Source organism: Macrosteles quadrilineatus, unplaced genomic scaffold (genome assembly GCF_028750875.1).
Source record: "Macrosteles quadrilineatus isolate MER2022 unplaced genomic scaffold, UCM_ALF_1.0 Scaffold_8__2_contigs__length_117827958, whole genome shotgun sequence".
NCBI classification, from domain to species: Eukaryota; Metazoa; Arthropoda; class Insecta; order Hemiptera; family Cicadellidae; genus Macrosteles; species Macrosteles quadrilineatus.
Genome location: NW_026542601.1, coordinates 62,759,302 through 62,831,390, shown reverse-complemented (window position 1 = coordinate 62,831,390; position 72,089 = coordinate 62,759,302). Strand labels below are relative to the sequence as shown.

Here is a 72,089-nt window from a genome sequence, read left to right as displayed (position 1 = left end):
AAGTAAATCAGTCCCTTTGTTTGAAATCAGTCCCGTTTCTAGGTCTCAACATGAAACCTACGGTTATTGCTTATTTCCTATACATGGGAAGTTCGCTAAAACACGTAAAAATGACGTATAAACCTAGAGAAAACATCTTTTGCTACAAATATTTATCTTTTAGATCATTATGCGGCACGTCAAATGCCAGGCGTATCCCCAGTGCGGCGCAGCCCGCAGCGTCGAACAAACCCGATTGCCGCTTGTGATTAGCTTTCCAATTTCTGTCTGACGAATAGCAAATAACGTGCGGGGATGTTCTGCTTCACGACAATAGTCGACGTAGTTCGCTAACACCAACAGATAGCAGCACTGCTTGGAACGTAGCCGGTCCCATTGGAATTGTATTGCCAAACGAAAGGAAAAGGACCGGACAAAAAGTTGATGTTTAAGCCTGCCAGACGGGGATTTTACGGGTAAATTTACTACCAACCTACACCACAACAAAATGCAAGTCACACACTTCACGCTAGCGTGGTATACGTCCGCTTTCGACCGACGATAGAGCAAAAACGAGGATATACAAAAGGCATTGCCGAGCGTTCCCTATCGGGTACGGACGCACCGTACGGGGGCCGAGCACCGTACCCGATCGGGAATGGCCGCACTCACTCAACGTGTTTGCTATGGCAAAGTCAACGTGTGTTCGAAAAGTTTCTCAAAGATAAAAAATCGTGGCAATTTCAATATAAAGTGCTTCACTGAAAGACGAGATGTAAACTCAATTTACATCCAAATAGGGTCTTGACATGGTTACGAGCCGCATTTGTTACACTGGAGGAAACAACTCGATATTTGTGCTGGAAATTCAGCATTCCTGCAGAAATCAAACTAAGTACACGTAAATTAGAGGTTTTCTAGACCCGTAATTTGATGTTGTGATGACCAATCACTTTGGTTGTTGTTCAACCTAATTAAAATACCACAAAGACTATAATTCTTTCACACAACCATGGTGAATAGATAGTAATAATTGCATTACTGCTAAGGCGAGTTCGCCAATGAATGACTGCTACCGTATGGAAAAATATCATATGAGGCCTAAGCTTTTTGTTTTGTCAGTCTATTACAAATATTCTTCAAAGTAATTTTGGAGTCTGATAGGAATCTACCGTTCCGTCCAGCTTATCTTCAAGCTTCTCACTATAGCGTCTCGTCTCGTACAATCAAGGTTGGTTGTATTCATTACGGTTCCTTAATTGATAGAAACTACAATATACAGTATGTCCAGTCATTAGTGTTAAATAAAATTATCTATCAAATTACATGATAATGGTGACTGAGTGATGACTATTTGAGGTTCCCAACTCAAACAGAGCAAGAGAATAAAAGATTAATTAAGATTTTTTTGAAAATCGTAGTTTGTATAAGAAAACCTTATACTAAAATGGTAGAATGACATGTATTGTTAAAATAAAGGTCATTTTTAAAATCCTTACAAGACTTACAATAAGAATAACACATAAACATTGGGGTATTGCATGCGATTATACTTAAGTTTCATCGTAAAAGTTAACAATTTTAGTTCAATAGGAATCCTCAAATTATTTTTAGGGATTCATTAAAACTTGTCAACCTGATTCCGTCGTTACTTTCCATCTTTCTGGTTTATATTAACCACAATTCAACGCTATGTCATACCCTGTTATATAGCGGCGCCGGAATGTTTAACCTAACTCGTTATTAAGCGAACAAATTAATTTCCAGTCTAATGCATTGTACGATACTCTAATAAAGATACTCTAATCATAGCCGAACGGTACAAAGTCCACCATCCGACCATCTTCCGCATTGCAGCCATTCTTTTTCTTTTTTTATGCCCTCACATTTGATATGTCAAAAGGGGTACCTTGCAATTAAAAAGATTTAAGTTGAGGGTAGGGAGAGAAAGGGGGTGAATGGGAACTTCACATTAAATTCACAACAATTGTGGCCCCTATGTCAATAGCCGATTCCTGCAAACTGCATATTTCTGTATATTGCAGTTTTTACATAAATACAGAAGCAAGATAAAAAAAAAACACCCTGATAAGATAAAATACCCCCGCCGCAGCAAACCTGCCAACTAAGCGAATTTCCATTTGTCTGAATTCATTTTCAATTAAATCTATTTAAATAACATACGGTTTCATGAGTGCCTAGGTTTGCTGCTAGAAGGAAACTAATAAAGTGTATTTTTAGTAAAATATTGATAGCTTAGTATAAATAAATAAATTTGCCAAGTTTGATCAAAATATATCCATGACCAAGCAAACTACAACATTTTACAATAATCTCCATAAGAATAACATGGGAATTTGAAATTTAAAATTTTTTGAATTTTCTCCATGACCATTAGCCGTACCAAAACACTTTGATATACTACATTATTTGTTTTTTAAGCTCTTTAAAACGGTCTAGAGAAAAATTGGGAAATTTTGTGTTTTGAGGGTCAAAAATGAGAAAAACCATATTTTACCCCATAAAAGCCCCCGTAAAACCCTGTTCCCATGGTCCGATCTTGACAGTTCGCGAACTCATTCAAGTTTATCCCGCCTTACACCTTTAAACCAAATTTCATCAAAATCGGACAAAAATTACTCAAGTTATCGCGTTCACGGACGTATATATATATATATATATATATATAAATCTATATATATATATACTAGCTGTTACCCACGGGCACCACCCCGTTTTACTACATTAGTATTAATAAAACTATTGATTTGTTAAGTTAAGATGAAATAAATAAAACAGAATACAAACAAATAATAAAAGCTGAGGTATTTTTAACATTAGGTAAATGGAAAGTTCCCTTTGGAAAGCAATTACGACCTTAGAGGGCAATTTATGAAATAATGGATAATTTTGCGCAAGGTTTCTCGTAATGACGAACATTTTAAGTATATGGTTAATGGGGGTGTGACTTGTAGTTTTCTCAAAAGTTCATGGGTACTTTTGGCTTTATATATAGATATATACATATATAAAAATTTGAACGAATGGTGTTTTTGGCCTCTGGGGACATCAAAATGAAAAAGTAAATCGGTCCCGGGCCTAGGTCTTACTGTGCCACCTACGGCAATAGCTACTTCCCTATAGGGAAATTCGCTAAAAAGATTTTTATTAGACATATACATATCAGACTGTTTTAAGTTTAAACATCTGAGTAAGGGGTAATAATTTTAATCATATTCCACTTATTTTTTAACACTACTATTCATGTCTGTATTTTGCACGCGGCTTACAAACTCACTATTTTTACGATTTCGTACTCGGTACCTTTAATTATTATTAGTACTCATAACAGAGGATGAAAATAAATGGAGCGAGTGATGTATGTAAAATATGGGTGAATTATTCCACCGTTTATTATTCATAGCCAAGAGTGTTAGGATAAAGATGGAAGAGTGTAAACAGCTCAAATATCTTATGGGTTAAGGTATATAGGGGCAAGAGAGTTTATCCTGTACTTTACATTGCACCTCTAGGCTTGAGTTTCAATTTCAAGGATTGAAAATTGTTTTTATTTGCTACTGAAGAGATTTGATTGAACATTTATTTTAAAATAGAGTAGATATAAACATCGTGCACACACATGCAAACTATATTTATTGTTAATGCAAACTACGAATGCTGGTTTGTTTATTTGGGGAAATTATAGGGAAAGAAAATAATTAGGCTACAATAATAAAAAAAAAATAATAATACTGTAAATATTGATTTGAGACAATTTTATATTGAATAGAAAACGATAAGGTATGATATGAAACATAAATATATAAATTATAAAATAGAAAAGCTTTAGATTTTAAGGTAGGAACTTGGGTAATTTGTTTATAAAATTGAATTTCATAAGGTGTCCATGGTACTGATTTCAGACAAACCATTGACCCTATATTAATGAAATAAAATAATTCCAATTAAATTGACCCCAAGGGACAACGTAATATATTTTAAATGTTTTTTAATCATACTGCAGCAAAAACAGCCGTTTTTAATGCATGCGTTGCGGGTTTAAAGTAGCATTTTTACTCCCTAGGGAGTAAAAATCATTAGTCTCTAGGGTGTAAAAATCTGCTGTTGTAAACAGTTGTAAAATTCGTTTGTGGCAATCGTATCGATCGAAATTAACGGTGATATCGGAGAATAATATGGTGCAGATGATTCTGTCTCAACATTCAGGATTTTACAAACGTAAGGGATTTTTGAGGAAGATTCTTGTAAATGTTACGGTACTAACAATAATTTTTGTAAATATTGTACATATATAATCCAGTTTTTATAGAAGAAGTATTAAAGACCAGTAAGGTTTGCTTATCAACTGCTAGAAGTCTTAAAAATATGCCATAATACAAGTTAAAAAGTCATTGCAGCGTATTTTTCAACTGTGTACTTGATTGATATTCTCTTCATGGTGGGTCCACATTTACTTAAAGTAGACCTACTTTATAAAGTAGATTTAATTTAATATTATAATTTAGTTTCTAATAATATTTTATTATATTTTAATTTTACTATTTTGATTAATATCAACGAATAATAATAATTATTATTGTTTAACTAACGACGAAAATTGGTTATTAAATTTAAATAAACCTACATAAACAGGATGACATTTAATGTATTGTCGTTTTAGCAGTGTTGTGATCTTTTTCAAACTTTAACTCTGACAAGTGTGTAATGTATATTTAATATATTTAGTATATTTCATGTATATTTGCGTAATAGGGTAGTGAGTTGGTAGTGTCACAGACTTCAGGCCCAAGGCAGCGATGTTCGGATCCTGGTCACTGCTGTAAACATTTTTTCAGTACAGTTCACCTTCGTCCTGTACCGGCTCACCCCTTGCTTTGCTGGATACGTTCCACGCACAGGTCTGTTGTCCATGTGGACGAAAAAATGTAACTTGATGATTATACATGAAAGTATATACAGTGTACATGGAAAAAACATGAATTGTACGAATAAAATGCATAATAATAACTGTGATTTAAGAATGGATGATATTCCAACTACCACTCTTTTGAGAAGACGGCTTTACACGTAAATCCATGAAGCCCACATGATCGTCGGAGCTTTACGTCAAAACATCTAAATTTACACATACAGTACATATACACGACACGGGACACGGGACATTTAAACACGAAATAACACGACAGCTCTATCATGACACGGCGCGGCAGCGGTTGCAGGTACACGATGTTGCATTGACGAAACATGTCAGCTTTGAACAATAATTGAACTGGAGGTAAGCCTTGTAAGTCATAATTATGTATTCAGGGGTGAGGTTGGGTCAGTAGTTGCGCTAGCTGACCTTCCTTCTTTGTATTCAGCAATTGGAAGACTTATTGTCATTTTCAGCCTCTTCACGTAATGTCAGAGGAACCCTTTCTCTAATCCTCATGTGTACTTCCATAGTACCCTCAACTATACATTTTACTTTACAGGTAGTTTCTTTCATGACTTATATTCCATCTACTTTCTTGTCTTGTCTAAAGGATGTTTATTTTAAATACTGTAATGGAGGGTTCCTATTCTGCCATGCCTATTCTCTGGACTCTTTCCCTAGTCCAGAGGGGACCCACTACCTCAACTCCTCGGTAAAAGTGGAGCAGACAAGGGGGCTTGGTAATGGGGGAGGATTCCATGAGTTCCATCACCAGACAGACACGGCTACAAAACATCATGTGCACATTATACTAGCTATAAAAAAATTGGCAGGGTAGCCAGGTGGTTACAGTGCCCACCTTACAATCAAAAGACCACCGGTTCGATCCTAAGTCACTTTCTTCTTGATGGTTTGAGTACCCAGCTGTTCCTGATCATTTGGGCACTAAAAATGATCATGGCTAATTAAACGGCTGATCTAAGTCAGCAACAAAGCTACACAGATCATCTAACACCATTGTACACTCGTCTTTTACTCATACTTGGGTTAAAATACGCACCTGGGAGGGGGGGGGGTTTCCCCATCTCAATGATTAATTGATTGAAAATTGTTAAATAACACTTTTAATGTGAGTATAATATAAAAAATTTGGATAATATAAATCAACCTTTTGCATAGCACTGAGGTGTTTGGGCATATTATAAATTCCATATCGTAAACGTAACTGGATGATTTAAGAACAATTGTATTTATAAAAGGATTTTTTTAATTTTCCACCAAGTACAAATAAACTATAATCTTTTCCGCCCTGGCAGTAAAATGCATTGTCTTTCCGTATTCACTAAGAACACTTGAGTGTTTACAAGATATTCATTTCCATCTCTATGATAATACTGCTGAATACCATGAATAATAATTCCAAGTGCGAGTATAATCCATGCATTATGCACCCCTATCATACATTGTTTTCCAAAGATATTTATAGGTACAGTAAATCATTTACATAAAAAAATAAGAAAACTTATGATTTTTTTACTATATCTGTGTTATTTTTCAGGCAATTTAAGAAATGTTGATTATAAAATAGACTGAAATGTTTGTTCATTTAAAACTAAAGTAGTAATAGCCTACAAAAGTTCCCATTATTCGAACTTACTTTTTATAATGAAAATTCTTATTGCGTATTCAAAGAGCATAACTGAACTTGAAGAGTAATTTAATCCAGCAACAGGAATTCTTCCAATAACTTTAGGAATTCGCTAAAACTTTTTAACTTAACCTTGACGCTTCTTTCCACCTTCAGAGCCTTTAATTAACCTCAATTCAATTCCACATCAAACATTTACTAGATGCACTACCTTAATGTCAGATTCTTTAATTAAAGTATTTTTCTCAGGAATATCTTTAAAATGTTATATCTGTCTCTATATCTATCTCTCTATATAGCTTTTATTCATCATGGGGTTTTAAGACAACTTCTATGTCAAGTGCCAAATCTGTTAAGAGTAAACACACTCTTGCGTTTCAAATATCAAATGTACTCCGTGAATCTTGAAGAAATTATATGTTTTATAAATACAGATATTAAGCTGCTTTAATGATTTCGCAATATCCTCCAATTGCAAAATAGCAGTTTACGCAACGACCGTGTAAATACTATTCACGCGAGTTGCATACACTACTTAACCTACTGATAAACTGTGATTGTAGAATATATAAACTGCCTTATTACATCCTACAGTGTTACACAGTCCTTAGGTCATTGCGTGTCATCCGATCTAGCAGGTACCTCCTCGTCATTGCAAAGTTTGTTGTTCAGCATAGGCTTATTTGTTGAGATCCACCCAAATCTTATACTATCGGGCTAGTATTCAAGAAGCACAATGCGCCTTTTTTATCTGAAATAGTTATACACGTGTTCCTAAAGTAACGCTTGTAATAACATACTGCTATGAGAATCTCCAGGGATTTTATAACTACAGTACTTGATTATAACCAATAAATAAATTATGTAAAGTAAAAAACTTTGCTTACGAATGCTATGACCTATGACATCTAGTTTGAAGTAAACACATATAATGATGTCTTTTACCTAACGTAATTACATACTGCTACCTCAAACGAGCGTCAGAATCTCCTACAGTAATGATGGTTGTGGGAGAGTTCAGAACACTCTAACGTGAATATGCAGTACTTTAACTCTTGCGATCTCAGAAATAATGATAACAACGCTTATTATAACTAAACCAAATTATTCAATTTAACAATACAAAATAAAGTATACTTCTAACGCCCATAGTATTTACATCTCAGCTATTTATACTGTATAGCAAGCAACTTTATCATACAAGACTTGTGATGCAACCGTTAACCTAAATGCTAAATGTAAAACTGGTTTATTTAATTTTATAAAATGTTTAGCAGCAAGCGAGGCTTTCTATATTTTACTTCATGACCAGTAACACGTTATTGAATGTTTACAATAGTTTGATACATAATAATGAAATTGACATTTTTATGAAGAAGTGGATCAGACTGAGAGTGGTTCTCCCTAATGGATCAGACTGCTCTCTAAAAACCCTCTACTCTGTTGGGCACAGACCTAGGATTGATTGTCACATTTCATCAAGTCAGGACAACATGTGACCTAAGCCCTAGGGCTCTCACCATTTCTGGCATTCAGCTATTTTAGGAGCTAGACCGCATCTCGATAAAGGTCAACCTTTTTGACGCGGAGAATACCCAGGATAAACTGTGACACACTGGTCAAATTCCCCCCCCCCCTCCATTACCCAATTACTCCCCATTTTACTCCCCTGGTTAATTGGACTCACCCCCGTAATTATAGGGGTGGCAGTGTCCTCCGACAGCAGTCATACATTGTAACCTTATTGTACATTGTAGCCTCCAGGCGGGGCCTTTCCCAACGTGGGCAGCGGAAAAAGTGTGTTCCGCGTCGTCCGGAGATCCTGGACAGTACTCTAGAAGATGAAATCGGGCGACACAGCCTTGCCCACCCTAAACAGGTACAACCGGACAAATTAATGCCCAGTCAGATATTAGGTAAAGTACTAATCCACCTCTCCGTACCACCGATCAACCCACCAAGGCTGACTCGCTGAATCAGTTCTGTTCCTAGCTCTCCTGCCAGAGCCGATAGGTGCAGACGCGTTCATCTCTCCTTCCCTGGACTTCTCTAGGCCGCTGCCAAATTGCCTTCCTCTCCACTGCCAAAAGTTTGACGGGGATGACTCAAGCGACCACCAAGACGTCAGCGACACTCAAAGGTTGGTTTGGATCCTTTTCAGTACTGGTAGGCAGATGCTGCCCTAAATGCTGCTTGACGCTGCACTTAGGTGAGTCACATCCTTGTATACCTCCTTATTAAGTGCTTCTGTCCAAATTTCAGCACCGTACAAGAGTACGGAGTTAAGACTTTGATGCAGTTAAAGTTACTTTGTATGCACTTCATTACTGAAAATCCAATAGAAAATGAAAATGAAATGAAATGAATGAAAATGATTTATTTAATCAGGTAAAGTCAGGGCCACATGGTCCTCTCTTACACTTAACCTGATAATAGATTGAATGAAAAAGGATAGAGATTCCAAAATGTTCCCCCATAAACTATAGCCTCCTGTAATAAAAACCTTTCTCTTCAAGAGGATAATAAATTTGTATTAATGTAATATTGTAACAGCCCTTCTTGCAATGTACTAATTATAATGGATTGGAACCCGTAAGGACTATAATACACAGAGGGCCTTTACGCTTTAAAAGTAATTAAAAACCTTTCATGCAAAATAGGATATAATAAAATCGTTATAGAATATTGTTTTAAACACATTATTTATAATAGACCTCAATTATTTAACCAACAATTACTTGGCAGTTCATGTGCAGTTAGTCACGAAAATAAATGATTAATGTTAAAATGATTTAGGCAGTGTATTAAGTTGTTATTTGCAGTAGGGTTTGCAGTATGATTATTTGAATACTTGGTCGTTTCAAATATATGAATAGTATATTTTGATTGTAAATTCCCCAGATGATTTAACATGCAACCAATGAAACTATCGCCAATACCTTTTTCTAACACGATAAAGTTGCCAGTAAAGTATTCTCTCAGCATGCATATGAGACATGTGAAATATCTCGGCCATATACTGGACCAGGGTTGTGCATTAGATGCCATTAGGGCTGCCTCTTAAATGGCCAGCTATGTGTCATATAACACTACCTACTGAAAAATATGAAGAGGACAAGTGGTTAACCGTCGAAAACCTGTATTGATATTAGAAGAGTCAGGTATTTTCAATACTTCATTTTTTAATTTCGCTTAAATAATCTACAGAAATCTTAATTATTAATCAAATAGTATACACCGTTCTAATTACTAATACTCTAAATAATATTGTATAACTCGTTACATTTTATCTTTTTCCTCTATGGGTTCTAGCCTAGGATCGCTTCCCACATTACTTCAGGGAGTATTAAATAGTATGTGGATGGGACGTAGTCGGAGTTTTTGGCATTTTTACTTACAAAAGATTTGTAGGATTTTATGACTGGACCTCGGGGGCCGAAGTCCTGCGTTCTAGCACTAGACCTTCTCGCTCCTTAGTACACTTGATACTATTGCATAAGAGAGTGCTAAACAAGTCAAACTTTTAGAAAACAAATTAACTATCTGACTATTTCTAAACGTATGATTCCAAAAGTAAATAATGAATGACCAAAATACAATTTTAATACAACGAATGCCTACTGTCAGGTCCTTTTTAATGTTAGAATTTATTAAAATATGCACTTTGAAGTAACAATGAAACGCTATGCTGAAGTTAAGTCATTGGATATTCTGTATGCGGCAAGTGCCCGGTATATAGTTAATGGGTCTTTATTGAAGCACAGAACTGAAAACTAAAACGTCCCATCCACATACTATTTAATGTCCATAAAATAGCAATTGATTGTCAGACGCCGCAGTTTGCCTGATTTGATTATTTCTAAAATATGTCTCTAAAAACGTTTACCATAAATGGAAAAATAGATAAACGGATACTTAAGTTTACTGCTTCAGAAAATGTAATAAAGTGTGTGTTTATCAAAACGTTTATAGATTAGTATGAATTAGCCATATACAATTAGAAATATATTCAAAAACATTCAACAAATATACATTCAAGTATATTCATAAACAAATTAACTACAACAGATTACTTATTCCCCATAAGAATAACACATGGGCATTTTAATGTACAACGCTTTCTATTTGCTCCATAAATATTAAACGTACAAGTTCGACGATATTTAGTTATTTGGTTTTAAGTTTTAGAACACGGTTGAACAAGAAATTGTGAAATCGTCACAAAACTCCGTTCTTTTTGTCCGATCATTCTGTTGTTCGCGAATTCCTTCGATTAAACTAAGTTTTACACGTGTCTACCTAATTTGATAAAAAATCTATGAGTTTTCTTGTTATCGTTCAACGGCCACACTCACAGCCATCTATCTTACTAATATTATAAATCTGACAGTTTATGAGTTTGTATGTGTGTTGCTCAATGACGCATAAACTACTGGACGGATTGGGCTGACATTTGGCATGATGATACCTCACATTCCCTATTAACATTTAGACATATTCTTATCTCAAAAATCCTTTCGGGATCCACCCCAGTGGCCCGGTGGGCTGTAGTTCAAAATGTTAACCTTATGAGTATTCATAATTAAAGGGAATTAAAGAATTTTTCCTACAGTTACCTAACAATATACATGTTCTCTCACTGATTTGAGAAAGCAAAGTGGCCAATTCGCTCATCAGTGAGACAATGTTAACATTGTCTCACTCTAATTACTTTGTTTTACTCCAGATTTGCAACGTGAAGGCACGAAATAGTGAGCGCGTAACATGCAGGCAACGTCGTATGCGCGCGAAATACGTTGGCAGCACTGGCTGTAAATCAGCTGGTCAGCTGTTGTACTGTTGTATTTGTTACTTCATATTAAATGTTATATTAAAAGTTCACTTCTGTGTAAAAATAGGTTATGTTTCTTCACCAATTTATTTGTTTTATGGTAACTGTAGGAAAAGTATAATGTGCAACTCGAGTTCAAAGTACAATTGCCTCACTCGAGAAACCATTCCTCACTCGCCTACGGCTCGTGAGTAAGGATTTCTCTCGAGTGAGTCAATTGCTCACTTTTCTCACTAGTTGCACAAATAACTATAGTCAGCTTTTTCAACTTTACAAGTTGGTTCTATAATATGCAATAGCATTAACAAGCTATAAGGTTTCCCAACAGGGTGCAGCACTATTATTATTTTGTTTTTGCATATATGACAACAGCTAATTTGAACTAAGCAGCAACAAAAAGCTGTGATACACAATGAGAACTGTCAAAGTACGATTGTTTACAGTTAGGTTTGAGTTTTTAATTTAATGAATCATATGTGATACAGTATGTGCGAATGTTTTATAATTTATTTATTTCTATTGTTTAGGTGCAGTGGTAGAACATTATGGCAATGGTAGACGTGTCACAAACCATATCATACCATATCATAGCTATATCATACCATAAATGTATGAACCAAATTTTATCAAACTGTGTCCTCCCCCATTGCAAACGCAAAGCTTGAGTATCACTGCACTAAGTCATACTCAAGCTTTTATCGTTTGCTGGTGGCTGACGTTACACGATGTTTTATCTGTATATGACACGTTTTTACATATCATGTCACTGAAAGTGATACCCTAAGTAAAAAAAAAAAAATACTCCACAGTAGAAAGTTCTTATGTGAGACCACTTTTCGAAATGATCTGGAATTATAAAAAAGATTAATCATGTATTTAATGGTTATCATTGATCTATTCTATATTATTTTCCATATTCCTAGCTTTAAGACCATTTAATAAAAATTTGTAAAAAAAAACATTTGCCAAGGTTTTATATTAACAATTCAATATTTACATATATATTATATGCGATCTCCACTCTAGTATTTATTGTCAATGACTCTACTTCTACTCGTTTATCTAAATATCATATACAATTAAATAATATATTAACATTGATGGCTTACTTATAATTTTAAAATACGAAAAAAACTTATTTCTACATCTAGATATTTTAATTGTGTTTTCTACCTTACACTCAAGGGTATTCAAAATATGTTTTATGAATTGTTCAAAACGACTTCTGATTTAAAGCTAAATTAAATTAAAGATTTGTAGTTTGTAGTAATGGAACATAGTATGTCACAAATATAACCAATGCAATTTTAAACAAAACCTGTAAAATGAAAAAAAGTAGTGGGATTAATTCATTCCTAATTAAAAAAATATTTATTCCATTTTTTGAGTATACTAATAAAAAGTGTTGTATATTTAATCCAGATTATAATTTTATACACTTGTTAGGAAAGTTTGTAAGGTCAATTCTTCATGTATAAATGTTAAAAGTTAACATGGTCGGAGAAGTCCAAGCCAAGGCTTTACTAGACTAAGTAAAGATCCGGCCTTCTAAGGGTCTAAAACCCTTTAATGTGCTTAAGGTAAGAGCTTTTGTGTTTGGACTTAGACTTAAGAGAAATGATCGCCGTTTCGAGGATTTGGCTTTAATTAAAACATAAATGAAGGGAGTTTGATGCTTTTTTATTTCATTTTGTCATTCGTCCTTTGTATCACATTAAACATTTCCAGAGTATTTTTAAACAATGGTACAAGTCATTGCAACTGAGCCAATCTTGGTCAGTAACAAACGTGACACTTACTAATTTTCTGTCACATAGCATTCGCTGAAAGTCTGTTAACATAGGAAGATCAAGTAGTTTGTGTGATTCAAATTTAGTATAGTGGTCATCAAGGCTTTATGCTGTATACTGTTTAAATGTATTAACGTACAGACTTGAGGACGTAGGATCTGCACCATTTTGGTCCCTTAGGCATTAATATGGTAACTATAAATTTATGCAGCTGCTTAATCATACACAACGATTTGTTATTGATCTACAGGGTGTTCAAAAAAGGTGGGGACATATTTTACCTAGTGATTCCTTGGGTCAAAAAAAGAGAAAATCAAGATTACCATTTTTTCCAAAATCGCTTCGTTAACCAGATATCCGCAGTTTTGTATTTTTTACATAAACATTTTCATCTTTTAATATTTTCAACCGACCTTTATGAAACTTTGTATGTATGTTAAAGTAGACAAGACCAGTGTCATAAAAAAGTTCATCTCAATTCAACTTAAAGTTTCAAAATGGCGGCCATTTAAATATTTTAACTTAATTCACTCAAAAACGGTTAATGTTATGAAAAAATGTCTAGAACACTTTTATTTAGCATTTTTAATTCCCTATGAAACGATACACTAAGTTAAAAAAGATCGAATAAGAAATAGCTGAAATATTACGATATTTCTTTTGTAAAATGGGGCAAACCTGACTAGCTTCTGCCTTATTCTACCCTATTTTACAACTAAAAATCGTAATATTTCAGCTATTTCTTATTCGATCTTTTTGAACATGGTATCGTTTCATAGGGCATTAAAAATGCTAAATAAAAGTGTTTTAGACATTTTTTCATAACATCAGCCGTTTTTGAGTAATTTAAGTTAAAAGATTTAAATGGCCGCCATTTTGAAATTTTAAGTTGAATTGAGATGATCTTTTTTATGACACTGGTCTTGTCTACTTTAACATACATATAAAGTTTCATAAAGATCGGTTGAAAATATTAAAAGATGAAAATGTTTATGTAAAAAATACAAAATGGCGGATATCTGGTTAACTAAGTGATTTTGAAAAAATGTTAATCTTGATTTTCACTTTATTTTGACCCAAGGAATCACTAGGTAAAATATGTCCCCACCTTTTTTGAACACCCTGTATAAATCATCAATTTTCAGTGATCATAGTAAATATTAAAGTCTCACAAAATATAAATGTCGGAGAGTAAATAATGTTGAATGATGCACAAGAATTTCGTCAAAGCGTTGATTGTGTGTGTGGAATATTTTGGGAGGTTGGAACATGAAAACACAGGAATTATTTTATCGCTTTCCTACCACTAAAATGTAAGTACAAGAAGCTAATTTTAATTCGAAACATGTTCTTCCAATACACCTTTTTTAAATATATGGATTGGTATTCAATATATTGACTGAGAAAACAGCATTTTTTGACGGTTTGGTACTGGACCTAAATGTTCTTGATTATTATTAAGTTTAATAAATGAACTTGACTAATGGAACAACTTGAAACAAAGTTACCCAACGCATCACACTTCATTCCACACTCATCCCTCGCCACGTTTAGAATAAATATCTCAATTGGTAATCTAATATAATATCTTTAATACGTTTTATTTACAATAATTTACGTCGAGCCAATGACAATGTTATGCAGGCTGGGAGATCTACCTGTTAAATGCGTTTTCATCAAAATTTACTGTTTTTACACATTTGTCACGTAGGCCTATGGAATTACTTTTATCTGTTAATAATATAAAATTAAAGTGGCGTGTTTATAGAGGCCTGTGAATTTTCTATAATCCAATAACCTTTTCGAATTACTTTATTTAGAATTACTTTGAACACCTAATACTTTTTTACTTGATAAAGTAGTTAACTATGACGAATCTCGTGGTTATAGGACGAAAGCTAAGGTATCGATAGGACAGTTAGAAGATTAACAGCTACGAAACGGACTTAAAACCGAGCAAACTAAATGACTTAAAGATCAAATGAAACTACAATGGAAATACAGTAAAATTTAAGGGACCATCAGAGTCTTACTAGAAAAACTATGTTAGCTACTATTGACACTGGTCAATTTAATATTTTTTTGGTTTAAGTTGTTTAAACTATAAAACATAATCACATATAAATAGCACAATAAAGATATTGGTTTACTGTAGGAGAGAGGGATAACCCTATAAGACGTCGCCTCTAAGTGGGATGAAACTTGTATGAATAATTCATACCTGAAGAGAGAGTGGCGAGAGAGATGTCTGAATACGTTTTATATCTGAGAGTGAGGAATTCAAGAAACAAATACTATATGAGATAAAAGTATTTCACTAAGTAAACTAAATATCCATGAATTAAATGTTATGGTACTCCGTACTACGGATAAACTGTTTCAGCACCTCGTTATCTGTAATAAGTATCGCATTGGAGAGTAGGGTATTGTTACATTTTATTTTTCAATATCTGAAAACAACATTTCGGAATAAATTACTTCAAATAATTACTTACTTTGTAAATTTTGGAGCATTTTTCGACACAGAGTCGTATTGTTTTACAGTGGCATTGGTACTGACGGCTAAATCAAAATACTTAAGTAAATTCCATATTCCCTGGAAGATGTTTTGGTTATTTCGAAATAAGGGAGAACATTTGTTTAGTTTTACAAGATTGTTGTTTAGAAAGATTAAAAGATCATTCAAAATTCAGTTTTTGGAGTAGTTACTTCCACAAGAATAAAAACTTTTAACTTTTTCAACTTTATGTTAGTTTTATAGGATTTCTTTAGAGAGGTAATGGTGCATCATTTATCCTACTCTTACTACTATTTATTACTATTTATTCTATTGTACGTAGGATAACCATCAGTTGAAATTCATGAGACAAGATGCATTTTACTTAAACAAGTAATAATTAAAAGTTTCATATAAAATGCTATATAACTCTGTACAATTCTGGAAGATAAAAACTCTTAAAGCGGTTTTTGGAAAATGCAATAGCAATGGAATGTAATATAGAGAAGATGGAGATAAGCAGACTTTTCAGTAACTTTAGCTCTTGAAACTCTCAACCTGTCTTTCAAGATCGTACAATACTATTTAAAATACTAAGATTAATATAATATATTAATTCCACAACAAGTTTTGTAACCGTTACATGCATGATTGCTTTGGAAATAATAACGGAAAAATTAACCTTGGAAGTACAACTTGCTCTTTAGTTATTGCAGCCAAGTTATTGCATTGCCGCTTGGCTTGTAATTATTTTCAATACGCAGAGGCTTTAAGAAAAGCTTTGAAAGTCTCGAAATACGTTTAATCTATGATTATTATACATTGATTTACTATGTATTGGGTTGATATGGTTCAGTGGTGCTCACTGTTTTCTTCAAAGTACATTGTATCAGAAATAAGCCATTATACGGGTTAACTGTGAACTCTCACCTACTTCCAGAAACTTTCACTATAAATACTTAGATTGTCAATATTTTAAAGATGGTAGACACAAATTATTAATGTCACAATGGTAATAAAATTTGACTGATCACATTAAACATTGTCATCTCCAGGCCCAATGGCTGTCGAAGACTCAGGTATAACCATTTTACACAGTAAAATTGGATCACTAAGTTCTTCGTATCATTGTAACATCATCTTTGTGCCTATGGTATCTTAATCTTCTAAAGGTCACAGATAAGATTCAAACCAGCTACGACCATTAAAAAATCTTGTTAGTCTGCAGCTGAGCTTTCTAAATTCATTAGCATAGCTCCTATTTTTAACATCAAGCAATTTTTAGTCACTCTGTAAGCAACACTAGAATGCGGCAATATGACCTGATTTATGTGAAATCTTAACAGGGAAGTAAATTATTCAGCCTATACAAATTAAAGTCCATTCTTATAACCCTTCCAATCATACTTGGTCTTTGTTAACCAAACAAAGTTATTGTAATGGGATTGAATTGGTATTTGTTTAAGAAAAGAAGTACTTTCAAAATAAGAAAAACGCGATAAAATCTTTGTTTACATGTGAGGTTATATTTCCCAGATTATTTCCCCCTCTAATAAAGGTGAAGGCGAATGACAGGTGCAACAATGGGGTGTTGAGGGGGAGAGTTTGGGGGGGGGGGAATGAGGGAACGACAAAAGAGAAATCGGCAAATATTCCCATCCCAGTCCCAGTCTGCTGTCGGCAGCCGTGCAGGTGGTATCGTTACATTTCCATGTTGTACGGATACCCATTGTTATCAGAAGGTAAGTATTTAAAGGTGCGCTCAACCTCAGCTCGTATTTCTCAGTACGATGTTGCTTAACGCCGATGTTCCTATACCATTGCATTGAAGAGCGTTTGCAAGCCTTTTGGTTTTGGGTGATTACATCGTTAATCCTTAAACCTTTTAGTAAAATAACTGTAGATTCTTGTTTTTAAGAATCTATTGCATTTCCCCCCGTTTGTTATTTAATTTTTTCTCTTATAAAAACTTGTTATTTAAAACTTATGATAAAAAATATATTGTTACCAACCTTTTAGCCCACCATTTTTTTTTAATATCAACATTTTAAAAAGCGCCGGACCTACAATAATATTTAACGAAAAATATGACTCCAAGGTCTTTTAAATCGGTTCAAAATTGGGGCTACAAACAGTAAGAACAAAAACCCTTGCATTTGCGCGTGCCGGACGGGTAGAGTGAAGCCTTAACTGTTTGTAAATAAAATGGAATCTATAATATTTTCACGTGAATTGTGTTTCTGACCGTTTTCCATAGCAAACTGTTTAATTTGCACAATCAATATATAATTAAATAACCAATCATCCCTATGACGAGGCTTAGACAATTTGTTTTAGGTTTAGAGTTTCCTTCATTAGTTTTGTTTTACAGGTACAGTACTCAACAATAAACGAGTTGATACTCTACTATGCGTTTCAGTTTAAATGTAAATCATCTATACGTTCTAATGATAAAATATGAAATACAAATGGACTTAAGAAGTATTTTGCTATTGAGTTTTTTAATTGATAACACATTTTTTACTGATTGTAAAGAGGATATATGTTGCAATATATAGGGTGTCCCACGAAGAGGTTTCTATTTTGAAGCAATATTCTAGACTAGACTCATGATACACAATACAAATTTGAAAATCCACAGCTACAACAAACACATATAAAAAATACTCTCACCCCAGCAAACCTGCAGACTAAGAAAGTTAACGTTGGCTGATTAGATTTTTGAATTAGTTACACATCTGGCTGTATAGTATTTAGATAAATATATTCTTAAACATGTCAGGTTACTTCCCCAATATCATCATAGGTTAAATTAGTACTTTGGTTTGCTGCTGCAGGGAAAGTAATAAGGTGTGGTTTTTAGTATAAGCCTACAATTTTAAAAACTTAATATAAAATAAATAAATTTGCCAAAATTAGTTGTATATTGATAACATACACACTGCGACAGTTTACTTATTCTCCGTAAAAATAACATGTGAATTTTATATTTGGGAAGTTGGATTTTTATACTTATTTTGAATATTATAGTGAGTTTCCACGGAAAATCTAGGAAAATCCAAGGAAATAAAGCTCCCGAAGATATTATCTTTGACTATTAATACAACTTCAGTATCTAATAGTCAATGATATTATCAAACCAAATCTATAGGGGTATGTTGAATAAACATTTAGAATAAATACTTAAATAGATTTATCTTAGGTCTGGCACAATCATGGTGAACACGGTTTCAATTTTAGAAAAATATAAATACAGTAGTAACAAAAACTATCTACTAAATGTGTGACTCCAAAATATACAGCAATATTTTTCGATCCGAGTACAGAATAATAATGCCAATTTCAGGCGTGTAACATACATTTAGAGGTAACCAACAGTTTCTAATTTACAAACGTTGACAGTGTCGATTGTTGCATTTGTTGGAATGCTTGTTTGTTTTTACCTTTAACGTATTTAAAGCATGAAATTAATCATAACCAATTATTACTGTTTTTATAATAGGTAAAATGTTTAATTTTATCCATAATGTTTTCTTTATCCTACCACATAAAGGGGGGTGTGCAGGGTTTAGTGTAACCAAAACAATATATAAACGTAGCGAAATAGCAAAATTCTCACTGCTGATTTTGTTGTCTCATTAGCAACAAAACAGTAAACTATATTTTGTTTTCACCAGTTATATCACATACAATAGAGTAACTACATTAAATTTCCTATACAGTATTATTTGTGGTTAAAGGTGGAAATTAAATGCGCCCAATCTTTAAAATAGCTTCAAGTGTTTTGGGAAAGTAATTGTCGTTAATTAAGTTGATTTTTAGATTTATACTTTATAAAAACAGTTAATTAATTTGCTATAAACCACTGACAAACAATGGTATTATACATCTAACTTAGCTATTATTTTTTAAAGGGTTTCAAGCGTTGGTGTACTATAAACAAAGTGAAATCTTTAAATATTGTTGCATTTTCAGCCTGATGTATATTTGCATGTATATATATATTTGCATGTATATTTATATGTATATATAATTGCATTTCAAGTTAAGAGCCAAATATCAAATTAGACAATCATCCATGATAACAGAGGCCAAATTGATACCAGTTCTGCATAGTGGTCTGAAGGATCTAATTAGGGTAATGAGTTAAGAATATAATATAATATTGACTGGGACAGTGGTGTCGTCATGTAATCTAGCTATTAGGAGGTCACGAATTGTGGATATTTATAGGCATGCGATACTTCCTGGTATGGATTAAGGTCCGAACTAGTGAGTACTACAACTATCCGCAGGAATATTCTGATAATTAGACAAATTCGTTAATACCAAGGCAAAAATGTGGTTCGGATTTCACTATGACTTGTAGGTCCCTTAGTTGCCATTAGCTGTATGGGCTATTAAATAAACGCTGTGTCTAAGGAATATGTCGGCCTTAGTCACTAACAAGACTACAAGATCGCGGCACTCATCCTTTACTCATATTTGGGTTAAAACACACACATAGTGGCGTCCCAATCTTAAATAAATTATTGATTAAATTTACCAATTAGTTATGGCAATTAATATAAAACCTTATTGTAGACTAGTATATCGTGTAATTTGATCAATAGAAACAAAATAAAGCTGTGAAAAAAGACAAAATGACAAAATAGCCAATAGCATTTTGCATTGTTGTAATTATAAGCTTTCCAACTAATTTGCTGTTTATACTTGTAATGGTAATAATTGGAACCAAGACTTGATGATAAAATCGCTTTTATAAAAAAATTAAAGATTTCTGGAGGAGAAATTCTTAAACAAAATCCTACTTAAGCAAATCCTCGATTTAAGCGGCATTCGTTGTCTTTATACTTGAAAAATCCGAGATTCGTTTAGAAGTATTTCATATCTTTCAGGGTGACTTTTTAACTCCAAAAGAGGGGTTTAACATTATCTTGAAAAATGCACACTCGAGTTGCATTATCATGGCTTTATTTAAAGACATGATAATATTTATTATTATTATTATTATTATTATTATTATTATGGTATTTACACTTAGCCACAGTTTCGTAGTTACAAACACTTAAACAAGAAAATATATCTAGTAGAATCACAATAATAATTATTATTATCATAAATTCATAGAGTAAACGCAACAACGATGCAATGCCTTATAGTCTAAGACCAGTAGCATAAAACTAGGCCTGACCTGGGCAAAATTAATAACAAAGCAAAACCAACTGGAATGTGTTAGGCATGCATCCCTTAACATTTTATGAAAATTCCCAACTTTTCCCACTGTAGCAAAATCCGCCATCTTGTAAAATGGTGGACAATCTTTAAAACACTGCAAGGTTCCACTTAAAAACTTATTGTTCTCAAACCATTCCACCCAGAAAAGTCCAATTAGTCTTAGATTCTTTGCCATAATATTATCTACAAGAATATACCATATTATATAATAGTAATATAACTTTAACAGTGAAAAAAAATTAAATTTTAAATTAAGTTAAAACATTTTGACATGTTTTCACTATTTTTGGGGTTTCGCCATAATTATTGAGGAAATGCAGATTTTACATTTTAGCAAACATGTAGGGCTTTAAATTCCGCTTCATTTTCATATATAATAAAACAATGTTTGAGCAATATTGACGTAAACGGCGATTGTCAAAGTACAATCTCATGTAACGCAGCTGTGGGACAAAAATGTATAGCAAATTAAATATTTTCTGTTATTGCTAAGCAATGTCATCAAATTATTTATACTTACATGAATAGTTTCAAATTATGTCTCTTAACGTTTTCCGAGAATAATTAAATTTTTCCACTTTTACAAAGTCCACTACCTTAGAAAATGGATGGTGCGAATCCCCCAAAGTACCCATGAACTTTTGTGAAAACTACAGGTAACAATAATAATAATATAATATAATAATATCCTTATATATCCACATATATAATACGTGAAGGCGATTTCTACGAAACGCTACTCCTCCGTTAATAATGGACAGGTTTTTACAAACGATGTGTCAAAATTAAGTATTTTTGTGTAGCGCCCCCTTTACCAGTTAGTAAAACCAGTAGTAAATAGGCTTTGCCCCACATTCTATCAAAATCCCAATGTATATCTTATGAAGAAGATTTACTAACGCAGCTGTATAATGAAGCTTACTTCAGTATTGGAATTTGTCAATTGTAAATATATTTTGCGTCAGGGAACACATAATTTTGTTGAATGTTTTAAGTTGTATTGAACCTTTCGCAACCGGTTTTTAACATTTCCAATGATATGTTATGGGATGAACGGTGTGAAGCAAGAGAACTTAGTAACAAATTGGATAGTAATTGAAAAACAAACAGTAAAACGTTAGCAACGTCAAACTGTGTATTTAGTGATAATAAATTTCCTGTTAAGAGATAAATGACCAGGTGTAGAACACAACTCTGGTAATCGTGAGTTAATAGTAGGTTATGCAAGATATTCCGCCAACCAGAGAGGAGTATTTCATAAGCCCCTCCTCTAAGCGTTACACCTACCAGACACGTGTATCAGCTGACGTGATGGCGCCAGCTGTTGCTGTACTAACAATTAAATTGTCAACTGTTCATAACAACTAATATAATTTACGAGTTGTACTTCTGTGCCAACGAATGAACCCTCTAGTATAGTTTTGAGAAATTATTGATTGTGGGGTTACTGTTAAATCTGGAATTCCTTGACAGGGGGTATGTCAGTTAGCTGTCTCAGCCTTATCAATAACATAAAGTTGTCAATATAATCTTTCTACGGAATGTTAGGTGTTGTGGAATACGAAGTGAAGTTGGCTTTTATTCTTGTACTGTTAGGGGCCTCCTCGTTTATATGGTCGTGCGGCTTCATAGGCAACAAATAATGCAAATGACATAGCAATGGGACATTTCCAAATAACAAAAATACTGTAAATTGGCTGTTACGTATATATTGACATTTACATATTGTTAATCAACGTATCTTATAAAGGATTATGTGATATAGTTTAAAAGGAATATGACCTTTCTGTCATGACACTAGCTGCTTAGATAGTATTTTCTCTTTGTACCATCTTTTACAGCCAAAATGTCGTGTTATTTTCAATCATGTTACCATACCAGTGCGCCAAAGTCCTTAATACGTTATTTGTAAAGACCGTATTTGCAGGTGCAAATAATTTGTCAAGATGGGTACCATTTTAGACAAAGTTTCTATGTTTGGATTTTATTAGACACGATAAGAACAGATATTTCTACTTAAATATTTGATATGTGTAGAATAATACTTTAAAACGTAGGCAAAAGTGGTGAAAAGGGCAGACACCAACCCGTACAATAGATATAAGATAGTTCAATAAGAAATAATTTAAGAATTGCTGTGATAAAAGGATTTTCCACTGATTTCGTAATGGAACGTTATTGCAAATCATCACACGATAAAGAAGAAAATAAATTTTAATACCCCCGCCCCAGCAAACCTGCAGACTAAGCGAATTTCCATTAACCTGATTGGATTTACACTAAAATGCCTCCATAAAAATAGCACATTTATTTCCTATTTAAATAGAATTAGTTTAACGAGTACTTAGGTTTGCTGCAACAGGGAGGGTAAAAAATATTTTTTTTATAAAATGATAATAGTTTAGTAAGAAATAAAAGTATTTTCCAAAATCGATCAAAATATGTTCATAAACAAGCAAACTACAACAGTTGACTTATTCTCCATAAGAATAACATGGGAATTTTAAAATTACAATTTTTTTGAATTTTCTCCGTAACAATTAGGCGCATGATAACGCTTTAATATACTAAATTATTTGTTTTTTTAAGCTCTACAAAATGGTTTAAAAAGAAATTGTGAAATTTTGTGTTTTTATGGTCAAAAATGGGAAAAACTTATTTTTACCCCATAAAATCCCCCATAAACCCCCGTTTCCATAGTCCGATCATGCTGGTTCGCGAACTCATTCAAGTTTATCCCGCCTTACACCTTCAAACCAAATTTTATCAAAATCGGACAAAAATTACTCAAGTTATCGTGCGGATGGACATATATATATATATATATTTATATATATATATATATATATATATATTTATATATATATATATATATATATATGAAATAATGGTGTTTTTGGCCTCTGGGGACATCAAAATGAAAAAGTAAATCGGTCCCGGGCTTAGGTCTTACCATGAGACCTACGGTAATAGCTACTTCCCTATAGGAAAATTCGCTAAAATCAGAAAATAACATTGCAAATACTTATTTGGTAGAATGGTAGAATTCACTAACTCCCAATAAATGTTTGTTTGAAATACAATTTGAAAATGAACAGCTGTTTCATTAAAAAGTATTATTCATATGCCCAAAATGTAAACAACTCTGTGGAGGGATCTTTAAAATCTTCTAGGGCAGAGTCCTAAGGGATTTTGCTCAGTTTTTCTTTTGATAACTCATCTGCAGACTAATACCTTTCTTTGGACACCTCTACCAAGTTTCTACGCCCACCCGTTCTCTCAAATTAGTGGGGAAAATGTTTCCAATTAAAAATTTAGATTCCCCCATGTTAATCTTATGGGAGAAACTCAAACTTTGATGGCCTGTGGGGCAAAGCCCGAGGATTTTTATTACAGGAATTGGTGAAAGGGGGCGTCTACACAAAAAATACTTTATTTTGACACGTAGTTTGTAAAAATCCGTCCATTATTAACGGAGGAGTAGTGTTTCGTAGAAATCGCCTTCACGTATTATATATAAGGATAAATTAATTAATTTATTCACAAAAAGTGAATATTTATAGGACATCTCCTGTTTCTATATATTCAAGCACTAATTAAAATGACTTTATGATAAAATGGCTTTATGACCTACAAACCAACTTTAAAATTAGCTTTATCATTCACTTTTTGGGTGTTGAGATTTACATTCCATCTGAACAGACCAGTTGTAGCCAATCTTTCATTTAAAGGACATTTTCTTCGTTGGGATGAGGTAAAAATGCATTTACACACACTAAGATGCTCAATGACCTCTCAGTAGTGCCGGACTAACATCCGGGCTCAATGTCCCCGGACTACCGGCAAAAAAATCTCATCTCCTTGGACACTAGCCTCTTACTTCGGGCTAGGCCTTTTTAACTATGCCACTAGCGCTTTCTCTCTTATTTCCTCCGAAAACTAAGGCCGATAAAGACCGACCTTCTTACTTCATGATGGAATGGCCTCTAGATCGTCTGAATAAACTAATATAGGTTTAAATTACCTGTTTTCTGTCAAAACGATCAGTTTAGTAATATGATGACTACAGCTGCTTCATGCTTCCCACATAGCACATCTCCAGGTCCAGAATGTCTTGCTAATCCCTCATGTAGAGTTCGTCAAAAATATAAACAAATAAATAAACGGAACATACATACGGATATGACACACACGAAAATACATGTAATAAACTGGTCGACCAGACGCTGATTCACGGGACACGGCGCCGGTGGAAGGTATGTCGCGACTTACCTTCCACCGGCGCCGTGTGGGAGCTTTTAGCACTTCTTCCAGGGCTGCATTCATGATATAATGCGATACAACATCGGTCATACATGGTAAAGACAAAGTACATGCTTTTTATAAAATTATAAAGACGTGGCACTTCAAGAAGATTTTTCTGATTTAACAATGCCTCTGCTATCCCTCTAGACGTATATAATGCTGTAGAATCATTTATGAGACTATTATAAGAAGCCAAATACACGAATAATTTAGATATTTAATCTCCGACACAGGATTTACTTAAGAGGAAGTGCAACTGGTAAATTAAATCTCCTACCATCATGGGATGTCCAGGTTGCTGAGGTTGGGTGGAGAGGCTTCGACTCACATTGACTTCTTCGGGCCTTCTTCTTCCTCATTCAAGAGGGACGCCTCGAGATATTTACAAGAGAGAACATCTTAAAAGCATTTTCCTGCCTTCCTGTGGGAACAAGTGATGTGTAGTTCTTGTTTAAGTGGTGCCTTTAAAGGCCCACACCTTAGTTCTGTTTTGAGGCTGGTGTTACCTCAGCGAGGTGCAGTGCAATTTAGGTGGTGCCTTTAAAGGGCCACAAATGAAAGTTTGTGCTTTTTAGCATGATGTATGGTGTTTGACACAGTGTTCATCCCATGTCATGCATGCACACACACACACTGTCCCACAAATTATACTTTTGTTAATACTTCTGTAATATTTTGCTGTATCTTGTTATTATTTTCACAGTTTATAATTTGTTATCTTTGTTGCCATAGTCTACTTTGTTGGTCTTACTTTATCGTTGTTGTTATTGCCTGTTGTAAAGTTACCGTCATTACTGCTTGTTACTTGTTACCATTATTACTAGGCATAGTCTTCTTGTTGTTATTTATTGTAGTTTTTAGGTCCCACTCATGTATTTATTGCCAGCTTCCTTATTTATTATTATTGCACGATTTTTGTAACCACTGATATTAGCTTATTTTTTGCTACTTATGTATAGGCTAGTTCATAGTTCGACAAAATTGTATTAATGGAGAAACCGTTAAGATAAATAAATAAATAAATCATCATTTCAGGTTGGAGTCTCTTCCACAACCTTCAGAAGCAGCCAGGCAACACGCGTCCCGAGCACATACCCAAATTCAGGAATGAAAATAACACAGTAAATTCAAATATCCAAATTTTATAAAACGGCGTCCTCTCCCATTGCAAACGCAAAGCTTGAGTATAACTGCAATAAGCATTTAATACTTAAGGTAAATGCACCAGTAGCTGACAGTATAAGAAACTATACGCACTTAATAATCCGTTGTTTTGAATAAATAGGAACTAAAGAGATATTACGGATTTTATATGATTCTAAATTTAGTGTAGTTTTCAAATTTGTCATACAAAAAGGGGTTTTTAAATATATTTTATAACATTTTTAAACTTAATTCCACCTTTGTACGTGTTCCAGTGACTGACAGTGAAAAAAGTGCTAGTACCAGTAGCTGACTGTCAGTTGTCCCAGTAGCTGACACCGGAACTATAAATGTACTAGCTGCTAAACCTAAGGGTTTTATAATTTATAAGACGAATAAAATCTAACTTATTATAAAAACATGTAAAACGTTATTAAGAAAATTTATTTTACATATTTCAAAAAATAAAAAATATTTCCATTACAAAAAAATATGTATTTTATATATATTTAAAAATACCCCCGCCACAGCAGACCTGCAGACCAAGCGAATTTCCATTTGACTGATTGGATTTACACTGAAATGTCTACTTAAAAAATATAACATTTATTCTCTATTTTTAAATAGAATTAGTTTAACAAGTACTTAGGTTAGCTGCATCAGGGAGGGTGAAACTGTTTTTTTTTTGTAAAATGTTAATAGTTAGTAAGAAATAAAAACATTTTCCAAATTTGATCAAAATATGTTCATAAACAAGCAAACTACAACAGTTTACTTATTCTCCATAAGAATAACATGGGAATTTTAAATTTACAATTTTTTGGAATTTTCCCCGTAACCATTAGGCGCATAACAACGCTTCAATATACTAAATTGTTTGTTTTTTTAAGCTCTACAAAATGATTTGAAAAGAAATTGCTAAATTTTATGTTTTTTGGGTCAAAAATGGGAAAACCTATTTTTACCCCATAAAACCCCCCGTAAACCGCCGTTCCCATGGTCCGATCATGCTGGATCGCGAACTCGTTCGAATAAAAGTAGGTTTACACGTTTGTACCAAATTTCATCAATATCGGATCATTTTTGCTCGAGTTATCGTGCTAACGGACACATATATATAAATATATTAATATATAAATAAATAAATAAATAAATAAATAAATATATATATATATATGAATTTGAACGGATGGTGTTTTTGGCGTCTAGGGACCTCAAAACGAAAAAAATCGGTCCCGCGTCCAGGTCTTACCATGAGTACTACGGTAATAGCTTTTTTCCCTATATGGGAAATTCGCTAAAAATATACAATGTTTTAAGATAATTTGGTTTATTAATTAAAAAATTAAAATTATTTTATAAAAATGTGAGATCACATAAATTATAAATAGCATGCAAATTTCGATGGGGAAAACCAATTTAATATATTGTGCAAGTAGCAAATATCCCCTGTCAGCTAGTGGAACTTGTATGGCTTTTGTGTACCAAAGCCTGACATTGATATAATGATATAATGCATCCAAAACCCCTAACACCCCAATTTAATCATAAAATTGTCAACAAAGGTATAATTGATAAAAATAATTAGCCTAATCATTAATACTATTTAAGAAATTTAGCGAAATTACAAAAAAATCAAACTTGCCTTCTTAACAATTTCATTAAGGGAATAGACTAAATGTGATGTGTACAGACAGGGTCGCTTTCAAACCACCACCATTCAGCGAGTATCGGCTAAATTTCACTGATTTGTTTGTAAACAAATCAAGAATAAACATATTTTCTTCTAACAATGCAATCATGTGTAAATATTTTTAAGAGACCACATTATAATGTAAAGAAACTCAAACTGTCAGCTTCTGGAGCACTGTCAGCTACTGGTGCATTTACCTTATATGCCAACCCCGTACTCTGCTAGTAAAACATATGCCAGTTTTTCATTTTCAATGTTCAATGTACGTAAAAATTGGATTTTGCAATAGCCCTAATAAAAAACATTATCAGCCATCAATACGATATTTTTTGTAGGTAACCTTCAAACGAGAAAGTTAATTGGACATTTCTAGATGGAATGAATTGGGAAAACATGATTTTTAAGTGGAAACTTGCACTATTTAATAGTTTGTCGGCCATTTTCCAACATGGCAGACTTTGCTAAAGTGGAACAATTAAATATTATTCTCGGAAAATGTTAAGAGGCATAATTTAAACCTATTCTTGTAAGTAAAACAATTTGAAGACTTGCTTAGCAATAATAGGAAATACTTCATTTGCTATACATTTTTGTCCCACAGGTGCGTTACATGAGATTGTACTTTGACACTCGCCGTTTACGTCAATATTGCTCAAACATTCTTTTATTATACAGGGTGTCCCGGAACTCTCTACCAATATTTTAGGGCATTGCTCCTGGGTAAGAAACATACCTAAATATCAAATTTAAAATGTCCGGAAGTCCTTAGTTACTCACACAGCCGCCATTTTGTTTTTTTTAGTTAAAAATCTTTTTCTAAAGAATGGTTAAACATACGGAATGGAAACTTTGCACAAACATTTATGACAACTAGACAAAGCTACCAAAAAATTTTGAAGATTTTTCAAATTCATAAAACAAAATGGCGGCCGTCTAAAATTTTGTTTCTTAAATAACTCGAAAACGATTGATTTTACAAAAATTTTAAATGACCGCCATTTTGTTTTATGAATTTGAAAAATCTTCATAATTTTTTGGTACAGTAGCTTTGTCTAGCTGTCATAAATGTTTGTTCAAAGTTTCCATTTCATATGTTTAACCCCCTAGTAGCACAAATATGTATTTTATCAATATTTTATATATTTAAAGTTGTATTTGATAGAACCTCGAATAAAATATATAAATAATATATCTTTAATAATAGTTTGATATATTCAAATATATATTTGAAATATTACCAAAAAGCAATGCAAAATATAAATTAAATATAAGTTTTGAATATATAAAATAGATTCATAATATATATTGATCAAATATGTATAGAATATATAATATACATATTTTATATGTATATTTTTCCTATTAAATATTTATAAAAAATTATGTGTTGAGAATATTTTAAATATATATATATATATAAAATATTTTTGAAACTATATTATATATTTAAAGTATTTATAAATATATTTTGAAACACGTCATTTATTTTTATTAATAAAATAATAATATATTTGTAGAATATAGGCTATAGCCTATAATCTTTTATAATTAGCAAATATATAATTTGCATGCATCTTTTTGTTTTTTATAGTGTCTATCAATTTTCATGTATTTTCAAAACGTGCCTTATCCCAAAAAATCAGGTTTTGAGATATTCACATCGTTCTATTCGTCTGCTAAAGACAAATAACAATACTTTGGTTGCATGCACCAGAAAAAATCTTATCCCACTATTATTTAATGTACAAATATTGAAGGTTTTCCAAATCGTTCCTTATCCTTATGGTGTTTGCTCCATAACCTGTCTTATCCATAATGATCCAAACAAAGTCTTATCCCATGTCGCCATATTGGAAAAATATGCTAGGCATTCCAAAACGAGTCTTATCCATGATCATTTAAAATACTGTAATGCAGTGTTAGGCCTACAATGCTAGACTGTTGACTGTTACAATGTGTTAATGTTGTTATTTACTGATTAATAATGGATGAAAATGTAATCAAAAAAGCTCCACCTGGGAAAGCTCGACTAAAAGGAAGATCCCAAGAAAACTGGAAGAAGACTAAAGAGAAAATACGGAGGTAAGAAAATACGGTACAGTGTTTTGTTAGGCAACAAGTAACACCTAACCTAAAAACTTGGTTTTCTTTTAGTTTCGTATAATTTATATAAATTTATAAACTAGGCCTAATGTAAAATATTTTGTAAGTTATTACTTATAATCATCCAGTTTTATATCAACCTCAAAACACACTACCTATATTGTAGGCCATAATTACGCAGTCATTGATATATATAAATATATATTTTTCAGAAATCAGCCAAAGAGGATGCCAAGGATGCCAACGTGTGGTCATAACAGCAATGCCTACCAGTGTGCAACTCTTAGCCAAAGGGATGTGAATCATTTCCATCAAATTGTTTATGAGGTCCCAGACAAGATCACTCAAGATGGTATTATCCTGAAGTATTGTCATGCCAATATACCCAGAAGAAGTAGGCAAGTCAAAGAAAACAGCTCTAGAAAAGGTATGACTGTTCAATATTATGTTAAAAAAGCCACTCTTCGACCTGGAACACCTTCTAAAGTTCCAGTTTGTCAAAAAACATTTTTAAACATTTTAGGAGGGATTTCTAAAACACGGGTTCAGAACATCTGTAAAACTCACTACTTGAAGGGGAAAATGTTAAAAGAAAACAGAGGTGGTGACACACGCTCGCGTAGATACGAGCAGAAACGTATTGCTATCTCAGAATTCATTGAGAAACTGAGACTACTAGAAAAACACTATTGTAGAGGGAAGTCTTCTAGAATATACTTACCCAGTGAACTCTCACTAAATAGGTTGTGGAGGATGTATAACGAGTCGTGTGAAAATGATAACCCACGGGTTAAGAAGTATTTTTTTCGTTTGTATGTTAGAAAAACGTACAACATAGGGTTTGGGCAACCCGCTACTGACGTTTGTTCTTATTGTTTGCAATTAAAACACCTAATAACCTCTTCAACTAATGAACAAGAAAAAAACAGATTTATGATTGCCAAGCGAGTACACACCCTCAAGTACAAAGAGTTTTTCAACGCCTTGAAAAAGAGAGAAGATCGCACACTGGTGTTATCATATGACTGTCAAAAAAACCAGGTCTTACCTAAGGTGCCTGACCAGAGTGCTTATTACAGCAGACAGTTATACATTTATAACTTCACTGTATGCAGAGGGTCATCTGAAGATCGTTTGGACAAGGATAACGTCTACATTTATAACTGGCTTGAGAACCAATTCCCAAAGGGATCTAACGAGATTGCAAGTTGCGTTTTTCACAACTTACAGACAGTGCCAATTGCTCCCGATATCACTAAAGTTAGGCTCTTTGCTGACGGCTGTGGGGGGCAAAATAAAAACACCCTCATGGTTGGAATAGGTGCGAAATGGCTTCTAAATCATGCTCCAATTCATGTGACTAACCTGGAATTTTATTTCCCAGTAGTAGGACACTCTTTCTTACCGCCTGACAGAGTATTTGCCAGAATTGAGAAGACTGTAAGAAAAAATAGTGAACTTATTAACCCTGAAGACTACATTAAAATATTTGAAGAGAATGGAACAGTAATTAAATTAGGTAGTGAAGATTGTCAAAACTTAAACTGGAAAGAAGCTGTTACTGCCATTCAAAAGAAGACAGCAAATTGGTATTTTCAATTCAATCCTTGCAAAAGATTTATACTTAAAATCAACAGGAGTAAAAACAAGGTTTTCATTCGTGGAGAAGTAAACTACAGAACCGACCTCAACAAATTTGGCTCAGTTTTAAAAAGTGGACAGTCATACCAAGCAATGGATCCAGGAGTAATAATGCCTGGGAGGATAATAAACCAAGCTAAATTGGCAGATGTTGAAAAATTATTGAAGGCACATTTCGGAGATGGTTGGAAGGAACATCGGAATCTATCTTTTTACAAAGACTTGGTTGAAACAAGAGGAGGTACTGATGAACACTGTGATAATTAAGATTTCTGCGTAGATACTCCCCAAGAAGACCCATGCCAGCTCACTTGTATTTAAAAATTCCCAAGTTTAGGTACTGGGAATAAACATTGATTTCCAAGTTTCTCAAAACACATTAAAATGAAACTACTTTTTATAGGTGTTCTAATGTTATCTTATTGTGTTTTAATAAGTTTAGTGTGTTTTGATAACTTGCAGCTCAATCGTATTTAAACATATTTTCAAGATTACTGTGAATGAACATTACCATTATTAAGTTTCTCTAAACATGTCATTAAAACGAACCTACATTTCATAGCTATTCTAATGTTAAGCCCGAGTTTTAATAAGAAAGTTTTGTACGCTTTGTTAACTTGAATAAAGAAATATTTTCAGCTTGGATATTTTTCCAAAACATGTCTTATCCCACAGGTGGTGTTCCAAAACTATTCTTATCCATGGTGTCATTCCAAAACGTGTCTTATCCAAAACTTAAATAAATATTTAAAATAAACTAATAAATTATAGCTAAAAGTAGTTTATAGAACAAAATCTTTGATTTTTACTGATTAAAGTAATAAAAAACACTATTCAGTAAGCATTTGAAAATATAGTGTAACAGTTTTTCACGTTTTCTCAACAATTAGGAAAAATGGACAAGGCACTTTTTGGAAATATACGACTCAACCTCGAATAAAATATATAAATAATATATCTTTAATAATAGTTTGATATATTCAAATATATATTTGAAATATTACCAAAAAGCAATGCAAAATATAAATTAAATATAAGTTTTGAATATATAGGCCTAAAATAGATTCATAATATATATTGATCAAATATGTATAGAATATATAATATACATATTTTATATGTATATTTTTCCTATTAAATATTTATAAAAAATTATGTGTTGAGAATATTTTAAATATATATATAAAATATTTTTGAAACTATATTATATATTTAAAGTATTTATAAATATATTTTGAAACACGTCATTTATTTTTATTAATAAAATAGTAATATATTTGTAGAATATAGGCTATTGCCTATAATCTTTTATAATTAGCAAATATATAATTTGCATGCATCTTTTTGTTTTTTATAGTGTCTATCAATTTATACATGCATTTTTTGTATGATAATTGCTATTGTGAAAGCGTTAAAATTAAGTTAATAATAATACCTACTCTGAATGGTGTCACTCTATCATTCACGTAAAGAAAAAATTACGCATATGGTTAAGAGGCAGTATACATGTTCGGCAGCTACATTTGGGTCAAACGAAAAAATAGTGTTGATGGGTTTTATTTTTTAAATTGCAATATGTGACAATGAATGTGATCATAGAAATCTCTAATGATTGGCTAGAAAAGGGTGCTAGCGACTGGCGACCGTTTAAGAAACGAATTACGGAAAAACAGATTAACAGAATCATATTATACTGTAGTATCAAAAAATTTTCAAGTATTGCAACCATTGCAACTGACGGCCGCTCTTTCACCATTTGAAAACTAATGCTAGCAACAGTCACAAGTAGCTCAGGGGTAAGGTAAGAGGCTCATAAGTCGAAGGACCCAAGTTCGAGACCCACCCGGGCTAAAAAAAAATTATCCAGTGATTTTTTCAAAATTTGTTTTTATGAACTATTTAATCAATTTACTCAACTGATAATTGTGTTTTTCATACTAAATCTTCATTATTTTAAGTTTTTATGTTTGGGCCTCATGGGATGTTTGGAAGAGATATTAAAACATTTTTTATTTAAATATTATTCACTAAAATATATTATTGGAACATATTTGTTTAATATTTAATAGATTCAAAAACATATTTTTTATATATTTAATATATTTTAAATATTATATAAAATTCACATTAATACACACTTGAGATATATAAAATAGATTTTAAATATATTTATTCATATGTATTTAATATATATTTGTGCTACGAGGACATTCTTTCGAAAAAAAGTAATAACTGAAAAAAATAAAATGGCGGCTGTGTGAGTAACTAAGGACTTCCGGACAATTTAAATATGATATTTAGGTATGTTTCTTACCCGGGAGCAATGCCCTTAAATATTGGTAGAGAGTTCCGGGACACCCTGTATATAGAAATGAAGCGGAATTTAAAGCCATACATGTTTGCTAAAAAATGGTGACAAACTCGAAAAAGTAAGAACATTTCTTAATATTTTATCATATTTTGAAATTTAATTTGTTTTTTTCATTATTTAAATCATATTAGTAATATATAATATAGTATTTTCTTGTAGATAACATTATGGCGAAGCATCTAAGACTAATTAGACTTTTCTAGAAGGAATGTTTTGGGAACATAAGTTTTTAAGTGGAACCTTGCAGTGTTTTATAGATTGTCCGCCATTTTCCAAGATGGTGGATTTTGCTAAAGTGGGAAAAGTTGGGAATTTTCACAAAATGTTAAGGGATGCATGCCTAACACATTTCAGTTGGTTTTGCTTTGTTGTTAATTTTGCCCAGGTAAAAGTCTAAAAGGCCTAGCCTATAATGCTGATCACCACAGCAACATAAGTAAAAACTGTTTTCGAGATGCAGTTATTCATCTTCCTATTTTTGGTAAATTTAACAATTGTTTGAAGAAATTTATTTGATTAATAAATCATATAAATAATAGAGTAATAATAATGAACATAATTACTATACAATTAGTTTTTAGTAAATTTCATTTGATCTCTTTCAATGAGAAAATATTTGATTCGGCTGCAATAAAATTACATAAAGTTTTATTAATCAATTGTGCTATAAAGTGGTTGGTGAATAGCTTGATCTTACGAGTCCTTAGAGACTAGCTGTGCTAACTCATAAAACATTTACAAAACTGCAAAGAAAATTTGTAATCTCACAGTGCACTGGATATTTAAATTACAATCACTTTGGTATTTCAATAGTATATTTCATAACAAGAGTTGAAATTGAGTTATTACATATTTCAGACCATGTTTGAAGTGTGAAATTTATGGTGCACTTAAATGGACGAGAATATGTATAGCCCTACTACTTTCACTCGTGTCGTAAAGGTTACTTTTCGCAAAACTACAAAGACTATTATTATTTCTTAATTAAAACACACATTGGATGGACATTTCTTCATTACAGTTAGGAACAATACAAAACCCAGCTTTTTGGGTTATGCCTTCAATTTTAAGGTTATATTTACTTTGGTTGTACAGTTATGGTTGTTTAAAATTGAAACAGTTGACAAAACAATAACAAATCTTTATTTTTTCATGTAGGAAAAATCCAAAAATGATAGTAAATATTACTTTTGTGTAGTTAACATTCTTTTTCTACAGTCACCTGACAAAGTGGCCTTCCTTGCACTGATTATAGCACAGAAAGTTGCTAATGCTGCATCTACTTACTTTTGCCACACACTTTTTACTTTTCCCGCACAGTTTTTTTTTTTGCCGCACACCAGTGTTCAAACCAAACAACACAAAAAAGCGTGCTTTTATTAGGCACGTAATACATGTACGCTTGAAAATAGGTTGGCAACACTTAAAGGTATTACAACTAAGATCAGCTGGTGCAGCGTTTCCCATTTCGTTGTTTAGTTTTAGTCTAACCTAAAAACGTGTTGTACAGTGTTTGAAAGACTGTAATTATTTATATGCTTTTTTAGTAACTATAGGCAAACTATAATGTGTAACGCGAGTGCAAACTGCCTTTAGTGCAAATTAGCCCACTAGTTACACAAATAACTTGTGATTATCTAATTTAAAAACAAGTCGCACATTTCCAGAAGTTCCACTTCAACCAGATTTGTTCCACATATTTTGTGAATGTCCAGTTTAAGTGCCATTTACCTCAGTGCAGTATGCCCGTTTCCATGCGGTTCTGACGTTAATGGTGTCATAAGATTTATTTGAATTGTTCTGTTATCGCATTGAGCGAGAGAACATGGAGATTTTGGATTATCATTTGAATCGAAACACCTATTTGTAGTACACCATAGTGAACTTCATCTACGGTCGTTTTTGGGTTACACTGCATAGTATGTTCTGTTGATTACAATTAACTTATATTTCAGGACGTATCATTTCTGAATGTTATCATGCTGAAAGAACATATTTGTAATTTAAATAAATGAAATATCATTGGAAAAAAGGTACGGGAATTCTAGACCTTAGTTACAGGGAGTGTTAATTACGTTTATTGTCCGTACTATACGATTGTAAAGAAAATGACCTCTTTAGTTGCCCATTATGATATTGTATGTAGTTTAAACATGATTACTATGTACAGTATTAGCTATATTAGACCATCTGGGGCTAAAAGTTGTAGTTTCCTTGCATGGTAAATAGTCTACACCAGAGGAATGATTTAGTCCACATATATTTTGATTAAGCTAGTGCCGATACCTCGAAGGAGCACATACCTTATATAGTTCCATGTTTTTTCTATGATAGTACTTAAATATTTTATTCAGAAATGGCAACCATTAGAATTTAGGTATTTTAAGCCAAGTATGAATGGAGACGATTGTAGGATGATTGGCGCGATCTTGTAGTCTTGTTAGTGACTAAGGCCAACTCATGTTGGTTGGACACAGCTGTTAATAAATAGCCTATACGGCCAATGGAAATTACGGGACATTCAGTTTATAGTGGAATCCGAACCACATTTTTTCTTGTAATTAACGATTTGTCTAATTAGTAGGATAGTAATGCGGATAGTCGTGGTACTCACTAGTGCGAACGTTAATCCACACTAGGGAGTATCGCATCCACAGTGGATGCCTATTAATAAATATTCACAATTCGTGACCTCCAAGTAGTTGGATTACAGGGCGACGCCACCGTCCCAGTAAACTACTTTATAAACTACACTACTTCATAAAGATACGACACTACTTATTACAAATGTTTATGGTTACCACAAAGTACTCTTTCCAAAGAAAAACCAACTGAAAGTGAAATGCTGCCTTGCTATAGTAGAAACATATACCTCCAGGCTATCTTTGTAGGGCTAAAAGGTTATCTTTCAATCGTTGAATGATTGATACATCAATCATGTCACAATAGAAGGTTACTTACGTGAATTAGATTCGTTTTACTGAAGTTAATTTAATGATTGACGGTGGTATTGATTTGATTACAAGTGACTTAGTTCATGTTGAAATATATATTCCATTTACAATGCAAGCTGTGCAAAACCCAGCGTTCAGGACCCAACTTGGTTAATACAAATAAAATAACTTATCAATGTGTTTTTGTATGAAATAAAATTGCAGTTGAACATTTGTTACAATTGTTAAAGTATACCTAGCAATCATTTGTTATAATTTAGTTAAGTGGTTTCGGTAATTTTATGACCGATTACATTAAATGAGCTCATTTCACTTACCTGTTCAGCAAGAAAGTTTTTGTAATTATAAATTATTTTTGTTTTAAATAAATTTATTTTCACACCTTTAATTTCTCAATCTAAACTCAGTTTATTTGTTAATATTGCTTAACTTCTCAAATTATAAATACAATATATAACTAATTAAACCTACATAGGCAATGTTCTTGTTATACCTGATGAAATTAATGGACATATTATGCTTATTATATTGATATGTATAGATTTAAAACATTCTTTAGCTTGGAAAACTCAAGTAATGAACAGTACATAGTTAATTTTAACTGTTTAATTTATACGTTGTTCGATCAATTGTTGTTATGTATTTAAACGTAACATACCATACACTTTGATTGGGTCAATACAGTACTCTGGTGATACAGCTATACTTTACACTACCACTACTGTACTTAGCCATACAATTAGAGCCCTGGTATGCATATTGTTCTTTGAACTCTACCTTTGTATTATCAACAACTGGCATTCGCAACTGCCTCATGACAGCTCTTTGATCAGATCAGTGCCTCTAGACCCAATATTGGTCTGTAAACATGCGAGTTGTAGCTAATGATGTGTTGATTTGCTGTTGTTGAACGGTTTGCATGCATTTGCACATAGACATTATTGGATGTATTTTCTTCTGTTAACTGTCAGAGCTTTAGAGGCCAATGATATGTACTCGAGTAACTCGAGTTACATATAATTCGTATTGGGTAGATATTTTATCAGTTGTAATGTTTATAATTTATCTATTTTTTCCTTGCTTTAATTACAACATTTTAGGTTTCACTAGCTCCAATCAGACGCAAAGCAGAAAAATGTTCTATACATGAAAGGTTGTTATGCAGTAATTTAAGATCCTGATTTTTGTCTCCTTAGTAATAATCTTGAAAGTAGAACATCACTCAAGGAAACATAGTGAAAATAAATATTTAGTTTCAAATGAGTTAGTAAAGGGAGATATTATCGAAAAGGGGTGAATTGGTGTAATGTGGATGTATTCTTGATGAAAAATTACTGATACAATTTAAATAAATTACTGTTCATGAATTTTTTTCAAAGGGACAGACTGTTCGGTAACAGCCACAAGGTATTGGCAAAAGAATTCTTGAAGGAATTCAATATCAGCGGAATGTGATATGGACACAATGAAGACAGACAGTGACTTATTAAGGAGGGTGGAACTTGACATATATGTTTGTATTTTCATTTTTGTGAATGTAATATTACATTTATTGCAAATATAATTTCTTTAACTCATCTGTGTTAGAAAAATAAAAAATCTCTATGTGACCCATTACGAATTTAAAAACTAAGGCATTTAAACATAGAGAGTGATTTAAGCACAAGAAAGATTTTATTTTGCTTGGTTGCTCATTCGGGACAGAGTTAGATTTTTTTATTTATTTGTAAAAAAAGACATAATAAAGGTATAGTTTTAGAGAATTTTCCATGATGAGTAAGCTATGGCCGTAGGTCTCATCATAAGACCTGAACCGGAGCCGACTTACTTTTTCGTTTTGGTGTCCTCAGAAGCCAGAACACCATCCTTGTACATTCACATACATAATAACTTACTATCTATCAGCAAACTTATACCTGTAGCAGAAAACTTAAGACCTCACATCATTAAAAAGGCCTTTAAAAACGAACATTTTTCTACACTTAAAGTTTGATCCTATCTCCCACGATTTGGAACTGTGGTCTATTTGAGTTCATGCACTTGTTACCTCGTACGTTTTCAAAAATTTCCTGCGTTTTTAAATTTAGTAAACTTTAAATAAGTAGTACATTTTATGGTATTTTTATAAAAAAACGTTTTTTTACTAAGCTGGAATATAACAGGAACCTGAGTTTGGATTGGCCACCATACATCGTGTACGGGTGATCTGCCTCACTTTGTATATATAATAAGCTATTACAAAAAAAAAAAAAAAAAAAAAAAAAAAAAAAAACACTTTATTACCTTCTCTATAGCAGAAAGTATCTATAACTCTCTATTCAGTAGTTGGTAATCGTAGAGTCTGGTTCGTTAGTTTTTTTTTTAAGGCAATTTATCGAAAACAATATATGACTACTTATTTTCATCATTAATAATTAAGAGTGTTTTAACTTTTTCATTTGTTTAGAATAAAACATAAAGTATTAGTTTGGGCTACTTTCCATACGATGTAGAGATGTGTAGCAAAAAAGTTTTGCACCAAGGATCCAATTTCATCTTTTTAATTAAATTGTTACTCAAAAAGCCATCTGCAAAGCTTTTTTTCTGTGTTTTATTATTCAAATACGTGAAAGTTTCATTTACGACTTCTTGCTCGGTTTCGTCCCTGAATGTAAATTAAATGGAGTGTGAATAGGATGTTTTGTTGCTTCTAATTTCGTATCTCTCTTGTTCAAAATAACATTTAACTATGTTGTGTATATAAATCCCTATAAAAATTAAACTGATTAACCCCATTTTAAACTTGAGCTGTGCTATTTCGATTTTACTTACAAGATTTACATTCAAACACTGTGTATACGTTTGATAAATCATATTTACACAATCAAAATATCGGTTTCTTGGAAGTAACAACCCCAGGATTACCCCCACCGATACAAATAAAACATTTTGTTTTACCTAATATGAAGTGCAACATAACAAGTTTATAATATTAAATCAAAATTAAAAATATAATACAAGAAATAGAATTATTAATATCATTTCATTTAAATAACTCTTTCCTTTTAAAATTATACTAATATTCAATTAACAAGCTATCACATATAACAACTATCTGATTTATTCAATTTTTTTTTTTGTCCTAGGACGCTAGGCACGAGCCTGGGATTGTTTTTCACATTACTTCAGGCTAGACCTAGGGGTTGCGGCATTATCACTTAGATAAAATCCATTGGTGACTTGGCGGGGATCGAACCCGGGACCTCACGGACCGAAGTCCCGCGTTCTAGCCACTACGCCAGCTCGCTCCCCTGATTTATTCTATTACCTGATATACCGATAGAAAATTCAATATGATATAGAACTTTTTTTCTTTAAATCACTCAATGTGACAGTTTGTCGGGTGACATTATTATTACAAGTCGAAAATCAACACAATAAAAAACTATCAGATACAATAGTCACAATTGGTGTTGTCATGGTGGGATCGTGTTCGTGTGTGATGAGACATCCTAGTAACACTTCAGGACATTCAACGTTATTTTATAATTAAATTTAAATATCTTAGTTAGATTTAAAGATCTCCATAAAGTAATCCTTGCTTGGTTGCTGTAGTATTAATTAATACACCTGACCGCATTAGATCACGTCATGTGTATCATCTTGTACACACCTGAAGATGACCTCCTAGCGGGTCGAAAGTAGTTGTTGAATACAACAATTGGATTGCCAGAATCAGGTTTTTAACCATCATTATAAGTTATCCCTATCAATCCGGAGGCTATTCATACTACACAATGAAATTAGTTTTCGCTCATTGATGAACCACCGTCAGACCTCCAAGGAGTCAGCATTAATACATTAAACTCTTATTAAACAATATGTGCAAATCGGCAAGGGTAAAGTACAAAAAAATAATAAAAACTAGAATAATGGTGTATTAAGGTTACAAGAGTATGTGAGGTATTAGATACTAAAATACACCAAGCTGTAAACCCATTATTAAGTTTGTAGGCTACACCCCTAATGAGAACTGGTAAATTTAACCTTTGACTTTCATAACAAACCTTTTACTACGTTTAACTCACAATAAATAGAAAATTTAAGTACCTATTACTCTGGGAATATTGTCTTTTATAACTATGAATTTGAATAATTTAAAATCCATAGGCACCTTGTAGCATCGTACCAAAATAAAAAAAATGTATCCTGATATTGATAACTTCTAATTACGGCATGACTGTTATTCGATTTAAAATAACACCTGTAATAGGCCTAGGCTAACTTAGCAATCGCTCGGATTCGAGCAACAGGGACACTAGTATAACTTAATATATTTTAGCCCTGTATTAATTTATGGAACCATTTGGGTTAACCCGGGTTTCGGTTAACCCAATTTTGGTTAACCGGGGTTCTACTGTATCGTGATCACTTTTCTCTGAAACATGTGAGAAATACGGAACAATTTAAGACCTGTTATTTATTTTATGATTTATTTTTATTAAGTAGAGTATATTATTAGGTAGTGATTTAAAAACCAAAAGTGGCAGCAACGCTTATTAATACATACACTTCGCTACCACCAGTGACAAGAAGCTTGCATTAATCAACTTGAGTCTTGTGTTCCATTTTTTAGAATTTTCTTATCAAAGCAAAAAATCTGTTTTCTAATTGTATTTAATTATAATGAATATTGTACAGTCAAATTTGCTTCTACTTAGTTTCGTATTACTTAACAACCAGTAAAAATGGCAAACTCGTGTATTTAGTATTACAATTCAGTAATATTGTTACTCAACACAATTTGAATAACCGTATTGGAAAATAACATCCTCAAATACAATTTTACTTATGACTTAATGAACTGGGAAGGTTCATTCTTGAAAGACTTGTTTCTACAGACAGAGGTTCTCCAATTTTGGAATGCTATTGGCTTATCTTTATTTTGTATAATAAACTCTTTGTTGGATCCAGATGGGGATACATGAAACGATAAAAACGTATTTTTTGGGGTAACATTTTTTCGGAGATAATAGCACTATTATGCTAACCCTCATCGTCACTCCCATAGTTTCACAGTGGGTTAGTGGACATAGTGTAACCATGGACTGTGTTAGAACAGAGGATATATGTTTTCCCAACAATAACATATACTCTTTGTATTTTCGTGATGCTGAAACTCACTAAAAATTGCATAACTTCACGAAATAAATATAATCCCGTAAGATAAAATAACTCGTATAATGAGAGTCAAAATATACAAACACAAATAATACTCTGGACAAATCTAGTAGAAAATTACATTATACTCCTATTCTTTTAACCTCTCTGATTATGGCTTTGTAAACATTATCCAGTAACTAATACAAATCTGTTGTAGGTAATTAAGTATGGATAAATTTTATTGAATGGAAATCTTCAAAACTTAAGATGTCACGAAAGAGTCCTTAGCGATTATTATTACAATAAAGTCAAGGCTGACTCTAAGCTTGGAATGTAATTACCAACCCGAACGTGGGTTTATGTGCGACGAATGTTTGGGTTAGAGGTTTATTAGTGGTTTTGTTGTGTTTTACTTATTGATGGAGATTTACAATTCTGTTTCAATATCGCTTGGGAGTCAAATCCTACTTTGATTACTCTAACTGTGCAGTACAATTTGATTCAAACATTAAACATAGTTCTAAAAAAAAGTGAAAAAATAACTATACATTTATTAGTCTAATGTAACTAGAGAACATTTCGCCAAAAAAACCAATTTAATACAAAACTACGATCAATAATATTAATAATAATATTTAGCACTCCTTTCAAATGAAATCTTTCAATTCTCGTCAGGAACCTTTTTGGTGATGTATCAGGTTAATGTTATAGGGTTAGCTACGAGAAGAAATTGAGATGCACAGGGAGCATTGAATAAAGATGTTGTGTGTTTAGGGTTTGGTAAACTAAATTAACTGTGCAATGCGTTTGGATTTCAACATAACAAATTAATTGTTTTAGAAATAATAAAACAAAAAATGGAAGAGTCAACATTTTAAAGTTAAAAAAATAATTAATGCAGGATTGAAACTTTTGTAAATGAGTAAAAGTTCGTCACGGTCATCTTTGGAGCTTAAAAATGTATTTGATCTATTATTGTATTTTATTCAGAATTGTGGATTTAAAAAGACATGTTACCAAATAAATATAAAATTCAAAATTAGGTTAGTAAGTAAACAGAAGCGGAATACATATAAATTCACTTTGACGTGAGCCCAAGCCAAACAAATTTGGTGGACTAGCTATAGAAAAACAAAGTCATCTGTGTGTTTCAGCTCACCATTGGACAAGGTAAATACAGAACTTGTTGTCGGATTGGGAATGGCAGGTCTGTTATTGAATTAATTGTATTTGATACAGGATCTATCACCGAACGTACTTATTTCGGTACATTTCATAAACCAGAAGTAGTATTCATAAACTATGTTGTAACAGTTTCAATACACCTTTTAAACATTAAAATAAGCAGTTAATTTTGTCAATTAAATTTAATAAATTGGTGTTTCAATTAATTATCAAATTATATATACACATTAAAATTTCTAAAAGGGTTTTTGGTCGGTACGCTATAAATTCCTATTTCTTGATCAATGTTCATAAATGAGACGTAATTTTAAAGCGTTTTTTACCCACTACACAGGATTTTTTTCGGTAGTTTTTTGTAAACACGTTTGATTATATCATTCGACAAGCAATTTAGACTTGAAATGTTTATTTACGTTATTCGATCAGCTGAAACATATGAATTAAATTAATCAAAAGAAACGAATATTTACTTCTCAAATCCTACACTATCAAAGCGAAGTTGACTGACTCCGGTCAAACTGTCATACTACATAATAGCTTTGACACAATCTTTTTTGCCAACTCAAACTATTTGAATGATTTATTGTGAGTTATAGCTCAGAGTAATTTTGTTTTATTACTCTGAGGTTATAGCCACTATTATGACTCATCAACTATGTCAGCAACAAAAAATAAGGTAGAAAATAGAGTTTTAGACACTAGCACATTCTTTGACTGGCTCACACAACTAGGCTCTTTTTTAACAGAACATGGCCTAAAGCTGGTCCATATAGACGGGACGTCTACTTCAGTATCCAATCCAATAGTCTGGTAGTAATCCGCAATCCTTGCATACTGACTGAATGATCTAACGACGAGTTAGTCTAAACTAGCTCCAATGCGAAAGGTGAAATCCGTTTTCGTCAGTTAAGGGTTAACTGCAGTTAGAGCATGGTTTAACAGTGGTTTATGTGTTTGGTTAAATCGGGCAAAGAAGGAATTTATATTCCTTAAATATTACCTTTGTCAAAACTTTAAAAAAGCCATATGAACAGACGCCAAGAAAGGAAGGATTGCACGTGCTAGTTGATTCAATGCGAATACTTCGCACGGGTCGGCTAGTTTTTATCTAAAGAGCAGATTACACAAATCCTTTTTATTTTAATACGTTTTTAGGTTGTAAGAAGTGTAATAGAAACTATTTTAATTTTTAAAAATATTTTCCTGATTAACTTTAAAAGTATGATATTGACGTTGACAATGTTTTATACTAAATTTAGTTTCGTCTTGTTTCAACATTTATAAACGACGAAATGGCAAAGTTGTAGATCGAGCTGGAGGTAACATAACACCCAGGATGTCTTAACGCTCTGGTGCGCTTCTAAAGTACATTACCGTTAAAACTAAAACCAACTATATGATATTCGAGTGAAACATATGGAACAATAGGTTTGTCGGTTTGTTATCCAGAATTCAAACTACTACATTAGTTTTAAAAAGCCCATTACCTATTTAATTTTAATATGAAAGTATAAATGTTTACAATCTAGAGTTCAGGTTAGAAAACGTGATTATCGTTACGGTGTTTAATACGCGTTTCGTATAATCAATTCCTGTGATGAATATTGAAAATAGATAATTAAATACACTTAATACAAACATGTTTGTTTTTTGACAAAGCTGCTAACTTAGCAAAACTGTATAAAGTAATAAAGTAGAAAACCTTCACAGGTTGTATTTTCATGGCGAATCTTGCCTCTAAAATATGAAAGATTGTCAATCGAAGTTTAACTACTTGGATCAAAACTTTGACAGTTTCTGAACTTTAGTTTTGAAAAGTAATTATAAAAAAACGTCCTCAAGTATGCTCTTTCCTATATTAAAGCTGTAGAATTTTGACGTAAAATATGAGGTACTGCTTCTTAACCCTATAAATATACCTGAACGTTGAAAATACTATTGCAGGTGTAGATGAACGATACTTTTAACAAAGCTAGAAATTATTACGGGCTATCCTTATAATATTATTTTACTACCTAAATGAGGTTCTAAAGAGGAGTGAATCGATCAATAGCATTGACTATTTGTTAGTAGTGTGTCTGATAAATAATTTACGCACATCTTTTATTGCACCAGTATGAGGAAATCTTTTAGTTTTATGCATGTTTGAGTGGCCTTTGACAATATCAAGTGTTTTTTTCGCCTGGTAATCGATTCAACACATTCTCGAAGACAATTATTTATAAATTTTTTATCACTGGAGGTAACGAAATGGTGTTTCGGAGCCCACTTTAGTCTCCTTTACTATTTGTAAAACAAACAAACCTAATCTTATAAATATAATCGAACATTGTAATGTGAACGAATCTGGATGTAAATGATGTGTAGAGTGGTAACATATGCATTTCATTCCAACAATGTTGAGTACTTTGAAAGGATGTTTATTTACTTGAAACCAAATTTAGAAGTCTCAAAACTTCAACCCTAAAACACCCGTCAAGAAAAAAGTGTGATATAAATTTTTACTCTCATTGGGATGTGATTTTGAATCTACCAGAGAAATATACAATTTGTATTTGACATTTATAAAATGAAAAAGGAAAGCTTAATGTAAAATAAATTCTTTTAGCATTGTTCTCTAAATATTACCTAACCTTTAAATAGTTATCTATTAACTTTAAATTAAATAGGAAGAAAGATAATGGGAAAATCAATTGATTCCTAAAATAAGTTTAAACAACCTAGACGAAGTAAAAATACTTTAATTACTTTAAATCAATTATATTAAAAAGCTTGAATGTTTTAAGGTGGATGTTGGGCTTATGAGAATGGGGCCGTCCAATAAATATGCTTACGGTTAAATCATCCATAACATTTTTATGAATATTTATTTTAGCTATGTGAACAAAAAGTTATAAGTCCTATCCCGAAAACGAAGAAGCCTATACTTCTGAGGCTAGGAGGGTATTCATATTCATTTCAGATGTGGACGCCATCCATGTGCGTATTTTAACCAAAAAAATATGAGTGAAGGATGAGTGTAGAATGGAGTGTGGTGCCTTGTGTAGCATTGTTACTGACTAAGATAAGCATTAGTCTTGACAATTGAAAGCCTAATGATCAAGGACAGCTGGGTCAAGTTTCGAATCACCAAAAAGTTACTTACTTTTCTATGTAATGAAGAACTCCCTTCTGGAACAGGTTAGCGATGATTGTGTTTTGATCAATTTTTTTACATTGCCGTGTTTGTTTCAGATGAAGATGCAGTAGCCGCCATGGGGACGTCTCTAGGTGAAGGGAGTCACAGGTTGAGGCATCACGGGAAACATCACTTGTGGAGGTCAACAGCGCTATCACAAGTGATCAATGTCACGTCTCCGTCCTCGACGACCACCGTGGACCGTGCGTCCGTGTGTTACGACACCAACGAGGTAAACCATCCTTACACTTCGTACCAGAGAAGAGGTTCATATATGAATGAACGCAGCTGTCTTTCTGTGGATATAATTAACAGTATTCGTTCTCTAACAGTATACACAGTTTGATCAATGGTGAGATATTTTACATTACCACGTTCACATATGTTTTACTATCAATTATGTTTCTCTTGTATCATTCAAAATGCAGCTACACAATTTAATTTCAATCAGCCTAACTTGATTCTCAGGTTCTTATGATCATTGGGATGACGTGTGTCCTTAACCTCGCCTTCATAGTGGTAGTGATGAGCTGCGTTCACTTCTGCAGCAGTCCCGCAGTGCCCAAAATACCCAGGTAGATCATCTAAAGTGTCAAATACACAATATATCAGCCATAACACCAGGAACATTCATTTATGATTTATTGTTTGAAAAAAATATGCTTAGAGCATTACTCCTAAACAGTTAACAGTAATAATGAAAATTAGGAAACCAAGTCATACGATGTGAAGTATTCAATTATTATACAGTATTTACATGAAACTTGTATCCAGAGGAACAATTCAATGTTTATAGAGCTAATTTTAAACTAACAAGCAGTATACAATACATCTTTAGGCTTCTCCCAATTCAAACAATTACAGCAAATACATCATAGCAATAGGCTGTTGTTTAGACTAATTATGAAAAAATAACTTTTCTCTAATTTTGCAGGCTCGAATCCCTGATTCTAGTGGAGGGTTCTACATCAGAATCTGATCTGGAAGAAATAGAATTTCGAAAAAGTCACATCAACTTATTTAACTGGTCTTCACGCAATAGGCGTTGTAACTTAGACGACTGCTTCAGAGGGTTGCCTAAAACTCTTCAGGTAAATAAGATATACTAGGCAAAAACAGAGTTTTTTGAGGACGAGTTATTTAATCACACTATGTTAGTTGAACATTGACTAGTGGCCTTAAAATACGTGCTTACATACATTGAAATCTACGAGTACGTGAGCTCCATCCTTCATGCTGTTGAGAGTGCTTCATCCTAAATATATGTATCCCCCTATCCTGATAAACGGAGATTGGAGTAGAAAAACAAAACCCTTACTATACACCACTCCAAATAATTATGAACTAGAAAACACTTGAATAGCACTGCCCCCCTGTTAGTCAAGACCCTCAAGATCAAGACCCCCACCCCACAAGATCTACTGGAGAATATTTTGTGGGATATTTTGGCAGCAATAATTCTGATCATGTATTTGAAATATGTTTTATTCCTTTTGATACTTAAAGTTGATCCATGGATGTAAAATGAAACTAGTTACCAAAGCACTTTATTGAATTAATGATACAAGTGTGTAAACCACTTTAAAGGATTTTAACAGGTTTTTTTGTTAAAAATTAACCATTCTTAAGGTACAGTTTTATACAAATTTAAAGTATACCGAACAAAACGCCCAAAAGGATAATTTTTTTATGTGCGACAAACTTTGAGATAAATAGTTATATGATTTGGTTTGTCGTCTGTAGATGGAGTTGTCCAGTTCTACGTCATCGTCGATGGTATCTCTACAGACACTTGTGCCTCCTACCTACTGTTCTACATCACTGACCAGCTTCGGTACAAGGTCTGTATATGTTTGATTGCCAACTACATATTGATTGATATTGATATTGATTGTACTACGGTTAAAGTTGCAAGTAGATTCTCGTAGTTACCTCCTTTTCCTTCGGCAGAAAGGCCTCTTGCTCTTAGATGATCTAGAAGTAATTAATTTGTTTTGTTATTCCTGTTTTTAATAGTTTATTGCTGTGACGTTAGAAGGATGGACTACTTCAACAGTAGAGTAGCATGGTGATACAATAAAAGGCATGGAGTAAAAATAAAAATGCTGAAAGTAAAACATACAATAAATATTTACATGTTTTACTATTCTTCTCATTATACTGATTTCTTGGGGATAAAAACATTGTTTGTTACATTTCAGGATAAACAGCAGACACAGAATCGATCATGCTTCTTCTCTGTCGATGGAAAATCTTCTCTTCGTATGAACCAAAGATTATACATCTCCTATAACAGGGCATATCTGGGTGGAGGACCTACAATGTTGACCGGACCACATAGAGTAAAATGTAAAAGAGACTGAGGAAAGTGAGATAGTGTTTACATGTAGGATATTTTACCAAAGATAGACAACTTGAAGGCTATGTACAATACTTTATTTGAAGGTTAACATAAGTTACACACTTAAAAAAAAAAAATAAGCCTTGTGGAATCCTCTCACCATTGGGCGTAAAACATGTGTTTGTTGTTTTTTATGGATGAAAACAAAAATGTTCAAAAGTAGCTCAATTAATGGATTCCAACAATAAATTATTCAATAATTAATTATAATACTAAAACCAAAGAATTGAGTAACTTTCAGTCAATATATTTATGGTAAAAGTTCTAATTTCCACACTATCTTATTTTTATACAGTTATAAATGGCCAGATTGTTTCTTGTAGTTTGGACCAAACTTGATAGATACACGAACATGTTACTGAAACCGAAAACAGTATTGACCCTCAAGATAAATACTGCATTAGATAACGGTACGAATCGAATTTAGTCTGAATCGATTGCATTTAAATTAATATCTACATTAGAAACAACGATCTACTGTAGTTTAGAAATTTCTAATCAATACTAAGTCCTACTTCAGTAATGTCATGTTAGTGTTTCACTAAATGGTTACTATAGAATACTCCTTTAATTATTTCTAACTATAAACGCACACGTTAAATGGTTATATATAGAAAATGTGTTGTAATTTTACTTGTAAAACATATTTCTTTCCGTGGCTAATACCAATACCCAATCCAATTTAATCACACAGCTATACTTTAATACTTCCCTTCCCATCAATCCTCTTCCCAATAATCAAATTTCAAGTGGTCTTTGAAGAAATGTAAATAAAAAACTTTAAAGAATACAAAATGTGAAACTAATGTACCATCAAAATGAACATGTATCCATGTATTCTTCTTTATAAATTAATACAGCGTGAGTCCTATGAATCCCTTAAATATTTAAGAACAATGATCTGTGGTTTTGAATGATATTTTTTTCAGAATTTTCACAATATTTTATATAAAGTAAATAATTTACAAACTTTTTTAAATTTCAATCGCAAATCCGTTGCTGCCGCAAACAAAGTCTAGAAAATTTTACTTTATAAAGTAACTAATTGTAAATGTACGTAACCAACCTACGATGTAGTCATAAGCTAGACATTTAAGTACTGTGAGATCTTCAATGCAATAATACCTTTGTAGTTGGCTCCTAAATATTGACCTACCTTTCGTATAACATTATGTGTAGTACATTCAGGTGATTGAAGATATTTTTGTACAAAACTCTACAATGTGAATATTTTTAGTGAATAAAATATATTGTTACGACTACAGTAATTATTTTAAACCTCATTCAGAGCCATACGCACAAAGCCGCTATATTTCCTACTCTGCAACAACCTGGAAACTATCACTTTTGATGATAGTAAACCTCTCAACTTTACACAGTGTTTTCAACTGTTATCAATTGTTTTTATAAACAAACTTACGTATGAAATACGGAACAGAGTTTATGCTGACTCAATCATATTACATTTGGCTCAAGGCTACATTAATATCAAGCTTTGGCAGCGATTCAAGGTAACTCGGAATTAATTACAAAGCTACGATATCCTAGATTTCCTAACAGTTTAGGAGTTATATTTTTTATTTTCCCATATATCTTTATCAACATTTCATGTAAGTTTATTAAAACTATATACTTTTTAAACCGTCGTTTTAGATTTCCCCGAGATCAATGTTGTAACGATGCATAAACCTTGATCTTCAGGTGGTTCCAGTTTTTATCCCTAGCCAGTATACAAAAATTCTTAAAACCAATGGAGAAAGAAATAAATTATCGGGAAGTTAAATATCATTATGCCACAACATTAAAATGTATAAACCCCTGTACAGCAGGTGCAAACTTAAATTGGAAATATATATATATATATGTTAAATTAAATTAATTATTATTTAATTAGTCATGGAATACAGGTGCGAGATTTCTTTTGGTCCAAACGATTTGAAATGTCGTGCAGTTTTATAGGCAACTAAGTGTAAAGTGTTTTTTTTATAGTCTAGATATACTGTAAAAAATGTATACTTTGTACCCAGTGTTCAATACATTAAGTCCTTGGTATACGTACTTTTACATATTATAAATTTATTTCATGTGGTATACATTCATACTTCAACAGAAGTTTTATATTATACACAAAACGAGGCTAGGTACCAGGACAAAAACACAAAACCTTCTCGATACGTGAGTCTGAAAATACACAATTCTCTCTGAATAACCTGCAGAATATTTTTTTAAATAGTTGATATTAAAGTTTAAACAGTTAAAAAGGATTAAAGTAACATTCATATTATTAGTTGGTCGTACAAACAATCAAATTTTGAACCAAAGGAAACTTTGCTGAAGTTGAACCTTAACAATCACCAGTTCAAAACGCTCCTGGCAACTTTGACCATTGTTGTACTTTGGGTTTGTTGACAATCAACAGTGATTGCAGATTAAACAGACCACCTAATTAGGAACTTATACTTCCCTGTAGATGAACCGAGCCGAACAGAAGTGTATGTTAATTATTAGTTTAACACGAAATAATATAAGACACTTGTTGTTATGCGTGTACATTATCATATTATAAATATAAGATTCAACAGTTTGTATTTTAATCAAATGTCTCTTTGGTCATAACAAGCCAATATACTGACACCACATCTGTAATTTTGTATAATGCCTTACAAAATCTCACCATTTAAAATAACTATCCACCCCAGCAAAAACATTAAAATTCTTGGCCACTATATTTAGCGATTTTTTAAATTAGTGAGCCATTTTGTTATTGGTTTTTGAATATTTGCGCAAGAATAATAATTCTGTACTGTGGAACTCTACAATCTATTACTATGTCTGTAGGCATATTAATATTTCTTTCTATCTTAGACACACACGCACACACATATATTGGATATTGTTCATATGTAGGGCTACTGTAAAGGCCCGTTCACACGGGGCGAGTTTACAAGCTACACGCCAGCGTGTAAGAAGCCGGCGAGTTGGCGAGTGTGCTTGTATTCGTTCACACGGAGCTTGTCCACTCGCCAACTCGCAGACGTGTAGAAAGACGCCGGCGAGTCGGCGAGTGCGCTTGTAGTCGTTCACACGATGCTTTTTCCACTCGCTCAGTCGCTGGCTTGAACCAAATCCTCCAACATCTTTGAGTAACAAGCGCACAAGCACAAGCAACGGTGTTCACACTGGGCTACTTTACACGCCTACTCGCGCAAAAGCTGGCGAGTTGGCGTGTAAAGTAGCGGCACCGTCAACTTTTTCCAGAGCTTTTTTACAAGCAGCTTTTGAGCGAGTACGTCGTTCACACTGAGCTATTTTACTAGCTGCGTGTAAAAAAGCCGGCGTGTAGCTTGTAAACTCGCCCCGTGTGAACGGGGCTTAAGAGATGACCGAGTCAGTCGGTGAACGGTCTGAACCTTTTGTACATGTCTGGGTCTAGATCTTATGTGGGGTGAGAAAATTGAGTTTGATCTTCTCTTTAGTAACAAAAGTGTCCTAACTTTTTTAAATTAATATTAAATTTACTTCCTCCTGGTACGTACCACGTTTGTTTTTTTACAAAGATTTATAATTTTACTAAAATCATAAAACGGCTATAAAACCTTTATAACCTTTAAGCATTGCCTATTGGATACTGAAGTAGACCTCCCATCTATTGGTTTAAAAACTGGCTTCAAGATTAACATGGGGATGGAATGTCTAGTTAATAGTCAAAGCGTTAAGTGTTAACAGTCGGCATTGTCAAGATTGTTGAATCAAAAAGCAGAATAAAGTTGATGTCATATCATTGGCATCAATGGCAAACACGCATTCCTAAAGAGCCAGGACACTCTCTACAAGACTGTACATAGGAGAAAAAGGGCATTTCAACAGTACTTTATAACTGCTTTTGTAACCTAAAATTCACCATTGTTTAGTGACTACCAAAACTTATCAAAACAATACAATTAAATGATTAACTTGTGTTTTTACAAATTAAAAGCACTAAACTAATTGGTTTGAGACATACTCTATTATTTTTTTTGCTATTATCTTGTTGCATTAGTTATTTTTACTAACTCTTCCGTTCTAAGATAAATTAAAACAACATGATTGTTTCAATACCTATTATTTTAACGCCTGTTCAAAGCTACCTTGATAATCGAGACCATTTAAAGCACAAAACTCATTAACAAGTCTCTGATAATGACCAACCGTAATGACACAACCACAGAAAACTGTGGTTCAGGAGTGTACAAACCACCACCACAACCTGTCAAAACTCTGCCTGCTTTTGTGTGCTCTTTCTGATTAAAATGTATCAAATAACGCTTAGATTTTATTTTACTTGAAAATCGTGAATCTATTTATCTAATAGACTATCTATGTAATTATTGCTGTTTTTCTTCATATTTTATTTTATCTTTGGATCCAACATTAAATAGGTAAGCATATTACATTTTGAATACTGATATACTAACCTTTTTACTAATTGGATTACTTTTAAAGCTATAAAAACTCAATAGTTTGATCAAATGTATTTTAAGTTTAACGGTTCAAACCCTAGTCTTGTTACTATCCAAAGTTATCTGAAATTAGATAATGTCATCAAAATAGCTCAATGGTATCTGGACACAGAATCGATTTCAAGTGGGATATTACCATTGACCTTTGAAGGTGGTTTTGAATTAGACAACATAAAGTTTGTAATATCTTAATTTCTTTATTCCGACAAAATTTATAGGATTTAAAGTTGCAATTAGTTTGTTTGTATTGAAAAAAATTAAAAAACGGCTGTAATGTTTTTTCTTCTTAAACAAATTGTTGAATACCAGACTCAACAAACTGTTACGAAATGCAATAATCCTTCAATCCATATAACTTTGTTGAAACATCCAAAACATTGAGCTGCAGTAATTTGTTGTTCACGTGTAGGTAATTTGATTTAGATTTACAAACTAATGTTGCAAACCATTATCATTAGCCTAACTGTATGGCTATTGATAAATGTAATTGAACCAAAACCCTTGCCAATACGTATATATGCTTACAATTATAAACCCCTTTGCGTTAAGATAAGACTGCACGTGTTCTAATATATCCAGAGAAAACGAGCAAAAAGCTTGAAACCAATTCAGACCACGATGAAAACGTAGAAGAGTAATTGAAGCGTTACAGGAGCCAAATGCTTCATTGCATTTCTCGCCAACTTTAAAAATATATGTTGTTTTCGGATTTATTTTTTTCAAATATTATTAAAATGGTTTGGCAAATGCAAAAAAATAATGTTGGTACTCTTCGGTCATTTATTTAAACATGATTTGAATGCTGCATTAGTATGGACAGTCACTCTAAAAGGAGCCTCCGTAACTTATTTGAAGACCAAAGGAATGTTAGCGGGGTTCACTAAACATTTGTTTAAAACATTGTTTATTTTTCTGACTTTACGATTCAATTGTTACAATACGAACATAAGTAATTATTGATTTATTTGGTAGCCAAGAAACCTTGACAAAGTTTGGCAAGGATAGTCAAACAAGTTCCTAACTATTTCATTAAATTTGTATCAATCTAATTGCTGAACTTGTCTTTAGCGTCTGTGCTCCTATCGATAACTGTGACTGGAGTAACCCTAATACTTATCAAAAATAAGTGATGATATTTGTCAATGATTTGTCTAAATGATTTCTAAATGATTTGTCAATGTGGATAAAAAAAAATTTATCAAGTTTTGTGATTTCACTTTCATTTTTGGAGTAAATATGAGAGTTGCTTCATAAGAGGAAAACCTGTTATCTGTAATTTTGAAATGTATAAGCACATGGTCAACATTTATTTAATAAATCAATTTTAAGTGCTTGGATTGTGTAAAAATGAAAACAGCTGATTTAAATCATTACAATGAACTGTAAAGAAACACTAGCGCACGTAGTGGGTAAATAGAGAACTAATCGAGAGCGAAGGAAAGTAAATTTAGAAAGAGGGAAAATCAGCTGATCGTTTTTTAAGTTATAACATAATTGTTTCCGTTAAAAATGTAGGCTTCTAAGTTATATATTTCTATTCAACTCGGGATCTATGAACCTTTTGCGATTAATGATAAAATTTTCTGGTTGTCGAGTGGTTATAATGCTAAACTTCAAATTAGAATGTTGCTGGTTTCACTAAAATCCAATTCCTGGTCTCAGATGTCATTTTACACCATTTTACCCAAAATAACAAATTTAAAGTAGTATATCATTACAAATATACAGGGTGTTCCCAAATTATCTGGACATATTTTCTGGACTGGTTTCTTGGGCTTAGACAAACATAAAATGCCACATAAGTATGGGTCGGAAATGCCTAGATTTTGGGTTTGTCGGCCTGTTTGTGATTTTTAAGATTTATTTTATATCTTAGGCCCGTATTACACTATCATAGTTCTATGACATATATCTATTATCATATGTCTTTGATGAAAATTATTACAGTGTAATGTACCAACTATTATAATGGTTTTGAACTATTATAATATGTTCTCCTTGAGAGAACATATTATCATATATTTGATAATATAATATGTCATAGAACTATGATAGTGTAATACCGGCCTTAGGCATTTTTTGAGATAGAAATTTAAAAATTTGTATAAATGTGTATCTTAGTAGGTAAAAAGAATTTACAAAGTTTCGTTTTAATATCTCAAGACGTTTCAATATGGTGGCCATTTAAAACCTTTAATGGAAAATTTCATGAAAACCGTTAATATTAAGGAAATTGTTTTACAGATACAAAAGATAGAAAAATTAAACCTTAATCAAATGAGACCTTCTTTGTAGAAATCAGATAACAAACAACCGAGTTATCATTTTTTCTACATTCGGTTACGCAATTTAATAGCACTTCCATATTATTATTATTTGTTATTTTACAGAGCAGTGTGATAGCCCTAACTTTATAAGCTCTTTTTACCTATTAAAATACACATTTATACCAATTTTGAAATATCTATCTTTAAAAATTCCAAAGATATAAAATAATTCCTAAAAACCACAAACAGACTGACAAACAAAAATCTAGGCATTTTAGACCTATATTTATAAGGCATTTTATGTTTGTCTTAGCCCAAGGAACAAGTCCACAAAATATGTCCAGACAATTTGGAAACACCCTGTATATACGCACTAAAAAAGAAGCAGAACTGGTAAAGATTAACCATTAGATTTTTTATTCTTAACACAATCTCAAACATTTACTATTCTCATGACAGTGGAACAGCATTAATATTGTATTGCTATTTCAATGACACAAAGTGTATCCACAACACAGGTGAGCTCCTCAGTATATGAAGACAGACGTTTGAAATGTTAGACAAAGATGCAATTGCAACATTTGTTGTCCTTTGCATAAACAATCGTGCTGTATTATTTGACGCAAAGGTCTTTAGGGCATCGTTTCACAAACAGGTCTACGTTTCGGTGCATGATTTGTTGTGGTACATTCAAACACAGATTTCTGGTGACAAAGATGACTCAAACCAACATAAAAAAGGATGAGTGTAGGAAGTGTAGGTCTGAGATGATCTATGTACCATTGATACTGAGCTGTCCCATCAGTCATACATATATTTGACAGTTTGGTCCAGTTTCTTACCATCAAAAAGCTACTGACTTTTCTCAGGATCAAACCAGTGACCTTTTGATTGTTGGGCGAGCACTATAAATAGCCATCCAAACTATAATTTCAGTCAACCTTTGGTGCACAATCCTTATTGTATACGCCATATATTAAATAGGCAAATACAATGAGTATATTAACTTATGCGAATGCTACAGCAAAATAATGCGTAAACTGCTTAACTAACTTTATACATTTCAAATTCACTATTACAAAGCAAACCACAGTTTTGAGAAAGATTAAAGTTTAACTAACTGTAGTAAAATTTAGACATGTTTTGGTACTCAAGGAAGTTGGTACAGTTCACACGTATGTTATATCAGGTACCTAACTCCTTGTCAATGTGTTCTATATGCCTGGAATACGTTGTGAATACATACAAAATAAACTGATGCTCGTTACTAACTCTATACAAAATATAATAGTTTGTGTTAAGTTATTTGTTTTTAATAATTAAAATACGCTCGTTAAAAACATTTGAACAATGTATTGTCTTAATACATGTAAACAAACAATAAAGGGTAATTCATTGACATCGACTTAAGGAATTTACGAGTTAATTAGTTTTAGATTAATGGATAAATTTACGAGCTTTGACAAGATATATAGGTAATATCAGTGTCAGCAGGAAAAGAGTCTAAAAAACCCCCCACAAAAATCTATAGTGATTTTTTTCATAACATACATATTGTTTAAATTTTGTATTGTGACTATAATTTTTAAATTGTGCATAAATTCAGAAATTATATTTAAAACACACACAGTACATATTTTGTTAGATATTTTAAAAACTTAAAACATAGCTTTTAAATTAACTTGCAGCTGGATAATTTAACGCTAAAGGTCGGTTGATTTGATTTTAAGTTTTAATTTTTTCATTCGAATTTCTGAGACCAAATGGGGTTAGGCACTAGAATACAAAGGTAAAAATATTAGCCTACATATAGGCTAACCATAAGCTATACCTAAGCACAACTCTCTTAAGTACACTCTTTCAAGGCATCATCTTTCCATTTTGTAAAAGACTTTAGAGTAAAGAAATACACGAAAGGGTTGTCAAGATCTTCACAATAATAAAACATTAATTTAAGTTATAAAGTTTTCTCTAAAATAAAATCATGCCTGCAAAGTTTTTTTCTCCTTTCAACATTTGTAAAACCGGTAATTGTTATAATTTTACAAAACACAAAGTAATTCACTTATACATATTTTATATATTAAAGACTAAGGAGTATGAAGTAAAAGAATTACACAATAACCACGAACATAATTCCCATTACAAAATAAAATGATTTAAATGTATTTCCTTCCTGTTATATTTCAAAACCAACATCCTACAGAGGTAATATAAAATGATTCACAACTGCGGTTCGTTAAAAGCTTTCCAATTTGTCAAATTAGTTTACAGTTTTATCTGATTAGCTTGATGCTCATGTTGCCTTTACGATGATGACTCATCCTAATCCTGTTATTGAATAAATATTTTTGGCAGAGATTTATAACTAACAACGAAAAATTGATTGAAATTGAAAATTGAAATTGATCAAGGTTAGGCAGCGAAACAATTAAATGCCAATGTTTTGGGAAATTAATTATAAATCTTCATTATAAATAGCCATTCAAAATGGCGGATCCAAGATGGCGGCTGAAAAAAATACATCCGTCATAACCAAGTGAAAATAGGTCAACAATGAATGGTGGTGTCCACTTATCTTTATCTAGCACTATTTTGAGATTATGGCCTTAGTTTGTAAATGCACAATGTTATAATGGACTAAAAATAAAGTTATACAAAGTTTTCATAACTTTAGAATAGATAAATTTTTTTTTAAATGGATTGTAGCATCGTATTCAGCGTAAAAGTCTTGTTTGAAACGGTGGGTCACAACCCTACCTTTACTTTTGCAAAAATAACTTTGTATCCAATATGGCGGCCAAAAATTTAAACATAGTCAAAATGAAGTACTTGCTACTCTACAATGATCTGTGGTTCGGAGTTGATATCTTAAGAAATGTATAAAAAAGTAGGGGGGGGGGAACTCATTTAAAACTCACCCTGTATAAACCAATGTATGTTTGTTTGTTTGTCCTTTATGGACTCCGAAACCACTCGACAGATTGTAATGAAACTTTCAGGCATTATTAAGGATTATTCAAGGATAGTTTGTGTGAAGTTTGGTGCAGATCCGTAGAAAGGGCTCCGCCCCATTGGCTCTGGAGTTTCCCATGTTAACCTTATGAGTACTTAAAGAATCTTAACAGAGTTCAACTAAACAATTTGATTCTGTGATGTTCAATAGCATTAACAAGTTAATAGGTTTACCAACTAATTTTTTTTAATTTATGACAATAGCTAATTTGCAACCAAAAGGTGAGTGAGCGTAGCGAACGAACTTCATCCTGGAGGCGAGTTAGCGTAGCGAACGAGCTAACCTGAAGGCAAGTGAGCGCAGCGAACGAGCTCCAACTTAAAGTTGAGTGAGCGTAGCGAACGAACTTCAACCAGGACGTGATTGAGCCATGCGAACGAGCTCATCTTGAAAATGAAGGAGCATTTGACATAAAACCACATTAGGACAGGGCGACGTCTGTCAGGCCAGCTAGTATTAAATATAACACTAGTTTAAAATTGAACAAAGGTTAACGGCCTTCCTTGCCTAATACAATTTTTTAATCTTGAGATCTTTCACTATTAAAAATTAAAATCCATACGGATGTGATAAAACCAATAGAATCTTTGGCTAGATAGTCAATATTGAGTAATTGTATTGAGTAATAGAAATAAATAAGTTAGTGAAAACAGAGTACATAATTTACTAGCAATGTGGTAAGGAAATCTTAAATGTTACTCACTCCGAAAAAACCATACGTTTGTATCCACAACGACTAATTTTATTTCGACGTCAAATGAAATCCCCGAGGAAGACTGATAGAATGTCATATTTGGCGTGTGTTGAGCTGTACAGTCTGATGACCAGAGGGCATTTGGGGTTTATATAGTAGATTTAACTGTAAAAACATAATCGACTAAATTAATATCTTGAAAATAATTAACCTAAACTTTTTTGAGTTAACGTAGTAAATATTTATATTAATGTAAATATAAATACATGATATATTTAATTAAACAGATTAATCTCAATAAGGGCAGTACTTTAGTAGTTAGTATTAGTTTCTCATATACATTTTTACAACCACGAGTTCTGGTTGGTTAAAAGGGTATAATAAAGAGCCAACGCCTTTCACTACAATTAAAAACAAAAAGGCTTTTCGCGAACCTACTGTTAATTTTGGCAGTGAAAATTTTATCTGTCCCTATCTTTAACCATTTTTCCAGTAACACATTTTACTCATTAAGTTTCACACATTTAATTTTACTCATTCATTTTACTCACATTTATTTAATAAAATAAATTTAGTCATATCCATAAGGGCAACCATTATGAAATAAATTTAATCTACAGTAAGTATATAATTATAGAATAAAACTTCTTAGGGGTTTTATGTTCTGAAAAATCATAAACAATTAATTGAATTGTATTATTTTTGTACTTTTCAACCTATATACAACTGCGGAACACTACAATAAACATGTTAAACAAAAGAACAGATTTTCTCTTTGTGTGTTATATAATTAAACGATTGCTTTTCAATAGAAATATCATGTTTGCTTCATTTTATTCACAAAGGTTTACAAACCAGAATATAATTTGTTAAGCTGTTTGAATTTGGTACAAAACATATAAATTTAAACATATTACGTCCTAGTATTACTTTTAAAGAACGTAACAGTAAACATTCTCTTATCTTCTAGTAATAGAGACACGAATCTTCTGCCCATTTATGCATGTTTTATTTTTAATTCTACGGAATGTTTAATTATGTTTTTGTTTATTCGCTTTAGATGGAGTTGCAATCCTACAAAGTAAACAAAGTAGGTTTCTGGATGAAATTTTTAAAAGATTCTTAATCCCTGTCCCAATACTACGAGTGAAATTCCACCATAACTAACTGTGATTCACTTACTGCCAGGTCGTGATGAGTCAATCACTTATAAACCAAACCTCTATCACAAAAACAAAAATATTGACAGAATCAATAAATTACTTAAATAAAAAGTCTAGAAATATATGTAAATGTGTTTTTTTTTTACTTTCAGTTCATTCCCAGAGCGAGTCCCGTTCAATCGAGGGTTTCAATGATTCCACCGACAAATGACTTGCAACAGTTGTTTAAGCTCAGAGTTTCTTTGTTCTTACTCTTCTTGCCAGTACATTTTCTGTTCAACTTTAAAATGTAAAATTTTGTTTTCATGAAACATTTGGGTTTTTCCTAAACAAAATTAACATATAGTTAGTTTTACATAGCTAGACTAAATTTAAACATTACATACAATCCGTTAGATGCCGTTAGAGCGTAGATGGATTTTGTTGGTTTGTTACAAAAAGCCTTAAAAACCTAGTGCATCTACGAACTATCAAACTTAGTACAATAATTGCCGATTATATTAATTCAATATCAATTATTTAAGATGGGGACGCCACTATGTGCGTATTTTAACCCCAATACGAGTAAATGATGAGTGTAGGATGAGTGGCGCGATCTTGTAGTCTTGATAGTGACTAAGGACGACATGTTCCCTAGACACAGCTTTTAATTAATAGCCCATCCAGCCAATGCCAACTAAGGAACCTACAGTTTTTATAAACTGTAGGTTCATTCGTTGCCATTATTGTCCTTCGTTCTTAGTTTTATTTTTGGGATCAATTTTCATGAATTGAATATCCCATTTATCTTATACAGTATAGGTGTAAAGGATGCGGCAAAAAACCAATCTATAACCTGATTTTAATCTTTAAAAGTAAGATTGATGTAATTAATCTTACATTAATCTTACTTAATGTAATTAGTATTAAACTAGGTGGACAATGCAGTTGTCTGCTTGCAATATTTGAGCGGAGCTAGCATATTAATCCAATACTTCTCTAAAGTCAATACTACATCGGTTTCTAATAAACGAGATATATACTTGCAGTATCCCATGTCAATGATATTTGGTTCGCATAAATAGATTGCTGATATTTACAGCATCCAAAGTCAACGATACGCCTGGTTCACTTAAATTGAATGTCTATTTATAGGTTTCAAAGTAATGGTAGCCTACGTTTGGAACACGTAAACGAATTGTTTACTTGCAGTATCCAAACTCAATGGTATCTCTGGATCACATTAATGGAATTCCTATTTGCAGTACCTATTCAAAGTATGCCGTCTAGTTAACTTAAATGGAAAGTCTACTTGCAGTATCCAATCTCAATGGTAGGCTTCGGTATATATATATATGGTTCACATAAATGGAATAGCTTTTTGGAGTATTTAAAGTCAATGGTGCATCAGCCTAATTCCGGCGACCCTAATTTGGTTATTCATTTTGTACTAAATTATGCTCAATGATATTAATCCGATTGTTCTTCCCCTTTACTTTGTACGGTATTTATAATGTGCTATTTTAGATGATTCGTTGACTAACATATGTTGCCATTTTTTAATTTGTTTACTTTAAAATTAATGCTGACTTTACACCAGTATGAACTTTATGTAACGTAATGTTTGTGTCAATAAATCGATTTTGTTTTATTTTGTCCTAAAGCAACACTTATGAATTAACCTCTGATATCCGAAAGATATTTCATAATATCATTATTTTTGCAATATTCACTCTTACTCTAAATTCAATGGTAACTTAAAGTTATTTAAGCACATCAACAATTTTTTTACGATAAGTTAAAAACGTAATATTTCTTATTGGCCTAATTTTTCACCAGTATTCATTCCACCAGCATTCAATCTCTTCCACCAAAGTTTATGTATTCATACTTTAAATTCTTATCCAAGCTGAATAATGCATAAATATAATATATGACGTAAAAACTAGGCTGAATACTATTTAATGTACAAAAAAAATTTTTGGTTAACTAATAATAAAATTTAATTTATTATTTATTAATTTATTTATTATTTATCGTCCATGTTAACAATTTATTTTTTTGCTAAAACCTTGTCAAGGAAGCAGGACACGTTGTAAGAGAATTCCCAGAGTTCCGAGATGAAAGACATTCCCCGCCGTGTTTGAATACTGTTAGTTTACGGAGATCCTTCACTTGCATTCGTTTGTTTTAGTCTTCCCTATCTCGTCATTATATGCTTGGAATATTGTTCTTACGTTAGCGTTTTTCTTGTATATTTTTAATTTAGTTCGGTAACAATGTGACCTTATTCTCAATTGTATTACAATTATAATAAAAGTTTTGCTTCAACAAAAATACCGTACATTATATTAGTTACAATAATGTGTTTTTTCTCAAGATTAGTTTACATCTTTAAATCATAAGTCCGTGTGAAATCTACGCTTTGGTATAAGCGAACATTTGCCTTCAATTTTGATAATGTTCTCTTCCAATATGTCTATTTGATAATTTAAATTCTCTTGGTGTAAAGAAATATTTTCTTGAATGAACCTAAGCATAATTAAGTAATTAGATCATACGATTTAACATAAATGTATGCTGCATTAATTTAATATTTTTAATTATCACTACTGATTGCATAACCAGGGAGTCATCTGAGTTGAATAACAAATAAGGGTAGTAACAAACTACTATCGTGGAGCCAGTTGGTGTAGTGGTTAGAGCACGGGACTTTGGTCTCTGGAGTCCCTGGTTAAAATCCTACCAAATCACCAATAGATTTTATCTAAGTGATAATGCCGCAACCGCTAGTTCTAGCCTGAAGTAAGGTGAAAAATACCGGGCTCGTGCCTAGCGTCTTAGGACAAAAAAAGTAACAAACTACTCCCTGTTCCATCACGTTTCAAAATAAGTTATTTCTTAAGTCATTAACCTTTTTGAGTTCCAATCGATACAGTCGGATCTACTTAGTCTTTAGCATGCAAGTTTCTACCAAGGGCGTTCTTTTTCAGTTATGTATAAAAAAAGTAAGTCTCAAGTTGAACAAATTATGTTGCACTTGTTACTGTGTATTTAAATACGATTGAGTGAGTTAGAGTCAAAAGGTATATATATTTAAAACTATAGTAAAGTTTATAAAGTACCCAGTTTATAATGTTCTGTTAAATGTAAGTAAGACATAACAAATAAATTTCATGTTGGTATTTAAATTAGTTTATAGTGTCCAATATAAGCAAAATTATGATATGCAAAAATTATTCTTATTATTTTTTAATTGTCTTAGGCTACATAAAGTAAGAGTAAAAACTCCAAACCTTAAGTTCTTAATTGTGCTATCTGAACCTACATTACGGACCTAACCACACTCAAGCTCTTTTATAACTCCAAAGATTTGTAAAAACTATAACTGTTATTTATAATATAAGATTTATAATATACACATTTTTTGGTGATTTATGAAACAGTCTCATACACAAAAAGTCCTTATAAAATTATAAATCTTGGATATTAAAATTTGTTTGTAGAGTTTTGAAAATGCATAACGTTTTTGAAACCATTTTATATTGCCAAACAACATGGCGGTTTGCCTAAACAGCTGTTTTCTGTACACGTCAAACATCTGTTTGCGTTTAATCAGCACCAATTTCATCCGATAAATACAAGCATTCCAGTCACTAAATGACTGGTATTACCAAACTGTATCTATATTACCAAGTTTGCATGTAAAACTTTGCATGTAAAGTTAATTCAAACTAGCCTTAAAAATATAATGAATATTTATTTATCACGAGAAGGTATATGCTAGCATATGTTCATGTAGTAAGTATATTGAGTAAGTATAACTATTTCTATGTAATTTTTCAATATTCCGTTTCTGTTAGTTTGATATCTTTAAGATATCAAGTAACTTTGCAAGTTACTTTCTAAGAGATTTCAACAAAAATATCAACGGTTGTTTTAGGTGTTTCAAACTACAGCACTGTAGTCGGTTGTGACCACAAGAATAGACAAATAATTTAACCATTGACCCGTTTAAAATATATCAAGATAATTTTTCTAAAGTAACTAGGATGCAGTCAAACACAGCAATATAAACCATGAGTGAACCCGTTTATAAATCTACTTATATTTATGATAAAACATTAGAGGTATTTAAAAAGTAAAATAATTCTGAAAGAGTTGATAGAGTACTGCACTTAAACTTTATTTAAAGCTCCTTTATTTAAAGCTCAGTCCTTTCTAGTAATAATTAAAGTTTCACAATGTTAGAAGTTGTACAAGATACTACAATTTATGTTGCTAGAGGATTTTAATTTAATTTAATTTTTCGATACAAGGTTTCGTCCCTTTGGCAGTATTAACTTCACGTAATTTTTATACCTTTTCTACAAGTATCACAAGTATCAAAAATATCCTACATTAATGTTTTGACAGTAATAAGGAATTATTAACTTTCATCCCTTGTAAATAGCATATAATGCATGATTTAACTTTTATTAATTGATACTAACCGTTATGTGGCAATTATATTTTTCTAACACTCAATACAATTCCTATCTTGATATGATAATTACAATAGCGGCTTTTTCAGTCTGTGTACTACTCAAATCACGTATAAACCATAACCATAACCTAAAGAGAAAAGTGTTCGTTATAATATGCTATTGTAAAATCAATTCATAAAGAAGCAATAAAGTTTTGTTTAGCTTTGTTTAGTAATGAATTTCTAACGTAAATGTTTCGTTCAAAAAACAATTCTGTTTCCTCTTTGTTGTAGATACAAAAAGTAAATGTTTTACGTCAAGTGAATGAGAGGCCATTGTCACAACAAAATACCAATCAAGTTCACAGCTACAATGGAACCCACAATGACTTTCACTTATGTAGGAAATCAACAACCTGAGCTCATACTCAACTGAAATAGTATATTTCATCACTAGGGCCTAAAGTGACTCTTTATGACCCGAGGTCAAGTATTACGATCGAGGCGAAGCCGAGGTCGGAAAATGAGCAAAGGGTTAAAAATACACTTTTTGCCCGTGTGGTGAACTATATTTTTCGTCATCTTGCATAATTGATTAACAATATATGCTATAAATAATTGTTATGTAAATATAACCTCTTAAAACAACTTCCACCTTGCTTTCAATTCTGCTAATGCAAATAAGCAGGTGTTTAGTGCGTGATTCAATCGGTTCGTCGATTACGAATATGTTAAGTACTAGTGTTCATTATACCATCGATATGTAAACTATTTATAATAAGGCAACAATTAACTAAATCAATTTAACAATCGATACATGCAATTGCTTACAATTAAAATTTACAACTGAGTCAACAACAGCTGATTTTTACTCCCTAGAGGCTAAAAACGATTTTTACTCCCTAGAGAGTAAAAATACTACTTTAGACATCCAACGCATGCATTAAAACGGCTGTCTTTACTGCAGTATGACGAAATAGTATATTTTATCACTAGGGCCTAAAGTGACTCTTTTTGACCCGAGGGCAAAAATTACGATCTAGGCGAAGCCGAGGTCGGAAAATAAGCGAGGGTTAAAAAGTACTTTTTGCCCGTGTGGTGAACTATATTTTTCGTCATATTGCACCGTTATTTGAATAAACTATGCTACAAAACTTCACTTAAAGTAACCTCTCAATATGCTATTTGAGTACATCTAACTTGTTTTCAATTATTAATTTGCTAATTGGAACAAGCAGCTGTCTATGCAAGTGATCCATTTGTTTCGGACGGTTGTGTTACAAGTGGTTATTTACGTAGTGTACATTATACTATCGGTATGTCGTGCAATCAACAACAAAACTAAAACCTTTCCTAATAAATCAATCGATGAATGATTTCGATCGATACGATTGCCACAATCGAAATTAACAGCTCTTTACAACAGATGATTTTTACTCCCTACAGGCTGAAAAAGATTTTTACACTACTTTAGACTCGCATTATTTTTACCTAGAGTCTACAATAAAATAGAATATCACAAGATTATTGACGAATATCTTTTTTCGATACTCTAACACTCTGAATGTTGTTTTACTATATATCATCTATCTTCTAATAATTTGTTATAAGAATTCATCTCGCTGATTTTAATTTTGTTTGTTTGTTTGCTTAAGAAATAATTGTGTCATATGAGTAAGTAATTCTGTAAGCTGATTGTATTTAAAAGCGATTAGGAATAAAAACATGTAAATTTATAAGAATTTTAATATCTTTCACATAGATATTTACGGTTTGAAGTAGGTTTCATAAGCTAAATACGTTTTACTCGATAGTCAGTCGGATACAGCGTAATCAATAATAATTATGTCCATGATGTAATCAATATTTTACAAACCAAGCTAACCTTTTCTTAACAACTTTTACTCTCTCTCTCTGTCAGTGGGAAGATCGTTAATCTCATACAATTCAAGTACCCTTCATATTTGTATGTGTATCAGTTGGAATGAGTTTAATTAAAAACAAAATTATACTGCAGCCTTGAAACAGCCGGCGGCTGAAAACTGTTGCAGATGTACAGCGAATACAACATTTTAACGGGTTTGACGATTAAACAGACACGAATGATCAACTGAAAGCGAGGTTTTAGATACTTTAAAACTACACGGTTTCACGAGGCTGAAACTTTAAAGAATTTAAATTAGTTCTAGAAGTGTGTTCAATTTTTAGAGCTTAAGATTATCACTAGGAAGCAATTTATTATTAGTCGTTCTTTGGACAAGTGCAATGAGTAGTCAATATTGCTAGGGTCTAATCTGAAGCTGTTTGAAACACGTTTGGCATTGTGGAATGTTGTAAGCCGAGATACAAGTGTAATGTTGTGTTATGTAACTTGTGCATTTACTGAAGCCTAGTCGTATTGAATTGTAGTAGTAGTAAAAGTTGTTGTAGTGTTTAACGCATTATCTCTTATTAGTCAACGTACCCGGGGACCGAGCCTTGCTAGGCTGCGGTCAATTGGATTTCATCGTAAAACGATATCCTGAACAGATACATTTTATAGTGCTATACAGGGTGGCGCAAAAAGGATGGTTGGTTTTGGAATGAATATAACGCAAATTACTTTACACAAAAATTTTACTGAACTAAGTTTCTGGGCACTTTCATATGCCCCGTTACAAAAACTAACCTTGTAAGTTACAAAGTTGCTAGTATGTCAATCAAACCACAACATAAAAAAAAATAAATAAACATAAAAAGAGGAAGCACTGACGCTTTTCAAAACTATGTTTTGTGGAGTAACTGCGGAGTAACTGACCAGTAGCTTTACCACTCATGACGGACCCTGTTGTCCGAAATGCAGTCACCCAACGTGATATGATCTGCGATCAGGAACCAGTCCTTTCCGGCTACACCAACATGTGGTCAAAATAGCCTTTGTACAGTAATAACAGATTCACTGTTTCTGAAAAAAAAAACTGTTCTACAGAAAAAAACGCTGTGCTCGACCATACACTGCGCCATTTTGCTACAAATTGGATAATATGGTCGGCTTACAGACGGCTGGCAGTGGACACGACCCTCCACCAACTACTATTACTACGCAGTTCAAATCCGACCATCTTTTTTGCGCCACCCCTTATATTAAACCATAAACAAACATTTCATAGTTTAAATTATAACAACTCTGTAATGAAAACGTATTCAATTAAACGACATTGAGATAAACATTGATGATGTTACTAAAGTTTAAGTGCTACTCTTTCTGCATGCTTCCTCTCGTCATTAAACCGTAGCGTCCTTCCAGAGGATGCAACGTTAAAAATCATTGTACGTTTTTTACGCTCACCTATGACAGCAGATAACAAAAATATGGAAATCATATTAGTAAAAAAAATGGCTTTCTTAACTTATCGTGGAACAGTGCTGTTCCTAACAAACAGTGGACTTTGGCAACATGGGTCCCCTGGCTTCAATCATCGCTGGAGTTGGAGAAGAACAGACCATGGCACGCTACTTGACTAAAACACAAAGAGAATAGGCTAGAGGGAAAAGAAAGAAAGATAAGACCTGTAAAGGCAGAAAATGCCTAAGTTATGGTGAAAAAAAAACTTTTTTAGGTTCTCTACTAAGTTAGAGTATGAAAACCGAGGAATGGTGAAAGATAGATCACTTGCTGAAGGGGAAAAATGGAAGAAACTCAGGAGTATTTTTTTTGTGATTCGCAAACTAATCACTCAAATTGCCTAACTCACTCATTTATAGACTACTTTGGCAAGTATTCTATATAATATTTTATTGCAGTATTGCACGTCATAATTAATTGATATTTATTTCAGACTCAACTATCATGTGTTATTCCTTACTACAGAATCATAATACTTTATTCTTGAACATAGAGTACAGAATAGGCATCAAACATTGCAGAGATTTAATTATAAAATAGTATAAAGTTGTTGGGGTTTGAGGCGATGTCGGTAGTGATGGTTATGACTATGAGGGTTGTTTAGTCCTCACTGGAACATTGGCGAAGTTCTCCAGTTCATGAACTCCTCAACTGTGTAGAATGGTCTCTCCACAAGCCAAGCCCATAAGTGTTGTCTGGTGCTGCTTATGCTGGGGCCTTTTATTGTCTCTGAGAGCATGTTCAGGAACTTCACTCCCATGTAGGAAGGCTTTTCTTCAAAAAGAGTTAGATGATGGACTGGAAGTGTGTAATTCTACTTCCACCGTTTGTTATATTCCTAATAAATGTAGGCTTACATAATGAATCTTTACACAGCAATAAAGTAAATAAGTGCAAAACTTTACATGAAACTTTCGTTGGAATTGGTGGAAGGGGTTCACCATAAATTCACATAAATAACATTTTGGAATACCTCCCATTATGGCTAGGGGAGATATATCTACCTTGGGTTTGCGTCATTGTATTTCTTTTGACAATCCCTTCAAAATGAGGGGTAACGCAATAGGGGTTGCAATTTAAAAGAAATAAGTCAACCCATACCCCTAACTCTGTTAGGGGTGTTAATAACTATTTTTGATTTAAAATATTGCGGAACCTTTGTTAACAATCAACGCCATAAACCGATATAGATAGAAATACTATCTATATCGGTTTTAAAAATACAGATTTGTTTCCAAACTTAATTTACACACTGTATATTATGCGGTATTAGTATTGTGATTAAAATACATCTGTGTTGAAAATTGTAAAAGTAAGACTACATAGTTTGTTAATTTGAGTCCGAAAAGTAATTAATCAATTAAAAATATTTGGAGTATATTTATCGACTAAATTTTAAATCGAATACAATATTTACTGAAATATCTTGAATTGTTTCAAAGATACACCTTTAAAGTAAAATACATCAAGGAAGTCTTGCTAATACAGCTTTCTCAACACACTCCCTGTATCCATGATAGTATTTTTCTCGTCAGGTGGCAATTAATGTTAAGTATTAGGAATTGGTTTATAAAAGTCATTACACTCAATTACCAACTCGTACGTCTTCAAGTAGTGAGGAACCAACAATAATACAACTTATAAGATCCAAATATTCTTAATTGATTGATTTTGTCTGAGTCGAATTGCTAAACTAAGTAGGCTTAACTCTGAAATTGTCAATGCAGGTGCATTTGGAATCACAATGTAATCATCTTGAAAATCTACACTTAAATATATCATTGCATATACGAATGTATACCTAAGTATAGATATTCAATAGTTACGGAGTTTAAAACATTTATTATGTTCAGTAAATTTTGTTTATACCCAACACAAATTATAACATGACTTTCATTGAGTATTGTGTTCCAAAATTTACAAAATTCAAATTGTATTATCACTGCAAGTTTTGAAGGTGTTGGTTTTCGTCACATAAAATATTTTAAAAATTATATGCTGCCCTAGGGTGGAAACAAACAGACAATTAACGCGAGTGTCTAGGGGGAGAAACTTCACTTTGTATATTTACATCTGTCTTTACACTACAGTTGGGTCTCTACAGGATTCGTTACTTAGTTTTTTCATAAAATAAAAGGTATAAGTAATTCATTGTTACCATTAAAGTTACTTAAAGGCTTTAAGTCGGTGTGCTGAACATGACAAATTTAAGACTTCATAAACGAATTTAGTACCAAGCTTTTTAATATTTGGCGGAAAAGTATTAGCAGATTTAACTTAAATGACACCAACAACATTTAAATTCTTTAACAAATGTCATGTACACCAATTATATAAATGATGTGTCTGAATATGAATCTAACAGGCATTAGTCTTTTCAGGCAGAGACAGACCTAAATCTATGTGAGACATGTGTCAGTGAAACGTTTGAAGCTATAAGCCTCCATGTATTAGGAGATTAAACAACTAATGGTTGGAATAGTTAGGAGTAAATGGAGTCTAAAATCAATGTCAATCAGTTATAAGATAAAGTAAAATATAAAAAAAAAATCACATTTCCCAACTTTTGACGTAGAATTACTTGCTGAAGAAGTGCAATTAGGGTGATAAGTTTGCGAATAGTAGATCAAGGTGGGGATAAGTACATTATTTTTATTTGACATTTAAGTTACGATTATTACACTTAAATCATAACGCATTTGTTTTCTGCTTCACAACCGTATATGTGTGTATCCAGCTGTTAATGTGTAACACACGTGTCGCACACACTGTTATATACTAAAACGGTTCCATACCAACCCTCTCAAAGAAAGTAGTTAATGAGATCAGACAAAAATATATATGAATTTATGTCCATAAACAAAACAACAAAGTGCTTCCCATAGAAATCTAAAAGTTTGTTTTGGAATACATTCACAAAAATATGGAATTGATTCAATCACCCTATTTAGAAACCGGAGTTTTCCTGGCAGAATACCCATTTACCAAAAGATTCTCTTGTTACATGACTCTGAAAATTAACTACAAATCTACTTAATATATTACTACAAAACACATGGATACAAAACAGCTCATTACAAAGTTAATTGCATTCCATGATCGCGAGACCCAGGCCGTAACAGTTTTAAGTTTCAATTTAGATGTAAATTACATCTAGCTTCTGTTTCTCGTAACGCAAACCTGTAGATATACATCACGCTTGTCTAAGTTACCCTTTAAGTATAACACATTGCCATTAAACTTACAGTTGTATAGCTTAGGTTTGTATATCCACTTAGTCAGTTTATACTTTATCGTGATTTGTCCCGGGATAGACAGGAGAAGGGGTGGTGGAAATCTGGTCTCTTGAGGAACTACACAAAATCAACCACACTCAACCAAATATAGACGAAGACAGTCGAAAATACTGATTTATGTGCGGGCGAAACCAGCCCGTCCCGCGGAAGTGTGAAAGCGTACATAAGAGCCCATGATCTAAAACGATTCATGCGGTTTCGTCCCGCATTGGAATTGTAGGTTCGTACGGGTGATTTTTCAACCCGGACAGAGGTTTAGGTCTGTCCGGGTCAACCCGCACTGGTGTGAA

General features: G+C 32.5%; 1 protein-coding gene across 1 annotated transcript; it reads left to right on the top strand.

Moving 5' to 3' along the window:
- The first annotated feature begins 17,366 nt into the window (after window positions 1-17,366).
- LOC128999255 (uncharacterized) lies at window positions 17,367-49,139 on the top strand. The gene is made up of 6 exons (XM_054425651.1): window positions 17,367-17,423; window positions 46,691-46,866; window positions 47,103-47,209; window positions 47,569-47,725; window positions 48,378-48,475; window positions 48,836-49,139. Exons 1-6 carry the CDS (start codon window positions 17,393-17,395, stop codon window positions 48,900-48,902), a joined length of 636 nt encoding a protein of 211 aa, XP_054281626.1. The 5' UTR covers window positions 17,367-17,392; the 3' UTR covers window positions 48,903-49,139.
- The last annotated feature ends 22,950 nt before the right edge of the window (window positions 49,140-72,089 follow it).

Bases quoted from the DNA above. Each gene is read 5' to 3' on its own strand.
- LOC128999255 (XM_054425651.1), top strand. From the start codon at position 17,393: ATGTTGTACGGATACCCATTGTTATCAGAAG. The intron at 47,210-47,568 runs GTAGATCATCTA...CTAATTTTGCAG, and splicing joins GCAGTGCCCAAAATACCCAG to GCTCGAATCCCTGATTCTAG. The intron at 47,726-48,377 runs GTAAATAAGATA...TGTCGTCTGTAG, and splicing joins GGTTGCCTAAAACTCTTCAG to ATGGAGTTGTCCAGTTCTAC.